The sequence below is a fragment of the Salvia hispanica genome, chromosome 5, assembly GCF_029641045.1.
Source record: "Salvia hispanica isolate PSC_SH4W2 chromosome 5, Shi_PSC_v1, whole genome shotgun sequence".
Lineage (NCBI taxonomy): Eukaryota > Viridiplantae > Streptophyta > Magnoliopsida > Lamiales > Lamiaceae > Salvia > Salvia hispanica.
The window spans coordinates 41,493,809-41,565,897 of NC_142696.1; the positions used below are offsets into that span (position 1 = coordinate 41,493,809).

General features: G+C 37.5%; 4 protein-coding genes and 1 pseudogene across 9 annotated transcripts; 4 read left to right on the forward strand and 1 right to left on the reverse strand.

Moving 5' to 3' along the window:
- The first annotated feature begins 8,288 nt into the window (after positions 1-8,288).
- Positions 8,289-10,095, forward strand: LOC125186027 (nudix hydrolase 18, mitochondrial-like). Its single transcript, XM_048082328.2, has 5 exons — positions 8,289-8,729; positions 8,893-9,013; positions 9,129-9,212; positions 9,311-9,439; positions 9,529-10,095. The coding sequence occupies exons 1-5, from the start codon at positions 8,644-8,646 to the stop codon at positions 9,745-9,747; spliced, it is 639 nt and encodes a 212-aa protein (XP_047938285.1). The 5' UTR covers positions 8,289-8,643; the 3' UTR covers positions 9,748-10,095.
- A 7,051-nt stretch (positions 10,096-17,146) lies between these two features.
- On the forward strand, positions 17,147-19,622 carry LOC125189112 (uncharacterized; annotated as a pseudogene). The gene is made up of 8 exons (XR_016130721.1): positions 17,147-17,401; positions 17,499-17,670; positions 17,753-17,921; positions 18,723-18,793; positions 18,884-18,953; positions 19,039-19,126; positions 19,233-19,288; positions 19,377-19,622. The product of XR_016130721.1 is annotated as an uncharacterized LOC125189112 (transcript).
- A 111-nt stretch (positions 19,623-19,733) lies between these two features.
- Positions 19,734-26,570, forward strand: LOC125189111 (uncharacterized). 4 transcript variants are annotated; one of them, XR_007170829.2, is made up of 11 exons: positions 19,734-20,102; positions 20,482-20,550; positions 21,394-21,489; positions 21,644-21,768; positions 22,021-22,216; positions 22,691-22,866; positions 23,469-23,598; positions 23,981-24,141; positions 25,050-25,118; positions 25,219-25,285; positions 25,946-26,017. XR_007170829.2 is itself a non-coding variant. In XM_048086324.2 (11 exons), the coding sequence occupies exons 1-11, from the start codon at positions 19,734-19,736 to the stop codon at positions 26,151-26,153; spliced, it is 1,683 nt and encodes a 560-aa protein (XP_047942281.1). In that variant the 3' UTR covers positions 26,154-26,570. The 4 variants fall into 4 exon arrangements, 2 of the variants coding, with proteins under 2 accessions (XP_047942281.1, XP_047942282.1); XR_007170828.2 differs by having other exon boundaries at positions 25,210-25,285; positions 25,946-26,003; XM_048086324.2 differs by having other exon boundaries at positions 25,042-25,118; positions 25,210-25,285; positions 25,946-26,570.
- Positions 26,571-53,496: 26,926 nt separating this feature from the next.
- On the forward strand, positions 53,497-56,399 carry LOC125188342 (putative inactive receptor kinase At1g48480). The gene is made up of 2 exons (XM_048085127.2): positions 53,497-54,921; positions 55,390-56,399. Exons 1-2 carry the CDS (start codon positions 53,649-53,651, stop codon positions 55,998-56,000), a joined length of 1,884 nt encoding a protein of 627 aa, XP_047941084.1. The 5' UTR covers positions 53,497-53,648; the 3' UTR covers positions 56,001-56,399.
- A 1,035-nt stretch (positions 56,400-57,434) lies between these two features.
- LOC125188341 (putative serine/threonine protein kinase IREH1) lies at positions 57,435-68,496 on the reverse strand. Of its 2 annotated transcripts, none has more exons than XM_048085124.2 (17): positions 67,555-68,496; positions 65,480-65,550; positions 65,187-65,366; positions 63,741-65,105; positions 62,862-63,034; positions 62,536-62,782; positions 62,355-62,447; positions 62,126-62,266; positions 61,946-62,038; positions 61,040-61,244; positions 60,385-60,470; positions 58,965-59,053; positions 58,563-58,614; positions 58,423-58,479; positions 58,164-58,337; positions 58,005-58,082; positions 57,435-57,716 (listed from the first exon to the last, which is right to left on the reverse strand). In XM_048085124.2, the coding sequence occupies exons 1-17, from the start codon at positions 68,198-68,200 to the stop codon at positions 57,633-57,635; spliced, it is 3,834 nt and encodes a 1,277-aa protein (XP_047941081.1). In that variant the 5' UTR covers positions 68,201-68,496; the 3' UTR covers positions 57,435-57,632. The 2 variants fall into 2 exon arrangements, with proteins under 2 accessions (XP_047941081.1, XP_088914564.1); XM_089058438.1 differs by having other exon boundaries at positions 58,005-58,085; positions 67,555-68,492.
- Positions 68,497-72,089: the final 3,593 nt, after the last annotated feature.

Here is a 72,089-nt window from a genome sequence, read left to right on the forward strand (position 1 = left end):
AGTCAATGGGATATATAAAATGGGCCCATCTAATGTGTAATGTGTGGATTATTTTAATTGGGCTCTCAAAATTTGGGCTTCATAATTCAATAGCCTTCACTTGACCAAAATTAATAAGTAGGACTATACGATGAATTACTCTAAATCATCAATTCCCAAATACAAAAATTTAAGATGTTAATTTGGAGGTCCAAACACAAAATCTGTTTAACAGAGTAAATGTGCACACAATTTTGACTTGAAGTACATTGGAGAGATCTAGCATTGTGGTGGTCCCAATAGACATTGTGGTTTGATATCACGATCGCTTTATACCACTTTCCTAACATATTCAATCATATATATGGATTATATAAATTATTCAACAAAATCTTCGATTTCACGAGTTCTATAGTTTTTCTCATTTCTTCGTTAGCAGTCATTAAATCATGTGATGTGTCATAGAATAGTTATATGCTAATAGTGATTCATAATAGATCTCAATAATGAAATAATTTATCTTGAACATATGCATATGTCCAAATTTTCTTAAAAAGAATAAAAGTGTACCAAGAGATAAGCATATGCTTATGTCCAATTTCCTCCTAGCATCTCAAAAGTTCTACGATTCCAATTCATTTTAACACTTCAATAATTTAATTTTAAAGAAGAATTAATTAATTATATTCTCAAGAAATTAATAAAGACTAAGAAAATATTTAGCGAAGACTTCCAAGTCAATCCTAATAATTCCAAGTGGCAAGGACAGTGGACAAAGAATTTGATGCCAAATAGCCCATCATTTGATGTCACAAACTCAATTATTACCCCTTCCAAGTATTTCAAAGTGGAATAAAAACATTAAATTAGGATATATTTTGATGTCCTTTCCTCTAAGAAAAGCTCTTCATGTTTTGCTTAGTATGAAAATAATTGGCTAACATTAATTGCTTTTTCTTTCATCTAACGTTTAGATTTTGGATGTTTTCTCATAATTGTCATTCAACTCATAATAATAGTAATAAAAAAGATAGGAAACTAGTTTTGGTGAATTGGTATACACTATAGTGATGCTAGAGGCTAAACTCACTGCGGTATTTTGGGCAAGCAAATTTAAAATTGATTCGGATGAGCTGTTGTTGAGTCATTTAAATTGATTTTATATGTGACGTATTTGATTCATATCAAAATGGTTAAAGTCTTTAGAGATAATTTTAATAATTGTGTAAATGTCTCTGTTATAAATTTCAAAGGTTTTTATACTTTGCGATAAACAAATACTCCACTATACTACAAAAAATGTTACGTACTCCTATTTTATTTCAGCTGTGACACCGAAGTAGTGCGTTGGTTAAAATTTTCCACAAATTGTCACTAAAAGTTATAAAACCTAGTATATATTAATATTTGAATATGTGACGAATATATGGTCGGAATATAAAATGAGATATCAGATTCAAACAAAAAACTAGTTTAAGAAAAAATACCATGACATTTCATACTCAACTACTCAAGTATAACTAAAAAAATATTGTATACAAATATATAACAAACATATCGCTTAATCAAAAGTGATTAAAAACGCATATTTATTGTAATTTGAAATAAATTTAAACCATAAACAGTTCTCATATTTACTGTGTCATCTCCTAAAAGCTGAAACGGTTTAATTAATTGTTACTATCATTATGTGTTTGTCAAAATAACTATTAAGGCACATGTCTATCCTTGTCGATAAATAGTATTGGATCAAACGAAAACTAGAACTTTTTTTACGATATATTTTATATAACATGATGAAACTTTGTCAACCTAATAGCGACCTAATTTATGGCCTAGTAGTATTTTAGAAGTAATAAATATTAAACAAAATAATAAGGATTTGGAAGAACCCTATTGCATCTAACGTGGACGTCTCTATATGTAACTATGTGGTGACAATTTAATGTGAATCAATGACTTATCCGTTATCATTCAATTAGCCAGCAATATAACCCCCTTTTAAGGCGAGAGACTAAATAAATACAAAATATATTGTCATAATATTTGCCCATTTTATGCAATAATGTTGTACTAATAATTAAATAAAACAAATTTATACATGACATTTCAAAACCTTTGTAATACTCTCGCGGATATGTGACCAACGAATTAAAATGTTAATCATTTTTCCTTTCTTTCAAATGTATAATTTAGAGAATGCGCAAAAATTAGATGTCTGGATTATCATAAAAGATTAAGAGACTTTAGAACTAGCTCAAAAGTAGTGAGTTTTTGTCACAATCAAACTATATGTATTAGTTTTAAATTACCTTAATATGATTATTAGACTGTTAAAATTTCTGAATAATTGGAAGACACGACTCGTAGCTGTATATCATTATCTATATATCCCAGAATATATATGTAGGGTTTCAAAAATAGCATATTCTTGATATAAAAGCATACGTATAGTCCTTTAATTTCATATTTCATATCCACAAGAAGAAATGGAGTAATAAGGGAAACTAGCAAGCACCTCTAAATTTGTCAAATCTCGAATAATATCACATTTTGTGATCCAAATCATAGCAACTTCATTTTCTACAATCAGAAAATATATATTCTACTTCGTGACCACTTTAACTCTATAAATTCATGTATTCGTATCAATATTAGATAATGTTTGTTTATTCTGTACGTACTATACCGATATACATAACGTATTTTGTATTTAATCCCAAAAGGAAGAAAAGTAGCGAATAATCACAAGTTTTTTGTTTTAAAAAATAAACCCAACATAATACTCCACTATATAAGAATGAATTTATATTTTAATTTATTATTAGATTAAATAACCATACTTTCACCAATTGATATAATCAATCCGCATATAACAACTTAACACACCTAATCAAATACTATCGTTTACTTATAAGGTAAAAGCATCAACCACATTTCCCACCAAGTGTTGTATCACTGTCAAACAAACGAATTTTAGTAAACAATTTGTTGCGTAAGTGGGTAATATTCTATGCCTTTCTGTGCGCAATGGAATTATTCTAATCTCTAATCATCCATTTTGGAATAAATGCCAAAAAAAGAAGAAAAACATAAAAATCAAGATACTAGAAATAAAGAAATGAGTGGCAAACACGACGTAGCCACGGTCCCAATAAAATTAATAAAAACGTTTTCAAAAGCATCCGTTGCACCGAGTCCCACGCGCGTGGCCTGACTTTGAATTTTAACCCCCAACCAACAACTAGTTCTACTTGGTCTACTCAATTTTAAATATAAAATTGAAATGTTATAATTGTAAAATGACCCCTTAGCTATTCCAAAACGACACTTTGCGAAGATTTTTCATTTATAAATTGGATCTAGATGTAGGGACTTTAATAGTGCTAAACACACGCCAATTAACATGCATGTTTTAATTAATTTTATTAAGTATTAAAAGTATATTTATTTAACATGACACACTTCCCTATATCGGATGGAATATGGCCCTTATTCAACGTCCATAAATTATTTAACATAACTTTTTAGTGGTTAATTTTTTTTGTCATCTATTGTTAAACAAAATTTCACTACTATATTACGTTAATTTGCATGGAAATGCAATGCGTCAAAATGTAATATTTCTCGTTCCCTCCATTCAGAATATATTGACCAATTAATGAAAACTGATTGATAATTGATGTATATTATGAATTTATAATTAGATTAACGCCAAGAAGGTCCATTTAGATATAGAGTAATTAATTGGGATGGTTTGAGCTTTGACTCTTGGTACTTGGGTTCGAGGATGGCATGATACCCACGCTTATCTACTATCCAAAAATAATTTTAGAGAAGAGGGTTGAAACCAAGTTTAGCCATAATTAAGGAGTGCAATAAGTACGAGGAGCAAGTTGATCCCATCTCCCACCGACTCTGTTCTTGGTTGACGCTGAGCTGCTGATGTCTTTCTTCTTATTCTTCTTGCTCTGCTTTCATTATCTGCTCGTTGTTCATCTGATTTTTGGCTGGTGTTTAGTGCCTCCTCATAGGGGTGGGTCGATACGATATATCGTATCGAAAACGTTGTATCGTGTACCGTATCGAAAATATCGATATGAAAGAATTTCATATCGTTATCGTATCGAAAGTTCGATATATCGAACTTTCGATATAAAAAAATTTCATATCGTTATCGTATCGATATTTCGATATATCGTACCGAAATTCGATATATCGTTAAATATCGATATATATCGAAAATTTCGATATATATCGAAAATTTCGATATATATCGAAAATTTCGATATATATCGTATTTTCGATATAAAACGATATATCGCGATATAAGGAAATTCATATCGTTATCGTGTCGAAAACTTACGATACGATATCGTATCGTATCGAAAATTACGATATATCGAAAATTCGATAATTTTTCGATATTTTTCAATACGATACGAGCGATATATCATTTTTTTGGTATTTTTCCCCAGCCCTACCTCCTCAACCGTCTCTCGACTCTTCTCTTGGGATGCGAGCTATCTATTTTCTTCGGTATGCATTGATTAGTCTAGTTGTAAGCTTATGAACCTTATGTGTTTTGTTAGCCATGCATGAGGTTTGTTGGTGTTTTTGTTGTCGTTTCATTTGTTTTGCTTCTTGTTTTGGACCCTTCCTTACCACGTCGGTGGTATGAGATTTTTGGTATAATCGAAAAAAGATACAAAATAAATCAAATTGTTTCATATTCGTATCAAAAGTCACCATAATACTTTTTCGACGTGGATCACATATTGTAGTATAGTTCTATATACTAAAGACTAGAAAACATATATAGTGTATCATATTGACCAAACTATGTATATACTACAATACATTTCAGGTGCAAAGTTGAGAAATAGATTGGCATGTGGTTTGTTTTCTGTTAATTTGCAAGTGATGCACATGGACATGTCTTTCTCTTTATGTAGACAAGATTACAAAGTTTAAAGTAATACACAATCTTATTTTTCTATATGTGAGCTTTACCAAAGTCTTGGGATTCTATTTTGTTGCAATAATTCACAGATCTCACTTCTTTTTATTTATTTTATTCACATGCAGGAATCAGGATGATATTAGGCGTCTCGTAATGACCTAGTCACCCGATGAAAATCCTCCAATATTATATTATACTCCTATATAACAAATAAATTAAGAAACAATTAATTAGATCACCCAATCATTATAGCTGCAAACAATTATTTTTGTTAATTGCGTGAAGTAACAAGCCAAATATGAACATTATAATCTGTACATAATGATTTGAAACACAACCGACTAGTATATATCATGATTTGGAGAAAATATTCAAGCTATGTGTGAAATAAATAAAAAAATAGTAGTGGTGGAATCGTGGTTTCATAAACAAAATTAGTCAAAGTATTCTTAATTTGATTCCCCTAGTTACAAAATATTGGTTGTTTGTGCAAATTAGTTGACTCTGCTATATTATTCTAAATAAGAGTGCAGATGATATATGTGCATGTTACACGGATTCTCTCTGCAATGATTATTTCGGCTCTAACCAACAATTAGGTTTAGGAATGTGCTAATTTTATAATCGCATAAAATTAATATATGATGTTTTAAAATAACATTCAAGATCTATAGTAGTAAATGGTGTTCTTTCACGAAATTTCACTTTCCTTTCTTCTTCTTCTTTTTTATAGTAAAAGCACTTTTGTATCGGAAATGAGCTATTGAAGTAAATGAAATAATTTCTAAATTAATAATATAAAGACGAACAAAATCGGTACTAGTAATAATTTTTTGAGTGATTCTATTAGACTAAATTATGGCTAAGTGGCTAACTATGATTTTGGATTAAATAAAAGATCGTTTTGAGTCCTCTTCAAAATCATGTATTACTAGTTTTTTTTACTATTATGACTTCACTAAATATTTATTACTAATATATATTATGGTAAATATTATTGCTCTGGATAATATTATTATTGAACTAAGAAATTGAAACGATGTAAGTTATATATATGCCCATGGGTCAATCATTTGCATATTTTAACATAGTTAATAGTATTATGATTTTGAAACGAGATAAGAGACAATATTATTAATTAATTATTGAATAACAATGAAAGTTGATAATATTACTTAGTTACTATAGCTTATGCACAAATAATAGTAATTCATATATGGAGTACTATATGGTTCAAGCTTTTATCTGCACACAAAATTGGTTGCATGGATATTCTGGTGGCAATATTTTATTTTTGTTATATAATTATAAATTATCAAACTATATTACGCTAACTCAAAGTGACACAATTTTTTTTTGTGATGACATACTCTAACGGACACATTTTCTAAAATGAACATCACTTTATTTGTTTATTTTTATCCACACTCTGTTTAATTCACAAAACAACCTTCATAGTTTTTTATGTCAAATAATTAAAAAATATTTCATTCATAGTTTTTTATACCAAATAATTAAAAAATATTTTATTTAGAATCAGGGGCGGAGACAGGAATTTGTAGTGAAGGGGGCAAATTTATCTATGAATTTTTTTTTAAGAATTTGAAAAAGGGGCATTTAGGGAAAAATTAAAAGAAATAAATTTTAAAACAGATAATATATCTATGGGGAAAAAAAATTGAGATGGGGCAAATGCCCCTCCTACCATCTTACTAGATTCGTCCCCGAATTAGAATGCGACAGAGATAGTGGAGTATATTTTAATATTGTACTATTTTTTTTGACACCTTTTTAATATTGTATTTTTAATAGATAATGAAGAGTTTGAAGACTATATATGAGCCCGATGAAAAAAAATTAGTGTGATTAACTCATAACTCTAGAAAAAGTAGCCTACAATGTGATGGACTGGTTTGATTGGCGTTACTAATTGGATGTAATTAATAATTATCCATGCATTCCGCTTGTTTGTTCTGTGGTTCTATTTGTCAGTTTGTAATTTGCATAACTATGTATTATTGATATTTGAAGATTTATGAATAGAATATAGTAATCCATCTTCTCACAATACGAGTAGCTTTTTAGTATTTTAGTTAGTCCCGTGGTAAAAGTTTTGTGTAATTTTTATTATAAATAAAGTAGGTCTCATATCTGTTAATTCATAATTTTATTTATAAAATTAAAAAAAAATGAAACTTGTATTTTACTAATTTCTTTTAACATTATGTTTAAAAGAGTCTATACAATCGTATTGTCTATTTGGGGCGGAGGGGATAATTACAAAAAAATTGAAGGATCGCATAGTAAAACGGAAAGCTAATAATTCCACGTCGCCATCTCACACGTGTCAATGCAGGAGTGGTTTCTCGAACTCAGTCGACTTTTCTGGCATCCTTCGACAGCAATGGCAGGCGCGTCCATACTATACTAGGTTTAATTATTCGTAATCAAACAGTACTCATTAATCTTTCGAAAACAACTATAGCAGTAGTATAATGTAATGAGTTGATAATAATTAAAATAGTGTATATCAATTTTTCATTCAAACCCCCTTCTGCCACACAATGAGGGAATTTAGATGCCTGCCAATCGCTTTTATTTGTGTGAACTCAAATTATGTATATATTCCTATAATTTACTTTTATTTTACATGTTAATGCATAAGATGATAAGAACGCGATTTTTTTTAAAATACACACTGAAATATTAAGAGAAAAATATAATGACAGTATAATAGCAATACCGTAAAATTTGCAACCCATAATATTTATAAAAAGAATTGCAATTTTACTACAAGATAGACTTGATTTCCATCACAAAATTAAAGGTTTATTGGTTTAGTAGTACATGTATTTTCCAATATAGTCTACACATATAGTACAACATACATGCAATATTAGTAGTAAGATATACTACTGTAAAAGAAAAATTTTCATGTCATAGTATATACTATAGTACTATAATAAAATATGATCATATATTTTTTAATAATATACTTAAATCTTATGGTAATATTCAAGTATTTAAATTGAATAATGTATAGACTTTATCCGCTCATTTTGAGCTATATTATGTTAATTAATTTACTTCCATTGCGAAAAAAAGACAATCTCTTTTCACACACTTTATTTCGTCGTAGGAGTACTCTATTTTGTTTTTATCACATATACTAAACACAATATATGTAACCAATGTTTTGGTTTATAACTCCAAATGAATTGGATCCCCTAATAAAGTTTAAGGCTTATAACCCCCCCCTACCCCCCCCCCCCCCCCCCCTCCCACCTGCCCACCCCACCATTGTAGTTCAAAAGGTCTATATAATGAGTGGATGAACAACTCAAACCATTTCAGTTATCCACAATAACCTTCAATTATTGCCTTCCATTTGTCGTCTCTCAACGACAACAAGCAGAAGCATCAATTTTAGTTTGCAATTATTTCTCAAGAATCCGTTACCAGTTTCCAATTTTTAATTCTTGGACATAGGAAATCATCGACGCAGATTGTTGGCATTGCCTATTTTTCTGGAGCCAATCGCAACTGCTTTTTAACCGAATTTTACCCTCTTTTACTTACTGAGCCTTCTGATTTCGTTGGAGGGAGTTTCTTTTCTCCCGGGGAAAAAAGATTCATTTTTTCGCTTATTTCTAAATCATTATCCCCAATTAAACAAGGGTTTCCACTTCCGTTTGTTAATCATGCAAATCAAGAAGCTTGTTGCCATGCCGTCTCGCACCGGGAGGCATTTGCAGCGCTATAATAAGGGATTTCGTCAGGTTGTTGGGTACGTATTCTCAATTTCTTCTTTAGATTTGGGGATTTTTTTTTTTCTGTAATGTTCATCAACTGTTTGTTGAATTGCCACCGTGGCGTACTTTTTTTTATTAAAATAGTTTATTTATGGAATTGTGCCTAATATTTCATCCCGTTTCTGCAAATTTATGCAGATGTATTCCATATAGAATCAGAGACACCAAAAAAACTCATTCGATCGATGATATCACACTCGAAGATTTGGAGATCCTTTTGATCAGCTCTCAAAAGAGTGCAAGACTTATGTTCCCTAAGGTAAAAATTGATGAACATCTCAATTCTTTTTGATGAAAAACCGATAATCACGACATCAAAGTGTATAATTGATCCTTGGTCTAAGCATTGTTCGATTTGCAATTGAATTCATCAGGGTGGATGGGAACTCGATGAAGATATCGAACTGGCAGCTTCACGAGAGACCTTAGAGGAAGCCGGCGTAGTTGGCCTTCTAGGGGTGAGTTTTTGGCTTATTTCTCTTCTGATAAGACCAATATTTGTATTCACACCTCTAGATTCATCATCTAAAGCTCTTTTATTTTCCAATTACTGCAGGAAAAATTGGGTGAATGGATTTTCAAGAGCAAAAGCCAAGAGAAGTATCATGAGGGATCCATGTTTCCCTTGTATGTCACCGAGGAATTGGAAGTATGGCCAGAGAAAAGCCTTCGCCATCGAGTTTGGGTATGCCCTTAACTGAAAAATGCAAACTTTTGTGAACATGATGTTTTATGGTACTAGTTCTGATGTGGGATCATATCATTTTCTTGCAGATGACTGTGAATGAAGCTCGGGAAGCTTGTGCGGCTGTGTGGATGAAAGAAGCTTTGGATGAATTCGTTTGTCAGTTCAATTGTCAATCAAGAGAAGTAGAGGTTGATGAAGTCCCTCTCACATCTTGTTTATTAACATTGTGTGGCAGCGAAGACTTAAGCTTCGCCATTGGAGCCAAAACTGCTGACAATGAAGTTGATTGCTACTTAATCAGTTGAGAAACTAAGTTGCTCGATTTTTTCTCCAAAATGGAGCCGCAACAAGAGCTGCTTGAAGATGAGGGTTTAACTAGATAGGCAAAAGTGTACAAATTGGTCACCTTGATTATTCATTCATGGAAGCCCCGTTGATTCTTCAAGCGGTTGTGTTTTCGAAGTTTTTGGGAAATTAGGGGCAAATTCAGCAATCAACTTCTTTGTCTGTAAATGAGAGATTGTGGTATCATGGATATAGAGTTAGGTCACTGTATTATTAAATCGATGTCCAATTAACCGGTATATACTATCAGAAATCCTTTGTACATGCACTTTGATTGATAAATTTTAACTTGTGTTTTGGGGATTTTATTTGTGCCCTCTTATCTCTTTCATCAACATGTGTTTGTTTCTCTTTTGTTACCCAAGAAACAAGACAAATGTGAAGGGGTCAACTGAGATCTTGATTGTTTTGATTTTTAGTGATTATATTTAATACTAGTGGAGTATATATGTAAAGAGGTGATGAGGCTTTGAAAATGATATTGCTCCCCAACAACTACGTCTCTTTCATAAATTTATGAAAAAATGATGCCAAAAAATAATGACTTGTGAACAGTTTTAACCTACTATAAAGTTTTTAATTTTGCTGCAAAATTTAAAGGTATAAGTATTATTGAAATCATTTTTTAACAATGTGTTGAAAAATAATGAGATCTAATTTGATTAGCAATCAATCATTGATCTGACCATATATATCATACCATCTGTCCACTAACTATATATATACATTCTCCAACTTATTGATCAGTGAATATAAACAAGACATGACTATCTAATAGAACACACATAGTACTGGGTAAGTATGATCCTATATGATAGATTTCAAAGTGTGTTAGAAAATACAAGTGACTTGATACATGATATTAGTCATTTAATTTTTGTGTAGCTACCAAAATGGCTAATGAAAATTTTGCCCCATTAATATTATTGCTACATTTGGCGTTTAAGGTAGCACATAACTTATAAGGTATCGAAATATAAAAATACCATTTGCAATAGAATCCCACTTGTATATTGGGTGGTTGTGGAAAAATTTACAAGTTGCATATGTATGAGATTGTTAACTGATATTAAGTGTAGTTTTCTATGTTGCATTTGTTTGTTATAAAAACTTTTTTGCAGTTTTCCAAATTAACAACTGTGAGCTCAGCACTCAATAAAATACATACATACATTTTTGTTTGTTGTTGTGTAGTTTTCCAAATTATCTGCGTGCCAGTACTAAATTTTATCTATAACTATATTATATATAAGTGAGCTCAGCACTCAATAAATTACATAAGATGAGTAAATTAAAGGAGATTTATTGACTAAGACGTCCTGCCAATATACCGTATGATAAAGTAGTAGCACAAAAATCTCCTTTATAGTTTTAAGATCCCACTGTTTTATGTCCATTTCGTATCACATTTTTGTTCGTTTTTTCCCAATACAAGCTACCTCGCCAGAAGTAAAAAATCGCTCCTTAGTCATGTCTATGCACCGACGATCACTCATTACATATTCTATACGTTACAGATATAATTTGTTTAAAAAATGTAGTTTTGCATTATAATTATCCACACATTGAAGTATAATTTAATGAATAGTACATCGAAAGAATGAGGTAAAATAGTCCCCACATAAATTAGGAAAATGAAATAGTAGTACTAGTATATAAGTATTTTATTACTAAAAATGGTAGAGAGTATAAGTGACATTACAAATTAAGTGTATTTTAGCTTCTAGAAAGGAGAAAAGAAAGGTCAAACTTAAATACTATGTAGAGTGGTAACCATAAGTTAGAAAGTTAATATTAAACATGTAGTGAAGGACAAGTGTGTTCATTCAATCAATGTAGACAATATTTTTTAATCTAGAATAGTGAATTGTAAGTTGGGCTATAGTTTTGAATTCCAACTTTTGTTGCTAGTTTTGGCGTGTGAATGGGCATGACCATTTCTAAATACATAAACCGTGCACACGCCCACAAATTCAAGATTTGGTAAAAGTAAACCAATGCAACACCGACGAAACCAACCACAAACAATTTGAATTTGGATAGCACACATTGAAATACATACGTAAGGATCAAAAGTCTAACAACTTTTGTACACCAAGTTCAAACTTGTGTAGCTAATTGTAAATTACCTGGTAAATAATTAAGTAGATACATTTCTAAGTTCATGTAATTAAGCCCAAATACAGTCATTAAGTAGACGACAATCAATGATTGTCAAGTTATTCAAGCAAAAATGATTAGTTCATGTTATTTTTAGAGCACATAAATCTTTCATTGCGGCATAGGAGTATTATACTATATGCTTCTATAGGTGTACCGTGTACCCACCTTATGGTGGGACATGGGCTTAAGCCCATACCACCAATTTCTTTTTTAGTTTTTCACATTGCTAATTATATTAAAATTGACCAATATCATCTTTAGCCCTCACTAAATTGATTTAAATAAATATCAATTGTCAGAAATTAAGGGATGAAGGAATTGAAATCAGAGAGAGAAACAAAGACTAATACACTAAAAATTGGTTTGAGAACGAAAAAATATGACTTAATGAGGAATACTAAGTATTAAAATTAATTAAAAAAAAACTACTCCATGATATAAATTTAGTTTTAAGTTAGATTGATGTATTGTATTAATTTTAAATTGTACTAAATATATTATTGGTATGAGTTTTGTGTGATATATTATCACTAATGAAATCTATACCAACATTTTTTTCCGTTCCTGTATGCTTTTCTATATATACACACTTTTGTAAAGAAATTACACATGATTATTGATGCTTTAAGATTTTCAAAATATACCGAACTTTTTTCTTTCTCAATCCTACTTTCTATAAATCAACTTAAGGTAACAAGAGTTGTAAGATATTCATCATTGATTTGGTGGGGTTAATGTCTAGAACATGAAGAAGTTTCTAGAACGAAGTTAGTGCATTGCATTCACTAGCACCATACATTCATTAAGTTGGGTCTAAATTCACAACTCCTTCCTCTCTTAATTCACTTCCACTTGCATCCTACTTGCATTTCTAGATCAGCTATGAATCTTGATCCATAAACGATGAAGAAGCGTACGTGTAGCAATTTATATCACCAGAAATTGTTTATTACTACTATTGTAAAACTTCATACTAAATTAAATATGTTAAGATATGGAGTATAATTAATAACGAAAAAATCTAGGTGGGAATAGGTAAATATCACTCTCAGACCACCCCTGATTGGGATATTGATTTCAAATAATGTTAAATGACGATGGAGACGTATCAGATAAAGTGGTTCATATAAAAATAAATTACGATTTATTTCGATATAAGTAAATAAAAATACTAACAAAGTTTAAATGTATAACAATAAGTCCAAATTTCTCACGGCCGACGTAGAACTTTTGTTATTCAATACCTCTTCCACCTTTATCAGATCGAGTAAATTATCCCAATCAATAATAGTAGAAGACAAATATGTAACAATCTTTGTTTTCTTTTCCTTTATTAAAATCAACTGGCTGTAGTGAAATACTAGTAGTGGCCATAAGAAAATGCGAATGGTTATATTCCACGTAGCAATTAATCTTATAGAAAGAAAACGCAGCATCATAAGCAAAAAAATCATACCTCTTCGCAACTTCAATATATACTCCCTCGGTCCACCATTAAGAATCTCATTTCTTGATGGCGCGGATTTTAAGAAATGTAAAAAAAAGTGGGTGGAAGAAAGTTAGTGGAATGGAGATCCCAAGTGAGTGAAATGAGTTAGTGGAAGGTGGGACATTATTACCATTTACGGTAAAAGTGAACCAGTACTCCTATTCGCGGACGGACTAAAATAGAAAAACGGGACTCCTATTCGCAGACAGAGGGAGTATATACAATCACGTCAAGTTATTAACAATGCAAAATGAATTAAACTACTCCCTCAATTCCATAGTAAGAGCATCCACAATAGCGGCTAGCCCACCGGCTAGCCGATTCGCGTCGCTAGCCGGTCGGCTAGTAGAACTATTGGAATCGGCCAGCCGCGAATCGGCGAAAAAATCGGCGTGGGCTAGCCGATTTGAGGGCGCTGGCCGATGCGCTGCCCGCCATTGTGGCGTGCCGATCGGCCAGCGATCGACTAATGCCAATTTTCGTTTTTTTTTAAATTTTTTTTTTGAAAACCTATATATATGCGATTTTAGTTTCATTTTCATTTGCACCACTTGTTTTAACGAGTTTTCTCTCTCTCTAAATTTCTGTACAAGAGCAATATCGAGCGATGGACAACAACAACGAGTCCAGTCCGGCGACGAGCGGATCTCCGACTCCCACAGTACCCGTGGGATCTGGATGGGACCAGATGGGCCCAGGGTTTAACGTCCCTTGGCAACAGTTGATGGGGATGATGACTGGAGCACAGGGGGGATGCAGGGGGGGGGGGGGAACCAGGGGGGGATGCCGGGCGGGGTGCAGGCCAGCGGCGGGGAGGCAACGCCGGGGTGGGGAGGTATGCCCCAGATGCAGCAGCAGATGATGGGTATGATGCCGGTATGGCAGGGAGGGATGCAGCCCGGTATGCATCCCGGGATGCAGGGGTCACCGGGGGGGACACGGTCTGTCGTCCCTCTCTTGATTTTTGACGGCTTCGTCTCACACGTCGACCCAAGTGGAGACGCAGTTCACCGGCGATGACCTTTTGTCATTGCATGAGATGAGGATCGATCTCGGGGAGCCGGACACTCCCGTTCCAGCGGGACGGGCCGCGCCGAAGAAGAAGAAGACCAAGGGAAGGGCAAGGTGGTCGGCGAGTCATCGCAGCCCGCTGTTCACGACACCTCCACGCGGAGGAAGTGGACGGAGGATGAGTATGCCGGCGTGGCCAAGGCGTGGTTGTCAGTTTGCGACGATCCGCTGGTTGCGAACAACCAGCGGGTCGTCAACATGTGGGCGAAGATTAGAGTAGCATATAGGAGGAACTGCCCGCACGGAAAGGACTACAGCGGGGAGGAGTGTTGGAAGGGGTGGGAACGCATTAGGGCGGCGATCGGCCGATTTTCGGGGTTGTACGCCAACGCCCTCCGCCAGCTGACTCGTGGGCAGAATGAGGAGGACGCCCGGAGGATAGCGGAGAGTCAGTTCTCCTTGCCGGGAAAGTATAAGGAGTTCATCTTCTGGGAATGCTATGTGTTGCTGAAGGACTCCGAGAAGTTCCGGGCGGGGTGCGACGCTGGGTGGCTGAAGAAGCAGAGGCTGAACTATTCCGGTGACTACAGCGGCAGCAGCGGCGGATCCCACGACCTCCCCCCGGATGCTGATGAGTTTCCGTTCCCTCCACCCTTTACTCGTCGCCCTCGCCCCGTTGGCCAAAAGCGGGCGCAACGGACAGCGAGTGGAGGATCCCCCCTATCGCCACAGGAGGTCATCTCGGCACCCCCCCCACGCGCGTACACCTTATTCTCGCGTGCAAAAACGGAGGAACGGATGTACAAGGTCTTCCAAGAGTGGAAGGCCGCAACTGACCTCACGGAGAAGAGGTTTCTCCACTCGATGCTCGAGAACATGCAGGTGGATTTGGATGCCTTGAGGGCACTGGTGGGGGGTTCAGACGCGGGCTCAGATACCCCGGGTGGTGGCGGCGAGGACGGCGGCGGCGACGACGAGGAGTAGAGAGTGGCGGGACTCGTGTGTGGAAGCCCATTTTTTTTAAAAAAAAATCATGTATTTTTTTTTATCTATGTACCTTTTTTTTAATGAAATGAATGAATTTTCCCGTATATGTCTCGTAAATTTAATTCCGTAATTTAATCGTAAATTTATTTCCGTAAATGTAGTTATTTTTGAATTATTTTTTATTGCGGCTGGCCTAAGGCTAGCCTATTTGAGTAAAATGCTGATGTGGCAGGTGGATTTTTAGTGCTGATGACGTGACACAGAGAGAGAGTGGCTGGCCTATGGCTGACCTATTCTTATTGTGGATGCTCTAATATAGTCATTTTGTCATTTTGGTACGTTTCATAGTAATAGAGTCATTTCATTTTTTAGCAAAAGTCAACATATTTTTCTCTCTTCATCTCTCTACCTTTTTCATTTTCTACTTTATTCTCCCTTTACTTAACTCACATAACACAATTTTTCTTAATTTCCGTGCCGAAAAGAAATACCTCAATTACTATGGAACGAAGGGAGTAATATTTAGGGAGCATTTGTTTATGTGGATTAGCCTAGTAAAAATAATACTATAGGTTAATCCTTTTACTTACTTTAAAGGATGATATTTTGAAATATCCCAAAGTATCATTAATTTAAGCCGATTTTTTATATGACATTTCAATCAAATAGGTTTGGCAATTTTCAACATGCCACGAAATTCCATAAGCATACATAAATTAATGGAATGAGTCGAATTTTATTGGACTCGTTTCTTATCGGGTCGATCATACGTCTTCGATATCATATATGCATGTACTCCCTCCGTCCCACTTTAGGAGTCCTGGTTGAGTTCAACACGGGTTTTAAGAAATACTCCCTCCATCCACGAATAGGAGTCCCGTTTTTCCATTTTGGTCCGTCCACGAATAAGAGTCCCGGTTCATAATTACTATAAATGGTAAAGAGACCCCACATTCTACTAACTCATTCCACCCACATATCATTTAAAACTAATATATACAAGTGGGACCCCTATTTCACTAACTTTCTTCCACTCACTTTTTTTAACATTTCTTAAAACTCGTGCCGAATAAAAATGGGACTCCTATTCATAGACGGAGGGAGTATAAAGGAAAGTTGGTAAAAAAAGATAGTGGAATGTGGGTCCTACTTTTATATATTAGTTTTATAATAAAATGTGAATGGAAAAAGGTGAGTGGAATGTGGGGCCTATTACCATTTATGGAATATTCCAACCGGGACTCCTAAAGTAGGACATCCAAAAGTATTAAACCGGGACTCTAAAGTGGGACGGAGGGAGTATTATATACTCAAGGTACGCCTGTTTGGTAAGATGCCATAGGGGGTTCTAGCTCAGGGGTCACAAGTTAGCCAACAACTCAAGGTGTGCCTCCAGAATTCCATGAGGTCGCAAATCGATGCGCTTCTATGTGTGAAGAACAAATCCATAGCCACTTTCAAGCCGATCTTATTGTAGAAATTTGGACACACTCAAACATTCAGCATTGAAGTTCTCTTTATCTTGTGTTATAGGTATCACAATTAATGTAATTTTTATGAATTTTATTGAAGTTATTTTGTTATTGATAATGTTATTTATTTTAATTTTATAAAACGTTAAAAAATTCAAATTAAATTGCTGGAGGAGAAATATGCGGACATGCATGAGATTGTGAGAATTGTTATATGATATAGAAATGGAGGAAATGATAATGTGATATAGTATGAGTTTTGGATAACTTCGTTAACTTGATAAATTGACTTGAATTTGAATCCGATTCCCACGATTCGGATCCGTCAGATTAACAGAAGAAAAATAGCCGTTGAACATTTGAAAAACAAAGCGGTTAGTTTTCCCTCCCCCAATTCGCCACACTAACAAACAACTGAGCGAAAAAATGGGAAGATTCAAAGCTAAATCCGACTACGAACAACTCAGAAAAGCTCGCATCGTCGAAAATCAGGTTAGTTTTCCCTCTCCCAATTCAAAACACGTGATTTTGTGGTGTTTTCTATTTGCAAAATCCATACAATTCTCTAACACCGCTGCCGAAATTACAGACGCGGCTGGCTAATTTAGGGCTTCAAAAAACCTTGACGGAGCTGCGGTCTCTGAATTCATCGACGAAATCCGAGAAATCTCAAAAAAGAAAATACTGCAAAGTCGACTACAGCGCCGCCCCTTTGCGGCGATCAGCTCGATTGGGGGGAATATCGCTGCCACCAGGAATCGGTGCGTGGATATTACAAACAATCGATTGTTAGTGTAAATAGCTGATTTTGTTTTGATTTCGATTTGTTTATGTTGGATGCAGGGAAAGTGAGTTACTTGGAAGGTAGTGATGGCGATGAAACTGGTGATGGTGTAAAGAGGCGCTCTAGACGGAGTGTGATTTCGCAAGAAGCTTTGAGGCGGCGCTGCGTGTCTAAGGAGAGAGGGAGTTTGTATGATCCAGTTTATGGCATTTGCTGCCATTTCTGCAGGTTCTCTCTGCCCTAATCTGTTTCTGCTTTATTGTTTCCAGTTTTTGGTATGAGATTAGTGTGTGGATGAGATAGTTTTAGGAATCTATAGGCATTTATGATTCATTTACATTTACTAGAGTTTGGAATGAGCTAATTTGGAAATGTATAAGCACTTTCTTTGTAGTTTATCTTTGAGTACTTTTAGTATTCTCATGGAAACCATGAACATGTTACATGGATTCTTTGAAATAAAAACTTGATTTTATACGTGCAGTTGTGAGTATTGAATGAAAATGATACAAAAATGTTGTGCGAAACCCCCTCGTGTGAAAAGAACTGCACCGAATCCCCTTTGTCTATACTGCTTCCCTTCTAATTTTTGGCCGGAAATGCCCATATTCACTTGACTACTACAACTCTAATGGAGGACATTTGTGGAATGAATGATGAAAAGGGAAGAGGTAAATTATCTTTTGAAAATGCAACGGAATCTGGTGCAATTTTTTTTTTTTTTTTGACATGAGGGGTTTTTTGCAACATTTTATTATCTCAAAATTTTCATGCATATCACATACCTTTGACAGTTGATCATGGACCTGATACTAACGCCTTTTATCTCTCCGATGGTGGGTGTAGAGAGTTTGATCTGGTTTGGTTTTATTGTTTGTGATATTAGGAGCAATAGAAAGTTGATAAAACTTTCTTGTGTTTGTGTATATTTGTATTGAGATACATTTGATGTAGCATCATAGATCTCTGGCAGCCAAAACAAACATGCTCATGTCAAATTTGATTTTGGTTGTTCTGATTCCTAAACAGGCAGAAGAAACTCTGTGGTGAAGAAGATTGCAAACGTTGTGGTGATAGGGACATAAAGCAACCGTGCATAGGTCAGTCTCAAATCCTAGCTCACCTTTTGTTCCTATCCTATATGGTTCATAACATGATTAAAAAGACATTACCCACAACCCTTCTTGAAGGTAAAACAGAGTGCTCAGTATGCCAATGGTATCCTTTGTCGAGCCTGCCTCAAGATCAGATATGGTGAAGGTAAGCCGAGCAATCTGTTTGAACATAACAAATGAAGATAAAAATCTGTCTTCTTAGATTGTTATGGACATTCGTTACATGCTAGAAATGGAGGAAGTGAGAATGAATAAAGAATGGATGTGCCCTCATTGCATAGAGGATACAGGAACCAAACCTCACTGGATATGCAACAGGTTAACTATACTCCTGCATCTGATCTTCACTCGAATTTTGCAATTTTTAAGATATTCGGATTGTTTTCTTTGTTCTTCAACCGTTACATTTTCTGGATATGAACAGCTCATTCTGTATGAAGAGGAGGAAGATGATTCCTACTGGAATTGCCATATATAAAGGTTTCTCCTAGTTTTTTTTTTGGTCATGAACTTGTTTTACAGCCTCAACACTGCTATTAATACTTTCTAGTACTTTTTGTGTTTGTAGCAAGAGAGATGGGATACAAATCTGTGGCACATTTGTTGATGGATGAGCTTTCAAAGAGCAGATAGAAGATGATTGCAAATGGCTGTGGTTGTTTGAACTTCCTCTGATTGTAAAATTACTAACGGATTGTGTGATCCTCTACCACTAGCTAGTGGGTAAAATATCGTCGTAGGATTTGTTTAGAAAACATTGTAATTTGTAATTGGCCTGGTTTTTTAAATTCATCATAAAAAAGTTCTCTATATTTATGAAGGAATTTAATAATTCAATTCAATTATTTTTGCTTTCAAACACCAGTTCTATATTTATGCATATCCATGAGCAACTGTCCATGACAACACTACTACATACACCCAAATGAACCTCAACTTGAACAGAAACCCTTTATTCCCAATTGCATCTCTAACAAAGATGCAATTATCCCAAAACCCTATTTCGCGATCCAACTATTCAAATTCCATAAACCCTAATTTCATCTTCTGCAATTCGAACTATTTGTCTCCTCACAAGGTCAAGAATTTGGGATTCTCCGCCACAGTTTTCCCATCTTTAAAGCTCAGAGCTCCCCATTCGATTTACTTCAGTGGCACCAGACGTCGCCGTTTTACTCCCTTTGTTGCCGCCGCCAAAAGAGCCTCCAGTTCCGACTACTATTCTGTTCTCAGTGTCAGTAAAAATGCCACTCTACAAGAAATTAAAGCTGCTTATCGATCGCTTGCTAGGAAGGTAACTGTTTAAGTCGTTTTGTGTGTATGCCAATGCAATCATTCAATGCTGCTGCATGGTGTTGTCGAAATGCCGGAGAGTTTGAAGCGGAGTAACTGAGGTGTATTAAAAAAGTTACTACTCATCGATTAATTGATGATTTTACATGTTTTGTTTTCTTAACAAAGGCCCGTTGTAACCATGACTGTTTATAGACGTATAGTGACTGGTTGTGTTGTGCTTCGGTTTTGCATTGAGTATATATCTATGTGTGTGTGAATGAATTATCTCCTTTTGATTACAGTTCCTGTTCTAGTCCCAGATATTCTGCTTACTTGAATCTTTACTAGTTAAATTTCCAGGCTTTGTCTCTTTAGTAACTCAGTGCGTGTGAATGCAGTATCATCCTGATATGAACAAGGGTCCTGGTGCTGAAGAAAAATTTAAAGAAATAGCTGCTGCTTATGAGGTAAAGTTATATTGCCACTGTACTGTACTATTGTGGTCAAATTCTTTTATCTGAAACATTTCGTGCCTATGCAAGAAACGGCACTCGTTCATGAAAGTTTAGCTCAACTCTTCTCCTTTGATGTCATGCATATATGCTTGATAGTATATTCATGGCAAATCACATCTCTGTATCTCTATACTATTTATTTCAAATAAAATATTCTAATTCCATAATGTATAGTAAAATTGGAAAGAGATTTTGGAATAGAATTGATTATAAAATAAAATAGCGATATACGATATTAATGTTATACTAATATTTTTAGGTCCTGCAAATGTATTAACTTCTTTTCCTATAGAAATATGATTTAAAAACAATTTCAAGTCTGTTAAACTAAAATTTTGTTTGATATAAACTATACAAAAACTAGAGTTTTTGAAACAAAATCTATACTTTAATTTCAATAGGACTTTGGACATTTAACTTTTGTTTTGTAAATTATATTCCCTTGTACTTCTAGTTTGGGTTCAGTTGTTCCTTTGTAACTGAAATGTTGGCGATTTAGTCAAAAGTGATGTGTTGCGATGAGATTAGTATAGGAATTGAAACATAAAAAATTGTACATGGACCTATTGAATAAACGTAATATTATAGTACAAGGACCTAAAGACCGGTTCTGATGCCTTTATTCGTTCTTCTTTTCTTCTCTATATTTTTGTTTGAGTCTAAACACTATGGTGTACTAATTCCAGTATATGATTGTTGCCAATTGATGCTCTTCTTCATTTCATCGAATGATTAGGTGTATTGTTATGACAATTGTCTTCTTTTGACTCTCTGGTAAAAAAACTGCTGTTTTAGGTTCTGTCAGACTCTGAAAAAAGGTCTGTCTATGATCGTTTTGGCGAGGAAGGTCTTCGTGGAGAATTTGACGCAACAAGTTCTGGTCCACAAGGGGTAAGATCATGTATCTGTGGCATTCTTCGCAACTATCATTATTACTTTTTCGTCCAAAATATGTATTTACTACTTTCATGTTTTTATTTGCTGCTACCCCTATCCAGTTATTTGGTTTGGGGTCCAACTATTTTGTGTAAATTACATGTTGTAGGTGGACCCTTTTGAAGTTTTTGCTGAATACTTTGGTGAACCTAGCAACTTTTTTGGAGGAAGCGGTGAGCAATCAGGCTTCAACTTTAACTTTAGAGGGAATAGCAGACAGAATCTTGACATTCGGTAATAATCCATTAGAGTATCTTTAACTAAATTTACTGTATTGTTTGAGTTTTATCATGTTTCGTGGTTATCAGATGAAATTAACTTACAAATAGATCAATTTACGATCAACCTACCTCATAAAATTGAGCTTCAAGCCGACTCACAGGGACCTTGATTTACTGTAATCCATTAGGGTATCAAGTTCATGTAGTTTGGTTAAATTGTTGTCATGAATCAGAATGGCTAATCTATCACTGCATTGATATGCAGATGCGATTTGTATTTGAGCTTCGAAGAATCCATTTTTGGGGGGAAACGTGATGTCGAAGTACCATATTTTAAAACATGTGATGATTGTGGTGGAACGGGTGCAAAGTCCAACAGTTGCCTAAAAACATGTGCTGAGTGTGGAGGTAGAGGACGGATAATGAAAACAGAAAAAACACCATTTGGAGTTATATCTCAGGTATCTGCATGTGTCAATATGCAATGCTCCAGAAAAATATTTATTTCGTCGCTGTATCTAAAGCTTAGTACATCCGACTTTCTGTCAGATACACATTATTAAATTCTCTCGCTGTGTTGGATATATTTGTGTGATGCTGCAGTACATTATCTGTTTTAGCAGAGGATGTTTGCTAAGCTCGTATGATGACATCTTATAAACTTCTGATTTCATTTTTATATAAGTTAGGATCTTTTTTTTTCTAAACCAGCTGCTAAGACCCAGAAATTTTTTGAGAATTATAATTATATTTTCTTCACAAATTAACTGAGTACTTCTTACAACCTTCTCAGCAGACGTCTATAAGTTCAAATCATATAGACCTTCAAATGGGAAGATGTATCACTTCATAAATCTTGTGTGGGCCTAGAAGCTGAGAGGTTTAACTCCAGTTCTTGCTTTAACATTATGTGTAGATAATTCTGTGACCTCTAGGTGACATCCTGCTCAAAATGCCAAGGTGTCGGGAAGATAATTACTGATAAGTGTGGCAGATGCAATGGCCATGGCAGAGTTCAAGCACATAGGAGCATTGAGGTGGTTATTCCACCTGGCGTTGAGGAGGGAGCTAGAATGCAGGTCCGAGGAGAAGGAAATTCTGATAGCATGAGGTTTGTTTATTTAGTCTTGATTTTGAATTTGTTGATGAAGTTATTGGGTCCACTTGGCTCTTTTATGGAATGCTATTTCGTGCTTCTCTGCCCAAGTCATATTGTCAGGTACATTTGGTGCTTGTAGTCAAGTAGTTAGCTGCATTCTTGTTCCTTCAGGCACAAACAGTTCTGATTGCAGTGTTCTGGATATAGTTTGTGGTACCAAGCAATCTGCTTGATTGACATCATGAACAGAAAATCATAAGCTTAAGAGGCAGTTGTAGTTTGGAAATGAATGACATACAGGGTAGTAGTTTCTCTTTCTGTTAGGTGAAGGATTTTTTGCCTAAACAGAAAAGACTAACATGGGCTCTTGTTAGTTGTGTTGATATCAGTTTAACTTTATTTGGCTAAGAGGCAGCACTCCTACAACTTCCTGTTTAATGGAGATGTGGGTAAAGTATTGTTTGCGAGCAGCACTCGAATGGCTAGTTAAATATTATCTTCTGTACCCTAAAATAATCTTTGGGCAGCATATGTAATGTAAAATTCTGTATTGGTCTGTTTAACTTGTAAATATATTTAAAAATGTTTCGTGCCTGGTATTTATGTACATACAGGGGTATAGCGGGTGATTTATATCTTGTCCTCCATATTGATGAGAAACAAGGAATTAAGAGAGATGGTATGAATCTATACTCAAGAGTGGATGTTGACTATACAGAAGCAATCCTTGGGGTTCTTAAAAAGGTACAGCCTTTCAGAGTTCTCCATTGTTGTGCAATCAATATTTTCATTTCTTTGGCTACAAAAAGAAAAATAAACTTAGCTACACAAGGTGATTCTAAAATTTGTCCAACCTCCTACTGATATACTCTCATCTTTATTCTTTGTAATCACTTTACATGAAAGCTTCTGCATGATTCTGTCCGCCTGGTTACCCTCTCTTCTAAATGAGTTAAGTATGTTAACATGTATGAATAAAAAAGGGTTTTAATATATAAAACTGAAAACTTTAAAATACATTTCTCTTGATCTTTATGATACAAAGCAACGATCAGGTGAATTATTATAGAGTCATGATAAACTGCATTGTACTTGAACTAAGAAAATCTTTCCATTCAAACTGCAGGTTGATACTGTTGAAGGTATAAAGGATCTTCAGATCCCCCCCGGGACTCAGCCAGGACAAAACTTAAGGCTGCCGTACATGGGCGTGCCAAATATAAGAAAACCTTCTGTACGGGGTGATCACTATTTCACTGTGGATGTTCAGATCCCAAAGCATATAAGGTTTGCATCAAGTAAATTTGAATCGACCCTTTATATTTTATTCGGGGGAGGGAGATCTGATCTCTTTATATTAGTTAACTTTATGTGGCTTCCATGTATAGAGATTTCATTTGTTTTTGGTTAAGCAGTATTGAGGTGTAGAAGCGATGCTCTTGAATTCATTCCCTCTCTACATCAGTATATCGTAATAGCAACCGTAATATGGTCAAAAGAAAATATATGTCTGAGGCTTTCCTATAGCTATGAATTCCATTAGACCCGGAAATGATACTACGGAAGAATCAGCTGGGTCTTCCAATATCAATAGATTTGATTGTTTCACTCCTGTCTCTTCTATAAGGAAAAATAGCTCCGAGAGTTGTTCCCTGAATCCAAAAGAGAGTACTTGGGGTCATACAAATGTCTGTTTCTTGGAGAAAGATTGATTTTCTTTGTGTCTAGCCAAGCTATCTGTTGTGTAACTAGACCTTGCTTTAAACTGAGACATCCATGGGTATTGTAGAAGAGAGGCAAGGCTCTTTGATTGACTGCAGTAGAGTGTCAATCTACCAAGTGAAATTTCAATTTATTGGTAATTTGGTACGCTGCTTTTGCGTCATGCACAACCAGACCTCTCCATAGAAAGAATAACCATTTGAAATAAAACCCCTAGCCCATGTTCTCCACCAAAGAATTATCATTCAATTTAACTTCTGATTTCAGGTCAACATTATGTAATGTGTGTATTGAACTACAAATTTTCAAGAATGGTGTGGTTCTTTTTGGGAATCCTTGTTGAAAATGATCTCTTCAATTATGTTGCTATAACACATACTAACACAAACATGACTTCGTTCCATTTAATATTAACCATTGTTAGATTTTTTTTGTCTGATGTGCGTGCTTCCACAACTTTCTTAGTGATGCAGAACGAGAACTGGTTCAAGGGTTGGCATCTCTTAGGAAAACTGAAGGTGTTCTTCAAGACAATAGAGAAGGTTTTCTTTTGAACTGACTAGCAGCTTTCAAATTATATCTTATCCAAGTATTGGATTATAACTGTTTATTATCCTGGAACTCATGTTAAAGATGTGGCAGACCAAAGTTCAGACGTCAGAAGCAAAAGTGAAACACATTGGTTGAAATCGATAAAGGATATGCTATGGTATGTTGCATCCAGTTTCTTGTGCTGCTTTTTTGCTATTATGTATGCATATATAGGCATTAGGGGTAGTGATAAATTGCAAACTTATATATTGTACAAACTCAAAACTCCTCATTACAGTATCAACACATTTTCAATACAATATCAACACAGAGTAAAATTTCAAGATTTTAATGTCAACACAATATCAACACAACATCAATCATTGACTACCGTTGAAATTTTGTTGACATTTTCCTGTTGATGCTTTTTTGTGATCTGTTGACATTTTTCAATGGTCAAGATCATAGTTTTGAGTTTGTACAATATTTAGAGTTTTCATTTGATCACATCCCATAGGCATTATGTGTACATTTACATTTCTTTTCTTACATGGCCATTTGAACTCTATAGTTTGAAAAAGTGGTCCTCATTGTCCAGATTTTTGGCGACATGTGAATTTAAAGTTGTTAATTTTTAATATAGTTGCAGACAGTAGTGACTTTGAAGTTGTTGAGTCTTTTTACTTTGTTATTTTAGGCTTGATGGCTTATTGAAACTATAATTAATGAATGTCCATTATATTTACTCACCGTTATTTGTTAGTATTTTCTTGCATCTTTAACCTCAGCCTTCATCTTAGATTAAATAATTGCTCTTTAATATGTTTCCAATTCATAGGAGAAGGCAACCCAGGGAAAGATTCGCATCAATCTGCATCGATACATCAACACCAATGATGTACACAAAGACCCTATCAAAGTTGCCTTCTATGAGTGCTACTTCTGTAATTTTGTTTTCATTTGTTCTCACTTTCGTAGTGAGCAAATCTTGGTGGTCCAAATTCTGGCAACGAACGAAACAAATCAGAAACACGGTAAAAGGATAAAAATACAACAGTAGTTAATCTTGCGCTTCCCATTTCCTGCCGTTGGAGGAGGAATGCAATTCAGAATGTATACTCAGCTATTCATGCAAGGACATTTGCTGCCTGCTCTGTAGTATCTTGAGAATCCATTGGTAGCCGCTCGACTCTCTAACTGATTCAGGAGAGGCTAGCTGGGGTGTTTCACGCTTGTGTGAGAAACACAATTGAGTTTTTGGTGGGTCTACATGTGGATGTTGATGCCAATCCATTCAAGTCCTAGTTTGGCAACTGTATATTTACCAGATTTTGATTATTGCCTATGTATCAACCCATCATAAATTTGGATAAAATGCAATCACCCTTGTAGACACTCTACATCCCCTATGTATACTTTTTTCCTTTCTTGTTACGAAAAATATGTGGTGGTTCTCTAGTTGATGATTATAGCTCAACTGATTGAAATTGATGAGAGATGATAATATAGTCCATTTGTGAAGAGGATTTAGATTGTAGAACTAGCACATAGCGAGTGTTGTATGGTTGGGAAGAAACTTCGCATTTGTGAAATGAGTGTTGATTGAAGTAGAAAGCAGTCGAAAATTTTAAATTTATTGTGAGTCAAAGACTTGTGGGCTGGACATTAATGTCGTTTCCCATTTTTCAATGTCGACTTTTATAGGTGCCAAATCACGGGTCCATAACGTGGGATGTGACAAAATTATAAGGTAGGCCTATCAAATCTCAGTATGCATTCTTTAAATTTGATCCATTCATATGCATAACATACGGATCTCGCTTTTTATTTTATTTTTTAAAATCTAATTGGATACTAGAACTATTATTGTAAAGAATAAATTTTAAAATTGGTCTCTAGAAAATGAATTTTGCATGTTTTTATGTCTTTGAACTTAAAAAATATACTATCATCACTAAGTCTTTAGAAACTCATTAATCGCATTTCAAGTTCTTTTCTATTTATATTTTTGTCATTTTGCCCTTAAACTCTTTTTGAGCATACTTAATTTAAATTCTTGATATTGTAAGGATTCAAATACTTTTCAATTTATATGAAAATAAAATATACATACAGTATATAGGAGTAGATAGCAATTAAAAAATATACAAATTTTATTTTTAGAAATTATTTTCATGGGTAGTCATATATTTTTAGTTGTACAAATATATGCAGTAATATATCCTGAAAATTGTAATGCGTAATTTTCATTTATTATATATTTATATGCAGGGTCATATTCTAATGCTTATAACACTCTAATCCTAAATCAAGACCAAATCTCCATCCTTAGATTTTAAAATGAGTGGATGAGATTAAATCTTACGAATCTCAATAAATAGTAGACAAAATATCAACAAAAGGGTAATATCGTCATTATGTTATCATATGATAATTTTTGTGAATGTTTTTTATATCAACATAGTGTATTACAAATATCAACAATATGACATAAGAATATCAACACTAGTACAAGAAAATATCAACACATATTTATTGAGATTTTTACATTGTTTTATTGAGATTTTTTGATGTATTTGTTGATAAAAATCTGGTTATCAACATTTACGAAAACTAAAATAAAAAATATCAAATTTCATCATCCGAATGTCGTCGGAACATATGCAATTGAGATCTCGTTGGAATCCTTATAAAATTATCTTTAATTTGATATATTTTTTGTAAAAAAATAATTTAAATCGAGAGAGTTACATAAATTTAAAAAGTTTTAAGATGATTTTAATGATAAAGAATTGACATTAATACCCTCTAATTTTATTTATTAATTTTCTTAATTAAAAATATAATCCATATGGCATTATTTCAACCACTAGATCTTCTGATCTAATGGCTAAGATTTAGTCTTAGTTTGTGATTGATAATTAGTTAGCAATTGATCACTCCCCTTTATATGCATAATGTATTTTTATATAAATTGAAATTTAAAAATAATACTACTAATGTTAGACTTGAATTTATAAAATATCAATAAATTTAGATGAAGTATGCCTTCAAAAAATTTTGGGGGCAGAATGGGAAAAAATAATTGGAGAATGACATCAAATATGATTAATGATTTTCCAAGAACATGCGGTGATATTTTTTTGTGTTCAGGGATAAAAAATATGCAAACCCCATTTTACAGAGATCAAATTAAAAGTTCACTCTATTGTAAAAATGCATAATTATTGTTTATTTTTTATATTTAAATTAAGTGTAGAACCTGTGGAGAAAGGGTAAATCTCTAATAACATTTTAATAGATATTAAAATTATTTTGTTGTACAGGTTACTTCATTGATATTTTAATTTTATTGAATTTCAACCAATGATTTTGGCATGCTTGAATTCCTTTTTATCGTCAAATACATTCATTTTCCTACACATGCTTATTTAGAGCATCCACGGCCATAGGGAAAAAGTCGTCCGTCCGTCCGTGCCAGCGACAAGGACGAGCTCGTCCGCGGCTGCAAGCCGTCCTTCCGTGCCAGCGGCACGGCGCTGCTATTAGCTAAGAGCACGTCCGTGCCGCTGACGTGTCACGATAAGCCGTTGGCAAAATTGATTTTTCTGAATAAAAAAATTCAGAAATAATTCGAAATAATACCAAAAATTTTAAAAAAATGTATTTTTAGATTCCCAAAAAATAGAGCCGTTTATGGATGCTTTTTTGGATTTTTTTTATATAAATATACACATTCATCATCCACTTTTCACATCAAAATAATCTCTCATTCATACTTTTTCATACTAAATCATCTACATCTTCCTATCTCACTTAAACCCTCTCTAAAAAATTCAAAAATGAATTTCACCGATCTCATTGCGGAAACGGAGTGCGAAGAACAAGAATACCAGGAACAATATCGTGCCGCCTATGAAGCCTATGTCGCCGCCAATACCCCCGCCCCTTCTCCTCAACCAACTAGATCAAAACGTCGCTACATCCATCATGATTGGGAGGGAGCCCACAAAAGGCTCGTTGCCGACTATTTTTTCGACCAGCCGCGGTATCCAGAAGATTACTTTCCGCGCCGTTTTCGCATGTCAAAACGGTTGTTTATGCGTATTGTCAACACATTGTCCACCCGTGTTGAATACTTTCAATCAGGTGTAGACGCATCCGGTTGGCAAAGTCTCTCGGCATTGCAAAAGTGTACTTTTGCCATCCGACAACTTGCTACTGGGCAAACGGCTGACCTCTTCGACGAGTATTTGCATGTAGACGAGTCAACTGGAATCCTATGCCTAAAATATTTTTGCGACGGCGTTCGTTCTGCTTTCGACGAGGAATTCCTTCGAGCACCCACCACCGAAGATCGTCAACGGTTGCTTCATCTTCACGAAACAGTCCACGGTTTTCCCGGTATGCTAGGTAGCATTGACTGCATGCATTGGAAGTGGAAGAATTGCCTGACTACTTGGAGGGGGCAATACTTAAGCGGCCACAAAGGCGGCGACCCAACGCTTATCCTTGAAGCGGGCGCCGACTACCGCCTATGGATTTGGCATGCATATTTCGGTGTTGCCGGATCCAACAACGACTTGAACATGCTCTATTCTTCACCACTCTTCGATGATGTTTTGAATGGTGTAGCACCGGCGATCGACTTCACCATCAACGGAAATGCGTACCACATGAGTTATTATCTCGCCGATGGTATCTACCCAAGGTGGTCGACTTTCGTGAAGACGTTCAGCAATCCGCAAGATCCGAGATGGATTCTTTTTGCGGAGCGTCAAGAGTCTGCTCGGAAAGACGTCGAAAGAGCTTTTGGGGTCCTTCAAGGTCGATTCAACATTGTGAAGGCCTCGTCTCGGCTGTGGTACGTTAAGAATATCGCCGACATCATGTACACGTGTATTATCTTGCATAACATGATTATAGCTTACGAAGGACCGAGGGCGGCTAACTTTTACGACGAGGATGAAGCCGCAAGCTCAACCGCAAGGTCTCCCCCACGCCGAGTCGAAAGAAGACACACAATGCGCGATACAAGAGCCCACATTGAGCTACAAAAAGATCTAATCAATCATATTTGGGCGAAATTCGGCAACGAGTAGTGAGTCTTTTTCCATTTTAGTCCATCCACGAATAGGAGTCTCGGTTCATAATTACCAAAAATGGTAAAGAGACCCCACACTCCACTAACTCATTCCACTCACATATCATTTAAAACTAATATATACAAGTGAGACCCCTATTTCACTAATTTTCTTCCACTCACTTTTCTTAACATTTATTAAAACCCATGTCAGATAGAAATGAGACTCCTATTCGTGGACGGGGGGAGTATTTTTTAATTTTTAGGATTTTAATTATGTAATTTTTAATTTTTAGGATTTGAATTATGTAATTTTAATTTTTTTTGTAATTTGTAATAGTATTCCGAGTTTTTTTTAATGATTTTAATATTGTGGAAATGTTTTTATTTAAATTAAATAGTGGAATGATGGGATCCTTGAGCTTGTCCTTAGCTAAGAGCACGGATGTGGGTGTTGTGCTCTTAGCTAAGGACAAGAAGTAAAAGTGGGTCCGGGTCCACCTTCGTACTCTTAAATAAGAGCACGTAAAAAATTCGAAATTTATTTTAAAAAATGTTTTTAAATAAAAAAAAATATTTTCCCACTTCCCAAAAAAATATATCTGTTTTCTACCTACTTTTAATTTATTTTTCAATTTTTTTTCCCCAAAATTCACATTTTCATCTATAAATACCCCCACTCCAACACAAAAAAAAATCACATTCTCATCTATCATCTATTATATTGAAGAGTTGATTTTCTTGCTTGCTGTATCCTATCAATTTCTAATTACACACTTCCTAGATCCAGTAAATCAACTAGATCACAAGGTCTAGAGACTCACAAGACTGGAAGTCTGGTCGTTGGTACGCAAGCAAACCTTCAAAACCCTCAACCACAGATACTAAACTAGCACAGGGAAGTAGGGATCGATCCCACAGAGATGGACTCGTATAGTACATGCATAGAGATTTGGAAACTATTTTTGGGTTGGCTGCTGCCACGCATATTTTGGGTTGAGGAATTTAACTAAGTGAATTTGGAAATAAAGTATGCTATGCTAACTGCTAGATCTAGGCAAAAAATGAATTATGTATAAGAACTAAATCAAATCAACTACTAGATCTGGGACTTCTACGAACATCTCTAGACCAAGGAGATTAAAACAAGTGGGGACCAAACTCTGAAAAAGGTAAGTACGGACAGAATCGAATCTGCAGCCTAACTAACTAAAGCATCAACTGAAAATGACTTCATCTTCTTCAACGAACATAAATAAATGCAGAGATCGAGAAAAACAAACTCAGATGTAGATTGGAAACATAATTTTAACGGTAAACGAAACAACGACGGAAATCACACTACTAGACGAAGCAAACCAAGCAGAACAAAATCCCATAATTTCATGCACAAATTTCACCTCCCCTGTTCAGATCCACACTTCGGATGCTAAATCCACTCCGGATCCAAGCATCAGAACAAAAATCCAACCGAACACAACTTCAATACCACGATTCTCGAATCTCCTAAAATATTCAGCAACAAATTCAAGAGAACATCTCAAATAAACAAACCAAAATAGCAAGCATCATAATAATCAACACGAAATCTAACTTCATCAAAGTAAATCAAATGTAAATAGAACGGATAAACTGATTCAGCAACAAAAACAGCAAGCTCGACTTCCAAAAGTGAAGTTCGAGACGGAACAGAGTAGTAAACAGAAATTAAGAGAACAATTGTTTCTTCGCCCTCAAGGGACGGTGGTGCACTGATACGTAATTCACGAAAACGAAAACCTCCCCCAATTCCCCATTTCCCTAGTGTGTGTGAGCTAAGAGCGTGACTGTGTGTGGAGTGTGACGGATCTGCCATTCTTGTTGCGCACTCCTTTATTTATAAGCTTCGAGGTGGGGCCCAGCGAGGTATTGATTGACTTGATTGCCCTCAGCTTTTGGCTTCCTTCCTCTAGCTTTTCCTCGTGATTCCGTTCCTGCTCCTCGCTAGATATCCTCCTCCAGCATCTCCTGGATCTAGCGCTACACACACACCTGGCTTAACAAAACTTGTTAGATCCAGCAGAAATGTGATGTTTTTCACTACATAACCAATGCATGAAATTAGCCTTATCAAACTGCTCACACTTAAACCATACTTGTCCTCAAGTATAAAGACAAGAAGAAAAGAAGAATAAGGCGAATTTCAAGCATGGTTATCCCCTTGACCGACTCTACAGACTCTAGACAAAACTCCTACACCTAGACACAACTGAGGCAAAGCTAGACACTAAAACAAAGAGTACATAATCACATAGGATGAAAACATATAAACACATATGCATGAACTGGTTTCAACTTTTAGGCAACCGTCCCCACAAGATTAAGATCAATCCAACAGGCTGCACTCCTCCAAATAGGCCTTTTTCTCCCCTCTACCTAGCCAACCTGTCAGCTCGTCAAGATAGCCTGTTACTTCCCCAATTGTTAGATTCACTCGATCGCTCATTCCTTACCAGGGATGTTAGGACCGATTCTCTCTTAAGTTATTGCCAAACCACTGAAGCCTCGGGTTATGAGAATTTCCTCCTTCTATCCTCCGTCACTATCCCCCTTTTTTTTCTTTTTTTTTTTTTTTTTTCTTTCTTTCTGGACTTCGTCCAGCTTATACCTCCTTGATTTCCTGGACTTCGTCCAGCTTATACCTCCTTGATTTTTTTCTCTCTTTTTATTTCCTCCTCTGGACTTCGTCCAGCTTATACCTCCAGATTTTATGATTATATATTTTCTCCTTTCCCCCTTTTTTATTTATATTTTTTTTTTTTTTTTCTTCTCTTTTCCTTCAGCATTCAGTGGCAGACTTTTGACATATGTTAGCTCTAAGTGTTATCACAGGCTTATAACTCACCTCTAGAGTAGGGCTTCACAACTAGGCAAGTAAAGGCATTTACTATCGTTCTTGCTTCATTCAGATTGGTTCGGCTTACTAAAGAATCAGGCTTCTAAGTTGGAATACCTCCTATTTTCAATTGCTCTCCCTAAGGGAATCTGCCGTATTATATCCACTAGTTCATGCGACACACCCCTAGACCTACGACTCCTCAAAGCATAATAACACTGCATTGATTCCTCTCCCCCTCCCACTTCACTCAAGCTTGTCCTCAAGCCATCGTCGTGAAGGGGGGAAAACAGAGAATTCAATGCAGAATTAAACAACAATTTCACTTCTCACACTTAGACCGAGCAACGGGCTAAGTGGGAGAAGAATAAACCAACAGAAAACATAGAACTTCTCACACTTAGACCAAGCATTGGGCTAAGTGGGAGAAGATAGCATAAAACACAGCAACGCATGGAAATAAAACACAGAAAAAGAAACACAAAAACTAAAATTTACTTGGTCTGGGGAAATTGCTCATTTCTGGGGCTGGCTCCCGCGAGAGCCAGACGGTGGTGGAACACTGGGGCGGTTTGTTTTCACTTTCTTCTTCGCTGGTTGCTCCAGCTCTTCCTTTCCTTCTGCAGCTTGATCGAGTCCTGGTTTCCTCATTAGCATTTTCGTCCTCGGTGGATTTGGAACTTTCTCGGGAATAGTCGGGGTGGTCAACTGCTGGAATGGCTTGATCGAGGGACTGCTGTGGATGATCTTCTGTGCCTCGCCACTTGACCCAGGAGTCGACTTCGACTGGGTCAAGGGAAGCGTCTGATGCAGCCATTTCAACATCCGCGTAGATATCTCCACAGCTTCCGCCACTCTTTCACTTTGTTTGGCACATTTCGTGGCCAAATCTGCTACGTTGCTGCTCAGAACTTTTACTTCTTCCCGACTCCCATTGAGTTCCTTCCGTATTCCCCCGAGTTCCTTCATCATCTCCTTTTTCATCAGTTGCATTTCCTTTTTCATGTCCTGCACCTCCTTCCTCATCTCCTGCACCTCCTTCCTAAGCTCTTCCACCTCTTCACTTGACATGGCCTCCTCAGCTTCCTCTAATTGATTCCCTTGACCGCGACCTAAAAAAATATGAAGACCCCAGACTCCTGGGTCAAGGTTAAAGTACGAGACATAAATCCCCTTTGAGTTTGGGTCTTCGAAAATATTTTTGGAAATTTTTGAATTTTTATTTTGTTTGGATTTTCTTTGTCTTCTAAAGCAATTAAACTATGTACAATTACCTTTGAATATTCTCGAATCCCCTGGATCAGTGTGTAAAAACATAACATTTCCCTTGACCCAGGAGTTCATCGAGAATATTCCTTTGTCTGGCTAAGTGATAACTGAGAGCGCACGTAGTGGTATTTCCTCCACTACGCATAGCTCAGAATTATCCCTATAGACTTTCAATCTATGGCCATTAACAAGAAAAGGGACCGAGTTAGGAGCACTTCCCTGGATTTCCACTGCTCCGTGTGCGCGGAGGCCAACGATGGTATATGGACCTACCCACTTTGACTTCAACTTCCCTGGCATTAGCTTGAGTCTGGACTGAAATAGAAGTACTTTCTGCCCCACCTGAAGTTCCTTGACCCGGAGGTTCTTGTCGTGCCAGAGCTTCGTTCTTTCCTTGTACCACATTGCTGAATCGAATGCCTCTAGCCGTAGTTCCTCCAGCTCCTGTAATTGCAGCTTCCTTTCTTCTTCACATGCCACAGACTTCATATTCATTTCCTTAATGGCCCAGTATGCCTTGTGCTCCACTTCCACGGGTAAGTGACACATTTTCCCAAACACCAACCTATAGGGTGACATCCCGATTGGTGTCTTGTAAGCAGTCCTATACGCCCACAAAGCATCGTCAAGGCGTTTACTCCAATCCTTCCTTGTGGTGTTAACTGATTTTTCCAGAATACTCTTTATCTCCCTATTAGAGACTTCAGCTTGCCCATTCGATTGGGGGTGATATGGTGTAGACAATCTATGATGCACGCCGTATTTCCTCATGAGCGCTTCTATAGTGCGGTTGCAGAAGTGTGTTCCTTGATCTGAGATAATCGCTCTAGGAACTCCATATCTGCTGAAAATGTTTGACTTCAGAAACTTGGCCACCTCTTTAGACTCACAAGTGGGCGTAGCCTTCGCCTCTATCCATTTGGAAACGTAGTCTACAGCGACCAATATGTAAGCATTTCCGTACGACGACGGAAATGGGCCCATAAAATCCATCCCCCAAACATCGAAAATTTCGCAGATCACTATGGGCACTTGGGGCATCTCATCTCGTCTCGAGATTCCCCCTGTCTGTTGACACCTTTCGCAGCATTGACAGTATTCAAAGGCATCCTTGTTCAATGTAGGCCAGTAGAATCCACTGTCTAGAACTTTCCTTGCGGTTCTCCTTGGTCCGAAATGCCCTCCACACGCCAAGGAGTGACAATGATGGAGTACATCTCTTTGTTCCCATTCAGGAATGCAACGTCGAATTATCTGATCTGCACACATCTTCCAAAGATAAGGATCATCCCAGAAGTAATATTTGGCTTCGCTTTTAAGCTTCATCTTCTGGGCCCGGGAGGCTTCCTCTGAACTTGGCACCTCTCCCGTGACCAAGTAATTTGCCAGGTCTGCGTACCATGGTTCTGCGTTACGTACGCGCTTTCCTCGATCAGATTCTCCTGGACCGGTTAAAACTAAGACAGATTCCCAGCTTATCGGTCTAGGTGGTTCGTCCATATAGTACAAATGCTCTTCGGGAAAAACATCGGGAATAGCCTCGTCCGTATCTCCTTGATGAATTCTACTCAAGTGGTCAGCCACTCGATTCTCTGTTCCTCTTTTGTCTCTTACTTCCCAATCAAACTCCTGTAGAAGTAGGACCCATCGAATTAGCCTTGGCTTTGATTCTTTCTTAGCTAGCAAGTACTTTATTGCTGCATGATCAGTGAAAACAATAACCTTTGACCCAAGAAGATAAGGGCGGAATTTTTCGAACGAGTAGACGACAGCCAACATTTCCTTCTCCGTAGTATCGTAATTCTTCTGAGCTTGATTTAGTGTCTTGGACGCATAGAAAATTACGTAGTTTTTCCCATCTATCTTCTGCCCTAGGACGGCTCCCACAGCGAAATCGCTCGCGTCGCACATTATCTCAAAAGGGTGATTCCAGTCCGGTGCCCTGATAATTGGTGCGGACACTAGTCTCTCCTTGAGCAATTGAAATGCCCTCTTGCATCCCTCATCAAACTCGAACTCCACATCGTTGTGCAGCAAATGAGTGAGTGGTTGCGCAATTTTTGCAAAGTCCTTGATAAACCTTCGATAAAACCCTGCGTGACCGAGGAATCCTCTAACTTCCTTTTGATTTGTAGGGTAAGGTAGCTTTGCAATCACTTCCACCTTTGCCTTGTCCACTTGTATTCCTCTTTCAGAGACCACATGACCTAAAACAATCCCCTCAGTTACCATGAAGTGACATTTTTCAAAATTCAGGACTAGATGTTTCTCTTGACATCTTTGCAGCACTAGGTCAAGGCTGGCTAAACAAGTATCAAATGAGCCTCCATATACAGTGAAATCATCCATGAATATCTCGATGCATACCTCTAGTAGATCCGAAAAAATACTCATCATACAACGTTGGAATGTCCCTGGTGCATTACATAGACCAAATGGCATCCTTCGGTAGGCATAAGTTCCAAAAGGGCATGTAAATGTGGTCTTTTCCTGGTCCTCTGGGTTCACGAAAATCTGGAAATAACCGCTATATCCGTCGAGGAAACAGAAATACTGTTTGCCAGCCAGCCTCTCTAGCATCTGGTCAATGAATGGTAAAGGAAAATGATCCTTTTTGGTGGCTTCATTTAGTTTCCTATAGTCAATGCACATCCTCCATCCAGTGACCAGTCGAGTAGGCACCAACTCGTTCTTGTCATTCTTCACCACTTGTATTCCAGACTTCTTAGGTACCATGTGAACCGGACTGACCCACTCGCTATCTGGAATAGAGTATATGATTCCAAGGGACAGTAGTTTCAGAACTTCCTTGAGCACTTCCTCCCTCATGTTTGGATTCAGTTTCCTTTGTGGATCACGCCGAGCCTTTGCCCCTTCCTCTAGTCTGATGTGGTGCATGCAAAGATCAGGGCTAATTCCAACTAGGTCAGAAAGTGTCCACCCTATGGCCTTCTTGTTCCTCCTTATTACTTCCAGCAGCGCACTCTCTTGGTCTTCAGTCAAGCGGCTGTTAATTATCACTGGACAAGTTTCTCCTTCCTCCAGGTATGCATACTTTAAATTTTCAGGCAAAGTTTTCAACTCCTTCTTCGGTGTGATGGCTTCCTGAGGTAAAGGGTTCTCCGCCTTACTTCTTGGCGCCATTTCCTCTAGATTCGCTCCCTCGTCTGGGCTCTTCTCCTGAACAGATCTGGCTGATTGGAATGATAGTGGCTGGTGGCAGAATGCCATGATCGCTTCATTGATCTGATCATCTGTCAAGTCCTGTGTGAAAAAAGTTTCACACCATCCTGTCACCTCCTTTTCTACAGTCTGGCTCAGCTCCGAATTGTCAAACTGTTCCTGCATTAGTTCAGTCTCAAGATATTCTTGGACTAGGGGGTTAATTACATCTACAACATGCAAGTTTTCAACATCAAGCGGTTTTTTCATAGCTTCTTCAATGTTGAAGGTGTATTTCTCCCCATGATAGTCCAGGCATATGGTTCCATCAAACACATCAATAACAGTCTTCGCGGTGCGAAGGAAAGGTCTCCCCAGTAACACCCCACTAGACTCAGTAGATTCATTTCCCCTCATTTTTATCACATGAAAATCAGCTGGGTATAGGAAATCATGCACTCTAACTATAACATTTTCCAATACTCCCTCAGGAGAGATGCATGTTCTATCGGCCAACTGAATCACTACTTTAGTATCAACCAAACTGACTCCCACCAATTTTTTATATATTGACAGCGGTAGGACATTTATCGAAGCACCTAGATCACACATGGCATGCTCAATTTTAATATCACCTATAGAAATAGGAAGAGTGAACATACCTGGATCTGTACACTTTGACGGCATCCTCCTCTTTTGTATCACGGCGGATACATTTTCTCCTATAACAATCTTCCCATCAGGTTTGGTTTTTCCTGCTATGAATTCCTTGATGAACTTGCTGAAGGTGGGTATTTTCAGAGCCTGCAAAAAGGGTAGGTTAATCTCCAGCTTACTAAATATTTCCACAAGGTCCTCAGTATCATCTTTCTTTTTCTTGGCTTCTCCTCGATATGGGAATGGTTTGGGTCGCTTTACTGCATTCGTGGAACTCCCTGCTGGGGCTGCACCTGTCTCCCTGCTTCCCTCTTTAAGTTCCAACTCAGGTTCTGGATCAAGGAAAAATGGGTCACTTAGTCGAGGCATAGATCCCCTTAAATCTCCCTCCTGGAGGTCATCCTGTATAGGAATTTCTCTGAGTCCAGGATCATCTCCTCGAGACTTCTGATTCCCCTTTTCTCCGTTCATCTGTGAGGGTGTCTCCTCGTTTATCACTTGCTTCGGTCCTTCATAGCCTTTCCCCGATCTCAAGGTAATTTGACTAATATTTGCTCGGTCTGGTGGTTTGACAGTGGCAGGCAATTTCCCTTCATTTCCCCGCATTTCGTTCAGCGACGTGGCCAACTGGGACATCTGCTTTGCCAACATGTCCATGGCAGACTTCTGCTCCTGCTGGGCATCTTGAATTTTGTGCACCACGTCATTGTTAGCCTGCATGTTATTCTGCATGTGTTGTTGGAAATTTACCAGGTCATGCACCATGTCATCAAGATTCCGCTGTGGTCGGAAACCTTGAATTGAACTGGGATTAAATCCTTGATTTTGATTGGTTCCAACCACCTGGTTCTGGCGAAAATTTCCCTGACCTCCTTGATTATTGTTGTACTGGGTTGCTGGACCTGGGTGACTCTGTTGGAAATTTTGATTGTTTCCTGAATTGTTCCTCTGATGCGGTGGCACATAAGAATTCCCTTGGTTGCTCTGGTTCCTGTTGTTCCAGTTATGCTGATCCCCTTGGTTACGGAAATTCCAGTTGTTCAGCCCCTCTTGCTGCTTCCCTGCCCAGTTAGAATTATGCTGTGGTCCTTCCTGATTCCGGCTGGGCCATGTCTGCTGGTTCTCCGCTGGACCTGGGTGTTGTGACTGTGGTTGTTGGTTCCCTTCAGCCCATCTGAAACAAGGATTGTCCCTCCATGGTGCCTCCTTAATCTTCCACTGGTTCCAGTTGGTATTTTGATTACTTTGATTCCAATTCCCCATTGCATTCACTTGAGCTTGGAAATCTCCATCGAGTGAGGGATTATTGTAAAATTGAAGCTGATGTTCCTCTTGACCTGGGTTTTTTTCCTTATCAGTCGACCCAGGGGTATTTTTCTTTTCAATGGCATTTAGCAGTGCCTTCTCCAGTCGATCTATTCTGTCTCTAACCTCTTCTCCTTCTCGTTCCTTAACTGTGTTCGCGGAGCTTCTCCTCATGATAGCACGCGGGCAGTCATACGCCTTCTTCGCGTCGATTAATCTTCCCAGAATCTCGCGTGCCTCGCTTGCCTTATTCTTGGTGAAATTCCCCCCGCTCGAGGAATTCATTAAGTCCTTGGACTCAGGATTTGCCCCTTCGTAGAATAGATAAAATGTTTCAGCCTCCGTCATCCTGTGATTTGGGCAAGCGTCAAGCAGGCCTTTAAACCGAGACCAATATTGGCTTAAAGATTCATCGTAGTCCTGCTTACACTCTTGAATTTCTTTTTTCAAAGCGTTTGTCTTATTGGACGGAAAGAAATAGTCCAGGAACTCCAATTTGAAATCCCTCCATGTGGTGATCGAGTCAGGTGGAAGCCTCAGCAACCAAGTGTTTGCCTCTCCTTTCAATGCAAATGGAATCGCTCGCAGGCGATAGTCCTCCTCGGTAGTTTCGTTAGGCCTTTTCTGGATGCTACATAGCTTACTAAACTCGTTCAAAAACTCATAAGGACACTCATTCCTCCGTCCAGAGAATGTAGGTAAAACGCCCAGCACATTCGTCTTGATCTCAATAGACCGCTGACGTTGATTTGACACTATGGCATGAGCTGGCTCTCCGTCGAGATGTGCAGTTAGCGAACCAATCTCTGGGTCTAGGTCCACTAAGTTTGCCATTACAGACTCCTCTTCCTCCCTTTCCGAATGCTCAGTTTCTGACGACGACCGTGAATCCTCTTTCCCCGATGAATTCCACTCTTCTTCACTCCCTGATTCAAACGGAAATGGATCTACAGTTGACAACCCCGATCTGGTAGTTATGGCGGATGTTGATTCCTTAACTTGCCACTTCAACTGCACGTTCCTTGACCAAGATGGGTTGCTCCAGATTCCTGACCTTGAGCCCTTGCTCATAAACTGCCAAAAGCGAAATTCAAAAGATTAAAACTATTTACACCAAATCTCTAAACACATAAACAAACTACGCCATCCATCCCCGGCAACGGCGCCATTTGAAGAGTTGATTTTCTTGCTTGCTGTATCCTATCAATTTCTAATTACACACTTCCTAGATCCAGTAAATCAACTAGATCACAAGGTCTAGAGACTCACAAGACTGGAAGTCTGGTCGTTGGTACGCAAGCAAACCTTCAAAACCCTCAACCACAGATACTAAACTAGCACAGGGAAGTAGGGATCGATCCCACAGAGATGGACTCGTATAGTACATGCATAGAGATTTGGAAACTATTTTTGGGTTGGCTGCTGCCACGCATATTTTGGGTTGAGGAATTTAACTAAGTGAATTTGGAAATAAAGTATGCTATGCTAACTGCTAGATCTAGGCAAAAAATGAATTATGTATAAGAACTAAATCAAATCAACTACTAGATCTGGGACTTCTACGAACATCTCTAGACCAAGGAGATTAAAACAAGTGGGGACCAAACTCTGAAAAAGGTAAGTACGGACAGAATCGAATCTGCAGCCTAACTAACTAAAGCATCAACTGAAAATGACTTCATCTTCTTCAACGAACATAAATAAATGCAGAGATCGAGAAAAACAAACTCAGATGTAGATTGGAAACATAATTTTAACGGTAAACGAAACAACGACGGAAATCACACTACTAGACGAAGCAAACCAAGCAGAACAAAATCCCATAATTTCATGCACAAATTTCACCTCCCCTGTTCAGATCCACACTTCGGATGCTAAATCCACTCCGGATCCAAGCATCAGAACAAAAATCCAACCGAACACAACTTCAATACCACGATTCTCGAATCTCCTAAAATATTCAGCAACAAATTCAAGAGAACATCTCAAATAAACAAACCAAAATAGCAAGCATCATAATAATCAACACGAAATCTAACTTCATCAAAGTAAATCAAATGTAAATAGAACGGATAAACTGATTCAGCAACAAAAACAGCAAGCTCGACTTCCAAAAGTGAAGTTCGAGACGGAACAGAGTAGTAAACAGAAATTAAGAGAACAATTGTTTCTTCGCCCTCAAGGGACGGTGGTGCACTGATACGTAATTCACGAAAACGAAAACCTCCCCCAATTCCCCATTTCCCTAGTGTGTGTGAGCTAAGAGCGTGACTGTGTGTGGAGTGTGACGGATCTGCCATTCTTGTTGCGCACTCCTTTATTTATAAGCTTCGAGGTGGGGCCCAGCGAGGTATTGATTGACTTGATTGCCCTCAGCTTTTGGCTTCCTTCCTCTAGCTTTTCCTCGTGATTCCGTTCCTGCTCCTCGCTAGATATCCTCCTCCAGCATCTCCTGGATCTAGCGCTACACACACACCTGGCTTAACAAAACTTGTTAGATCCAGCAGAAATGTGATGTTTTTCACTACATAACCAATGCATGAAATTAGCCTTATCATATATCATCATTTACATTCTCTCATCTTTTTTCCTCATACTCTCTCATCTAAATTCTCACCACACTACACAATGTCCGGCTCCGGCGATCACCCCTCCGGCAATCGCGGTTGGAACCACGATTGATTCGACTCCGAGGCCGGATATAGTCCGGAAACCCAATTTACAGCCCCTCCTCAAACCCAAGGTTCGCAAGCTCCGGGTAGCTACCGTCCTTACCCGTTGCACGACCTAAACGCCCCCGGGTTCGGGTGGGCACCCGAACCCGGATCGGGAGGGAGCAGCAGCTCTACTCCTACTCCTACTTCTGTTCCTACTCCTCCTGTTCGTGGCACCCGCACCCCGTACACTTCGGGTGAGATGATGGCGATGTTCAAAGCCTACTTGGCAGTCTCCGAAGATCCGGACGTCGGCACGAACCAAACCGGGGATACGTATTGGTGGCCGCATCACTTGCCTCTACAATGAAACCCGGCCGGCGGGAACCATCTATCGCAATGATAGTATGGTTCACAATTGCATCTACAGATGCAACGAGGCAATCGAGAAGTTCCAGGGGATTTACCTCAAGGAAGAGCGGTCGGCAGGGAGCGGCACGAACGAGCTCGACATCATCACAGCCGCCTTGGCGGCATACCAACGGGAGGAGTTCAAACCGTTCAAGTACCTCGATTGTTGGCAGGAGAGGCGCCAACATCCGAAGTATAGGGGCGGCATAGTAGCATCCTCCTCCAGCTCCTCCAGCAAACGGTCCAGGTCAGTTGCCCTATCCGACGGCGCCTCCGATGATGTGGCTACCCAGCTTTCCGGAGCTAACTTGGGTAGCCCCGACGCTGGCCTGAGCAGTGCCCGCCCGCAAGGAAGGAAGAAGGCGGCGGCCAACCGACCCCGCCGTCGCGCCTCGACTCCATCCGCCCCCGCCGCCCCCGCTCCCTTTGTGCCTCCTCCACCCCCAAACAACACGTTGTGGGCCATCTTGAGTCAACTTTATATGAACGATACGTCTCGGATGACTCCTGATCAACTTGCAACACATGAGCAAATGATCCGGGGTCTCAAGAGGCAATTGGGGATAGAGGACTAGTCTTCCACGTGTGTAATTTTTAATATGTAGGATTTTAATTATGTATTTTTATTTTCTAGGATTTTAATTATGTATTTTTATTTTTTAGTATTTTAATTATGTAATTTTTATTTTTTAGGATTTTAATTATGTAATTTTTACTTTTTAATGTATTTTTATAATGTAGAAATATTTTTAATAATTGGAGTATTTAAATTGAATAATAGAATGGTGGGACCCTTGAGCTTGTCCTTAGCTAAGAGCACGGATGTGGGTGTTGTGCTCTTAGCTAAGGACAAGGAGTAAAAGTGGATCCGAGCCCACCTCCGTACTCTTAGCTAAGAGCACGAATGGGAATGCTCTTAGAGATCAAATATTCAGTACATTTTATAATAGGAAGGGTAAAAGTACAACTATTTTTTCAGAGAGTAAAAGTACCAATTTTAAATATACATTTATTTATTTTTATTTAAAAAAAAAAAACATATCTCTGCAACCTTGTATCTAAATTAAAGAGGCATTTTATGTCACATAGTATTGCCAAATTACCATCATGATAAAATTTCGTGTCTATACTCAAAATCTCAAACACAACCAAACACTAGCAAAAATACAAATATCTCACTTTGTAAATTTTGAGTCCGAATATATCTAACTCTCATTATTGCTAGCCAGATCTCAACTTTTGGATGGATTGGCTAAAAAATTATGATAAAATAAAAGGATATTTGCTGTTGCAATAAGAAAAATTTAGAGCTATTTTTCTTTTATATAGATAAGATCAGTTACTGTATATTTATTATTTATATAAAATAAAGATTTTTGTGCGCAGCCGACAGTGAATAAAGTTACAAAGCTGTCAATCCAACAAAAGCCTTTTAAAGCATATTGTCATATTTGACTGATTATACTTTAATTTTTCCTCCCAAAATTATTACTGTTATCATTATAAAGTTTGCTTAAATTTTCCCACCTATATATCTAACTCTCATTACTCTTGTTTTAAATGATAGCCCTCTAGTTTGGTGGGTTATTTTTATTTACATAGTTCACCTCAATGATAGTTTTACTTTACACTTTTTTTACATGGCAGATAAATTCGATAATTAGGTAAGATTTTAGCATTTGAATTTTGTTAATATACATTATACTATAGTTACTACTCCGTATAATATATTGTTCTTGTACGTATATTATATCCCCCCAAAAAAAACTACTACAATGATTCAATGTATATTAATATACATTATACTATGATTCAATGAAGAATCTATGCAATAATTCATTACTTTTTTCACAAAAAATACGCGTTTTTAATATTCAATTGTTACTTGGATAAATTATTTAGCTATATTTTGTTATGATGTAGTGATTCAAGCAATTCATAACAATTTAATTTTAGACATGTTTGTGGTTGAATAAAATAAGCCCCTACTGATTCTTCGATGGGTGAGAGTGATATGTCTAAATATTATGATTACGACTCATTGGAAATATATCTACTTTTATCCAACAAATTTAGGATGTGTGTAAACATCATAATTATGTTTTTGTTTCTCATGAGATTAAATGGGCCCCGCCTTTTAATAATAAGTAGTAGTATTAATTACCATGTAATATTGTAGTGATTATTTTTCTGACTTTGTTTCTTGAAAAGAATGCAAGCAAACTTGAAATTATGGAATTAGATGTTGGGGGGAATTATGCTTTAGATTCGATTAATTAATTAAATTATTAATGTATTTGTCAAGATATGATAGCTTACGACTTCCGCAGTAAATATGGGTTCCATAATTGAGTTGTTCTACAGCCTACTTTCATTATTATACACCATTTTTTTTCGAGAAATCCTTAATTTACGAGATTTCTTTTCTTTTTCTCTACGTCTCCGACTCATTTTCGGGAAATGAGAAATGTAATACTCGTGTGATTTATAAATTATGATACAAGCAAATCTAATTACTCAATTTATATGTCGATCAACTTGTAAATTAGTCAACTTTAATACTACTAGTCTACTAATCTCCGGCTGTCAATGAATGATTATCGAAAGAAACTTTTCATTCCAACCTGCGCCTCGTTGTCTCGTTGATAATTTATAGTATGTAGTTGTGTTTAGGTATATGTTACTATGTAATTGAACTTACAGCATGAATAACGCCGACGGGCCGGGCCGCAACTCGCGAGTCCCGGCCCGATTTCAGCGTTGGATGAAAGTGCGTCCCGGCCCGGGACGGTCCCGAGGACGCAGTTGCGTCCCGGGGCCGCTCCCGAGTCACGTCCCGGCCGGCGTTATGCGTGCCCATGCCGCAGCGGATGCGGCCCGTCCCGGCGTTAATTGCGTTCTGGCCGGGCCGCAAGTCCCCACGAAATTTTATTTTATTTTATTAGTTTTTTGTTTTTCTATTTATACACTATATTTGCTCATTTTTTGTAACTCTTCCACACAAACTCTCACTCTCAATCCTCTAACATTTCAAGACTTTTTGAGTTCTATGGATTGGTTTAACAGCGACCAATGCCAGATGGACGATTTCGTGAACTCCCAGAACTGGCAAGTGCCGCCGACACCCGATCCAGATGCAACACCTAGTCCCGGGCTGCCTACCAATGTAGACATGGAATCGCCAGTTAGCACTGATGAGTACGATATCTGCGATATGGAGCCAGCTCCACGGAGGGGCAAGGGCAAGGTTGCCGATGAGGATGGGCCGAAGAAGTACAGTCCGCAGGAGACAATGTGGCTGGCCAATAACTACGTCGACGTCTCCGAGGACGCTGTGGTCGGCAACCAGCAAAGCGGCAAAGCATTTTGGCAGCAGATTGCGGATAAGTACAACGCTGGTCGACCCGAAGGCTCGTTCGAGCGTACATACGTGAAGCTACGCAAGCATTGGGGTCGGGTGCAGAAGGAGATTAACAAGTGGAATGGCAAGTGGACTAACGCAGTCCGGATGTGGCCGAGCGGGCACAACGAGATGGACCTTGTGGACAAAGCCAAGGCAGATTACTTCGCTGACAGGAAGAAGCACTTCAAGTACTTCGACGTTTGGAAGCTTTTCGAGAAGAGCCCGAAGTACACTGGTGGGGCTGAAGCGGCGGCGAAGAGAACCAAAGTCGCCGCCGAACACTACACTTCGAGCGAAGGAGGTCCGCCAATCGACCTCAACGTGACAGACGATGACTTCTTCCTCTCATCTCCTGGTACTGAAAGCCGTCCGATGGGCATAAAGGCGGCAAAGAGGAAAGCAAAGGGGAAGGCAACTTCGAGCTACTCCGCTATGCCGCCGCTGCCACCCAATCCTTCCTTGGACAAGATATCAGACTCTATGTCGGATATGAGTATTACGTTGCGGATGGGCCAGCTGACGGAGTTGACATCGATGGATACCTCGAGAATGTCGGAGTACGAGCTCGAATTGCACCGTGAGATGATCGAATACCTTCGCGCACAAATGAAGAAAAAGTAGTTCTTTTTTCTAGAATTTGTAATTTTCTTTTTTCTAGGTTTGGTAATTTTCTTTCTCTAGTATTGGTAATTTTTTTTTCTAGAATTTGTAATTTTCTTTTCCTATTTTCTGACTGAACAATGAATTTTCCCGGTTTTAATTGTTCAACGTATTCTATTTTACGATTAAAATATGTTGTGAAATGAATAGTTGTGGCCTGAGTTGTGGTCCGAGTTGTGGCCTGCGGTGTTAATGAAGTTGTGGCCTAGAACCCCTAATTTGAGGGAATGATGACATGGAGGGGACTTGCGGCCCAAATCCGGGCCAGGGTTATTCATGCTCTTAGTAAAGCTAAACTTTATAAATTAGTATTAAGTGCATCCACAGTGCACCGGCCGGACCGCACTTGGGGTCCGGCCTCGGCGGGCATTGTACATAGGTGGGGGAGGCCCGGTCTAGGATGTGCCTGGGGCCGCGCCCAGGAATGGTCCGCCCGGCGTTGCGTGCGCTTGGATAATTAACTACATGCTAAAAGTTTATTTATTTTTATAACATATGGTCAAAGTAGCTTGGGATAGGGAGTAGCATGTAAGTATTTAACCATCTGTTGGGTATTAGTCCCTTTTCAAATTATGTGTATCTGAATACTATAGTACTAAAATTTCATCAATTCCGTTTACTAGAATCTGAATTGCAGGCTAAAAACTCACTACACAATCGTTATGTGCTACAAGTGTATGTGTAGGGCAGTGTTTTAAAAATTGGATCAGATCGGCCGGTCAAACCGGTTCGGCTGCGAACCGGTACTTTGTCCGCTCCGGTTTGGACATTAAAATCGTTCTACTATTGAGCCGTTTTGAACCGCTTAAGCCGCTCGGTTCGATCGGAAACCGGTGACAGGTTCAAGCTTTTAACTTTAATTTAATTGGCAATTGTGCAAGTAAATAGTTCCAGGCTTAGAATCAAGCACTACTCTTTGGAATTGGCAATTGTGCTTTACTTTAATTTATTTTTCTTTGTAGATTAAATTTTTCTTTGGAATTGTTTAACTATGTTATCATATGATAAATTGAGGTTCAGATCCATTTATGTATTTATTGATAGACTAGATTTTCCCTTCATGCAAATAATTATATGTATACTAAATTTGAAATTGTGATTTTTTTTTTTGTTTCCATATAAAGGATCAATAATGTAGGGTTATGATCAAAGGAAAAATTATTTTCTTGTTTGCGGCTATATGACTTATAAGTTATAATCTTATGTTAAAAATGGAATTTTCGTAAAAAAAACACAAAAAGGTGAAAAAGCCTTGAACAATACTCCCTCCGTCCCGCTTTAGCAGTCTCATTGACTTTTCTGCACTCATTTTATAAAAATGATAATAAATAATTAAAGTGGAGAAATAATAAAGTAAAAAAGAGAATAATATAGAGAAGAGTCTTATCTATCTTATTCTATTTTTTACTTTATTATTTCTCCACTTTAACTATTTATTATCATTTTTACAAAACGAGGGCAGAAAAGTCAATGGGACTGCTAAAGCGGGACGGAGGGAATATTATACTACTATCCTATAATACTGAGTATAGTAACTTCAAATACACAAAATAATTTTCTTATCCTTGTAAAAGTGAGTATACCAAAGTACAGAAGCTATTTTTATTGCTCACTCGAAAAACAAAAAGCATAATGAATAAAACAAAATTTAAATGCCAGCTTTAAAGGGTGTTGTTGTTAGGCCTACCCAAGCACAATATTAATATAGCAAACCCATCATCATATATCAAAAATAAATTCATACCAAAAAGGATAATAATTGGTGTGCAAAAATCCCATCATCAGCCCCCACTTTATTTTCTATTTTCGGTTTGAAATTTTCATATTTGGGTTTTCATTTCCTTTTCTTGTAGCAGTGGGGTGCACTATTGGTTCTTTCACAATCTCATTATAAAAAGAGTTAAAATTGTGATATGTCCCTTTTTTTGGACATATAGTCACGATTATGGAAATTAGGCTTTATGAACAATTCTGTTAGAGAAATGTTATCTTTGTGTATCAATATTTTGGGGTGACAGGTCAGACCGATCCCCATCCTGGGTTCCTAATAGATCAACGATGGCAGCTCCGGGTTGCGACAGGGAAGATATGAAGTGGTTGTTCCACTACGCTTGCCAATGTCCGACGGAAGATGTTACACTGACACTCTTGGGTGAAGCTGGATACCTATTACTCTTACATAGTCGCCTTGGAGCAATCATTGTCGACATCTTGTTCAAGACCCTTCTTTAATTAGTCGTCATCACATGTTTGCTTAGAGCGCTTTTGAAGATGGGTAAATTAGGATATCATAACTTTGGATTTCGATATCATGATGGTTGAGTACGCATTGTTCTGTTGTAAACGTGTGATATTTAGAAACACTTTTAGCTTTTCATTTTGCCAAAACTTATCACCTTTCACCTAAGGTAGCTTCCAAATGTTTTATGAGTTGATCTTCTATTCTATAAATAGGTGGATTTGAGAGATGGAAAAAAACCAACAAATAATTCTCAATTCTCTCTCTCTACATTTTAGTGTGCATCTTATGAGCATTGTCTAGTTCGATTCTCGGAATTCCATTAAGTTCGTCTGTGTCTAGCGGATTTGAGGTGCTTATGAGCATTGTCTAGTTCTACACGCTAGGAGAAGTTAGTTTTATTTTGTGGACAATACGACAATCCGTGAGTACTAGCCGATGCATAATTTGTCTTGCGGAAAAAGTGCTTTTCTCAACTCGACTTATAGTTTGGTTTATTTATTTTTCATTGTAATTTTCATTCTACTTATTGTCGTCATTTTCCATTCAATTGAAATAATTAGTCTATATACACAGCTTGAGAATTTTATTCCAGTCTTTTTAACATATTCTTCAGGGTCAGAGGTTTTAGCATTCACTTGTATTAACTATAAGATTGGGTGACTTGACCTATTTTATGGCTTAGTCCCAATTTTTTATGTTTTGTTATTGAAAGTATGTCACCTTTGGTTATGCTTTATGTACAAAATTTTTGGTCTAATCTCGACCTTGAGCATAAAAAACTACCTAACTAGTTCCTACATGAATGAGTTTCCATTTGATTAATTAGCATCTTACACATATTATGGCAACATGCATTGCAACTCTACTAGAATACTGAATACAAACAAAATGATTGAAATTAAAGATCGAAACTATATATAGACAATTTAGTAACATGATTTTAAGTCGAAACATGTCTACAATTGTTGTCAACTTCAATTATTACTTGTGTTTTACTGCACACCTATTACTAATCTGTGATAAAATCGGCACACAACCAATTCATTTTTTTATATATAAAAAAAAAAGCTCAAATCATTCAACATGGTTAGCAAAGGAGTAAAAAACTTGAACAAAAGTCTAAAATTCCCCAAAAGTAAAGAAACGCCACAAAACATCATACCAAACACAACCTACAACCACCGCAAACAAAGCTAGCCCTAAAGGAACACACGACAAACCAAAAACTACTAGCAAAGTACCAAACATCCACACCAAAGATGAAAAGCCACAACTCACCAGTTATACTTCATTTGTGTCCTAACCATCTTCTAGTTTTTGGTAGGTCTTCGCATACTTGCTCGGGCGATTAAGGAAAATTTGGACACCATCCTTTAATCCATAATCCAAGCCTCCAGAGGAGTAGTTTTTTCTCTACATCCCAATTTGATTCCATCTTTTCGAAGATTATTTTATTTTTGAGCCATCAGATTGACCAAAAGATCACGTAGAAGAGAGAGCTCCAAATTTTCTTGTCAAATCCTGAACGGTGTGTCTATCTATATAATAAAACAAGATATTAGGTCTTTTGGCATGCAAAAGGTGAGATTCCAGCACTTACATCCAAAATATCATAGGTTACTGGAAAATTTGCAATGAAAAATTACATGGTCAATTGTTTCTAATTACTGGAAAATCTGCCATGAAAAATGATATGGTCAGTTATTTATTGAAAAATACCATAGGCACACAACCAATTCATTGAACTTAAATAGTTACTACACTAAAATTAACACAAGACGTTACCATTATTAGTAGTCAATAAAATAGTGTATTATCTGTAATTCTGTTGTGAAGATAAAATAAAATAATAAGAGCGTTTTGGACATCTTTTATACTCTTCCACAGTGTGAAGGCAATAAAATATGTGGTGTTTCCAATAAAATAAGCTGACAAATTCCACATTTTTCAATATTATTATCCGGATTCTATTTTATAAATATACTAATTCAGTTTAGTAGTATAACAAACACTATTTACATTACTATGTCATTGTGAATTCTTTTTTATAAATATACTAATCAGTTTAGTAGTATAACAAACACTATTTACATTACTATGTCATAGTGAATTCATTTACTACTTGTTTCTCTCCTATATAGTATATTATTATTAATTTCCTATCTTACTTTTCGAGCAAATACACTTTAATGAAGGTTATACTAATCTCTTTTACCATTATAATGTGTTCAAACCTTGAAATCATTCTATTCAAATAGTAGCATTAATTTTATTGGCTACTTTTTACATGTAAGTTAAAGTGACCATATCTCCTCCACCGCCCACATATGAGTATATTTCTTATACTATCAATTCAGTTTCAATCTTATGTTAATATTTATATAATATATGCAATTTCAGAAGCTTCTTTATCAATTTTCAAAGGTTTGTAGTTTGACAAGGCACCAATTATCTGTTCATATATTCTCTTCTCTCCAAATCATATTCTGCTTTTATACTGCATACTTAAAATGGAACCAAATGAGTGATTTTAAAAACTAAGATACTTAAAATTCACGTATAAAAAATTACCATCAAATACACTATTCTATCGGTGCATGAGCCCAATTCCAAATATTGGTCATTGTGATTTTTTAGCATTTAAAAAAAATATTTTTTATAGAATATTAAATTTTTATACTAAAAATTGATTTAATAAAATGAAATTTCTGTTAAAAGCATTGCGCAATAGGGTCGCAAAATGGTCTATCGATGGAACCAAGATTTTTTTTTAATATTAAAATTTACAATTTTTCAAATTCAAATTTGTAAATAAAAATAAATTACCCTAATTCTAATAGTATAATTATAATTTTATAAACTTTCCAAATATCTCTCCCCTAAATATTTAACATTTACTCCTACCGGGGAATGTTATATTGCTAACTCAATGCTTAATTGCTAACTACAACTCAATAATAGCCATTAGATATTCAAATTAAAGGCCTAGATCATTAACCATAAAATATCAATACGATCAACAAAAAACGTCAATAAGGCTATATGATTAATTCCAATAAAAATCAATAGGGGTATTAATGTCAAGTTAGTTATAACTAACTTTTAAAAGAAATCCCAAAACTTTAAATTCATATAACATATACTATCAAATTAAAGATAATTTTATAAGGATTCCAACGATATACTACATGCACATGTTCCGACGTCAAAATTTTAAAAAAAAATCTAGAATTTTCGTATTTTTCGTACACAGGCTAATGTCAATATAGCTAAGATAATATGTCAATGTAAAGCATATATAATGTCAATCTTAAATATGTGTTGACATTCTCAAAGCATTGTGTTGATATTTTCGAAACACTATATTGACATTTTCATCCAAAACCCTAATTTGGTGTTTTTTTTTTTAATTTTTTTCGATTTAATTAATGAAAACGAAAATTACACGTGGCAAATTGTAGACCATACGTTTTTTAAAGTCATGTGACCTTAAATTAGTTGTAGTTAGCAATTAAATGATGAGTTAGCAATTGATTACTTCCCTATTTCTATGACATTTCACAACAATTAAATGCGGTATAGTGATTAGTGAATAGTATTTCACACCGTCAATCTTTAATCAAGATTAGGAAATCCACGAAGCATTTGTTAATACCAATATATTTTGGATAAATTGTCGTAAAAACCAGGAATTTTGATTACATAATAATCTGTCTTATAGCTTTAAAATCAGTTGTAAAAAACACAAATGTTAATATTTTTTTAAAATTTCCACAAAAGAATAGTATATTGAACCACCACATGTAAATATTGTAGATGTGTCATACATGCATTACAAATTTATGATGTAGTTAAATATGTCAAAATTAGCGTAATTTTGGTAGAAAAACTTTGACTACCATATCAAATACTACAATTTCGCCTCTTGTGAAAAAGTAATATACTACTACTAAAATTTATGGATCAATTTTTAAAGTTATTGAATTTAATCAAGTTCAATATTTTATACGATATGCCATTTATGTAATTTAATTGGATCGCGGTTTGACTTATTATATAAGTAGCCGTAGCATGAAATGCACCTTTATTCATACTCCCTCCGTCCCTGATTAACAGTCACATTTTTCCATTTCAGTCCGTCCCCAATTAAGAGTCACACTTCATTTTTACCATAAATGATAGTAGGTCCCACATTCCACTAACTCACTACACTCACATTTTATTATAAAACCAATATAAAAAGGTGGGTCTCACATTCCATTAACTTTTTCAACTAACTTTTCTTTACATTTCTTAAAACTCGTGTCCGGTCAAACTGTGACTGGTGCTGATAGGGGAACGGAGGGAGTATCATACAAATATTACCTATTTAGGCGTGAGCTAGTAGGAGTACTATTGTTTAAGAAACAATAGTGTTGAAATAGTAAAGCTAGTTTAGTAGTTGACGCTTTATATGCTAATTCGTTTGTGGGTATGTATTCCCACAAACAATGAATTTAGGATTTAGCCCTTCTATCCAAAAGAATAACTATTAATTAAAATTGGTTATAATCTGGGATTAGAATTCATAAAACACAATTATCCCCATTAAACCTGAATTTGATAGCAGATTAATTGCAGGATGGATTAATCAACAAAATATTTTATTCTATTTCCCCCTCTTTCCAGCCTGTCTCTCTCTCTCTCTCTCTACAGAAACACACACACAGTCAGTGGCGATTACACACAACAGCACAACTCCCCAACTAATTCCCAACCTCTCCAGTGAATTTCTTCTTCACACCTTTTAATTAGCTCTCTCTCTCTCTTCACACGCGACAATGGCGATTACTACACTAGCAATGCTGCTGCTTCTCCTCTCCGCCGCCGCCGTCTCAGATCTCAATTCCGACCGCGCCGCCCTATTGGCCCTCCGCTCCGCCGTGGGGGGCCGCACCCTCTTCTGGAACACCACCCTCACTACCCCATGCAACTGGGCCGGCGTCCTCTGCGAAGACAACCGCGTCACCGTCCTCCGCCTCCCCGCCGCCTCCCTCTCCGGCAGCCTCCCCGGCGCCGCCCTCTCCAACCTCACCGCGCTCCACACCCTCAGCCTCCGCCTCAACCACCTCTCCGGCCCCCTCCCCTCCGACCTCTCCTCCCTCACCCAGCTCCGCAACCTCTACCTCCAGGGCAACCGCTTCTCCGCCACCCCGCCTGATTCAATTTTCTCCCTCCACGCCCTCGTCAGGCTCAATCTCGCCTCCAACAACTTCTCCGGCCCAATTGCGCCCGACTTCAACAAATTGGCGCGTCTCCGCACCCTTTTCTTGGAGAATAATCACTTCACTGGCAATCTCCCGGAGATAAACCTCCCAAATCTCGACCAATTCAACGTATCTTTCAACGATTTAAACGGCTCCGTTCCGGAAGGCCTTGTGAAGAAATCCAAGGATTCATTTCTAGGCACTTCTCTCTGCGGGAAGCCTCTTGACACTGTGTGCGCCGAAACTCCGGCAATCGCCGCCGGAGGAGGAGGAGGAGTCGCGAGTAAGAAGAAGCTCTCCGGCGGCGCCATTGCGGGGATTGCAATTGGATCTGTTCTAGGGCTGCTTCTCTTGCTGTTGCTGCTGTTTATCCTGTGTAGGAAGCGGAGCGGGAAGAAGTCGCGGGCAGTCGACGTGGCTGCGTTCAAGAATCAGGAAAGCGACTCCTCCGCCGCGCATAAGCCTGCCGAGGTTGAGAGCGGCGAGGTGGCGAACGGGAATGCGAAGAGCAACGACAGCAATGCGAATGCGAAGAAGCTGGTGTTCTTCGGGAGCGGGGCGAGGGTGTTTGATTTGGAGGAGCTGCTGAGGGCGTCGGCGGAGGTGCTGGGGAAGGGGACGTTCGGGACTGCGTACAAGGCGGTGCTGGAGGTGGGGACGGTGGTGGCCGTCAAGAGGCTCAAGGATGTCACTCTTTCGGAGAAGGAGTTTAAAGACAAGATTGAGAGTGTTGGAGCTATGGATCATCAGAATTTGGTGCCTCTTAGGGCTTACTACTATAGCAGGGAGGAGAAGCTTCTTGTCTATGACTACATGTCTATGGGAAGCCTCTCTGCTCTCTTACATGGTCACTCCTCTCCTCTGCAATTATTCTTCTACTATTTGTTAATTTTGCCATATTGTCTTGTGTTTATCTATATTGTTGATGCATTGTTATTGTTGGCTCATCTGCACTGTGGGATTCAAGAAAATGTGGATGCTTGATTGTTTGAATTTCACTGCTGTCAAAGTTTGGGAAAATACTAAATGCTGGGGTTTATTTGATTGAGATGGTAATGTTTGTTTTAGTGTAGCTTTATTGTGGAATGCTGATTGCTTTAGGTGGAGTTGGTGAGATGATTACCTATTGCTGCTGCTGTCTTGCAATTAATTACCCTTTAATCACTGCTGTTTAATGACAAACTGTTTTGAGTGGTGATTATTTGATTACTTCAACAATGCTTGTAGCATGTGCGAGCCAAATTGGTATACTAGTTTTGTTTAAAGACTAAATTTTTGTGATTGGTTATGAAAATCTGTGGTGGTTCTTGATCAGGAAACAAGGGAGCCGGGCGGACGCCGTTGAACTGGGAGATGAGGTCCGGCATTGCCCTCGGAGCTGCACGAGGTATCGAATACCTCCACCGGCAAGGCCCTGACGTCTCCCACGGCAACATAAAGTCCTCCAATATCCTGCTCACCAAGTCACATGACGCTCGCCTCTCGGACTTCGGCCTGAACCATCTAGTCGGGCCCCCATCCTCCCCCACGCGCGTGGCTGGCTACCGTGCCCCGGAGGTGACTGACCCCCGCAGAGTCTCCCAATGGGCCGATGTCTACAGCTTCGGTGTCCTTCTGCTGGAGCTGCTCACGGGGAAGGCCCCCACGCACGCTCTCCTGAATGAAGACGGGGTCGACCTGCCTCGGTGGGTGCAGTCCGTGGTCCGGGAGGAGTGGACCTCTGAGGTGTTCGACCTCGAGCTCCTCCAATACGACAACGTGGAGGAGGAGATGGTGCAACTCCTCCAGCTCGGGATCGATTGCACGGCCCAGTATCCCGACAGACGCCCATCGATCTCTCAGGTCGCCGCCCGCATCGAAGAGCTCCGATCCTCAGGCTTGAGGGGATTCAAGGAGCAGCAAGATCAAGTGAGCGAAACAGATTGATTGGTTGATTCTAGTTGAGATTTGAAGGGGAAGAAAAGGAGAAAAAAATAGCATCAACAATTTGAATGGATATTGATCTCTGCTTGAACTAGTTGTACTTCTTGTATGTTAAAGTTGAGCTCTCAATTCTTGTTTTGTCAGAATCCACAGCTCATATATTTTTTAGTACAATTATCTCTTTTTTGACTGTGGGGGGATGGAACATGGACATGGTTGTTCTGTAATTATTACTTAGCTTTAACTTTTTCTTTTTGAGTGAGCTTTTCTTTTTAATGTTGATTGAGAAGATATGGATTGTAATTGTACCCTAGTGTACAAGGGCCTGCTCTTGGTGAATTTTTATTTCTATATCCAAGGTTATGGTTGATTCAATTAATACATTTGATTGTAGTTTCTTTTTTTTTTTTTGTCTCAAGTATGGAGAAGATTGTTGGATTAAAAAGGATTAAACTACCAAAAAAATACCCTAACCTTCCTTCCAATTTTTTAATTAGGCTTTGACTCATTCTATTTAGAGTTTTGATATTTTCTTTGTTCTGGAGAATTATTCTCAAATCCCAACCTAATTAGGCTGCTAATTCCATAACTGAATATTGGTTTTGAATGAGAAAAATCCAATGTGATTGCCATGAATTGCCGGTCAAATTAGGTGTATGGATATGGGATATTGAAATTTTCTCCTTTAGAGTTATGAGCAACCAAAAACCACAATAAACCTAATCGTAATAATAAATGAAGCCAACTATATCAGTTGGAATGCAATGAATAAACTTTCAAATCGATGTTTAGAGAATGTGACAGGTATCTGCAACCTCACGCAGGAAATAAAAAAGAGTGACTTGTTGAGGATTCAAAATAAAGGGTTACATTATGTCATTAAAAAAAATTGTACTATATTTGTTGCGAGTAAATATAAAGGTGGTCCAAAAATTGCAAGCCAGCCAGCCAGCCAGACTGTTTGGCTTTGAGGCCACTTGGGTTTAAAATTTTCAATAAATTTGAGAGGATTTTTACTTGTTAGATCCTTTTAAGAGTTTAAAACTTTAAATAATATGAGGTGCATTTCCGTAAATATACTATAAAGAAAGGATAAATTGATGCAAATAGTATAATATTTGATAAAAAAAGTGAACCAACCCCTTCTTGTAAAGAATATTGTTCATGAAAACATGACGCTACATGAGTTGGTTATTACCCAGCCCAAAGATTATATAGTATTCTGGATTTTTGTTTTCAACAAATAATTTATGGTTTTGACAATAACTAGGAGTACGTATATCTTCATAGGAGAATTCATGCTCAAAACTTCTATAATCCTTGAATTTCATTTTATCCAATCCAATTCTGATTATCATATTTCTTGAGGAACCAAAAACTCTATTTCCATTTCAACAGCAAGGCTAAAAGATCAATTTTTTTGGTGCAAAATCCAAATACCATGCGCCAAAAATTATACTCCATTTCATCATTGGTACATATACATTGTACATACAATTTTGTCTGCATTTTATATCATAAACAAGATCAATTGGCCGATATAATCCAAAATATATTTACAAGGGAATCCACTATCCACCCCTCCCCCCCCTAATGAAATCATGGGGAGAGAGAGAGAGAGAGATGAGTTCATGGTTACGTACTGGAATTAGTAGGCGGATCATCTTTCCAACCTTTGGTGAGTAAGTCGTAGTTGATGGACGCCAGTTGCGAAAGATTCTGCAGTCACCAAAAAAATGAAACCAAATGAGAAGCACATATAGAGGAAGCTGGCATTTGAGCATGAATAAGGAACTAGCTCTTTGCATTGCAGCAAGGACGAGATCTTGAAGCGGGGATCCACATAAACCTTGCGGGAGCTGTTTGAATGAATTTCTTGACGATGAAAGAAAGGGGGAAATAGGGTTTTGACTTATAAACTGATTGATAATTTGATAATAGGGAATGCTTTATGGTACCAAATGCAATCTTAATATAACTGGAGAAGAAACATATTTGTTGGACTACCTTAAATGAGAAATTGCTGAAGGAGTAATTGATATCATTGCTCGAGTCAATTTCAGCGAGTCCCTCGCATTCATCCCCCTGCTGTTGCCACCAAGTTGAGTAAGATGATAGAAACATTGTATAAAAGAACTGTTCAAATTATTTAAACAATGTACACACCACTTCTTCGTGCCTATTGCTTAGGCAACTGCTGCCACCACTTAAGCTGCCATTATCACTGGAATCCTCAAAATCACTACCAGCATAAACATGCTCATCTGTAGTATTCCAGGAGTAGCGGCTAGTAAAATAACTAGTATCCGTTGCACCCTCTGATGCAGGAACAAAAGCAGCCTGGGAGAGAGCACAAGAAGTTTAGTCATCACTGCTTTTGGCAGAATGGACCAATACAGTGGTCATTTACATATAAAATCAATACCTTTTGCCTAGCAAGCGTATCCCAGTTAATATCTCTGAAAAATGGATGCTCCTTGACCTGTGCAATGCAATTTTTTTTTATCAGATGGATGGTAGAGAATGGAAGAAATTGAAAGCGGCCATTTCATGAAATGTTACTACCTCTGAAGCTCCTACAGCGCCAAGTCTTTGATTAGGATCTTCAGTTAATAACCTGCCAGTGGATGCCAAAAATGAATAAAATAAACAGCTAAAAGAATTTGTAGACGTAACCTACACATACATTAATCTGATGGGGCATGTGGTCATACTGAGATTTGAATTGACAAAAAACAGCGAGTATGCAGTAACTAGACCATGCAGAAGATTTTATGAATAAAAACCAAACATACAGACTAAGTAAGCATTGTTTGAAAAACTGTGATACTAGAATGATGTAGAGTCATTACAATAAGAAATACTAACAAAGAAGAGCAACTTAATAGGAAGAAACTACAAGAGCACAACTGCTCTGGGAGGTATAGATACTTTCCTTGCATCAGAAATAGATAATAATTTTCTTACCGATCAATCAAATCAAATGCCTCATAGCTCAATTCATCAGGACCCACAGGCCAAGGGATATTCCGATTCAGAATGTTGTCGAATATTTTCTACAAGGAAAGTTGAAAAAATAAAGAAACATAATTTGAGGACCATATATGAGAATGAGTAATAAAGAAAAAATAAATAGATGCTATTCTAATTGAAATGATAATCAGGGCAGTCGAATTGGCTTTTTGTGTCAGGAGGAGGGGGGGTCTTCATGCGTGGATGTTATTGGACTTGAATCATGGGATCCTTGCTCGAGCATTCTTACAACCTTACCCAGTTATAAAATACTACTCCCTCCGTCCCACAATAAGAGTCACATTTTGCTATTTCAGTCCGTCCCACATTAAGAGTCACATTTCACTTTTACCATAAATGGTAAGTAGGTCCCACATTCCACTAACTCACTTCACTCACATTCTATTATAAAACCAATATAAAAAAGTGGACCTCATGATCCACTAACTTTTCCAACCCACTATTCTTTACATTTCTTACAACTCGTGCCCACACCAAATGAGACTCCTATTGTGGACGGAGGGAGTATGACTTTTCTTGTAAAGGGAATGCAGGGGATGATTTCTATATTATCAGGAGTTAACTGAGGGCATCAGTTATCTTGTTGAGATATTACAGTCCTGTTTACATGTTTTTATAATTTGAACAACTAAAAAATACAGCCATTTTTGCTCCATCAAGATTTAAGTATTACGAGAATTGGCATTGGTTGATCAAAGGCGCTAAAAGCTCATACTTCTAAAGGTGAACATGTATAATAACCACAAACTTGACACCATTTGAGTTTTTTTGTGATCATTGTATTAGATATATAGAGCATGGAACCCCAATATAATATCACAACACAAGCACAAACAGAATATCTTCAGAGGTAATCTAATTACACATAAATAAAAAGAATATGAATTTATGTAAATCCTAGATTCCAAAGAATGTATTCTGTTGATTATGCCAGAAGTTGAGAGTCAAAAGTGCACAAATGTATCTCTAACAAACAAATAAAAGAGGAACTCCAAGTGACATCCCTAAATTTCATGCAGAAGCATCTAATTCATTTTTTTGTTCTAGATTTCCAGTCTACATACACGAAGCCAAACTCACATATGCACACTCTACCCAAGTCTAGCTAAACTCCCAAAATATAAAAAGCTTTACCATTCTGCATAAGTGGAAAATTATCCACATCAATGGCAACAACAAAAATAAGATATACGAGCTTAAGGTGGTCTACAATATCCTCAGATAGTCAGATGTATAATACATTCCTATTCTCTACATATATATCTCAGCCATACACCAAAACAGAAGAATATCTATGAGTGGAGATAAAGCTATAATGGAAACGATAGGATAAAGTTTCGAACAGTATAATAACCTGAGGATGCTCCGCATTGAAAGGAGGGATGCCAACAATCAACTCAAATAAGATAACACCCACAGACCACCAATCAGCAGTAAATCCTGAGGAAAGGTGCACATAAACAATATAGTTATGCATTTTAGATCAAAAAGAACATTATAGACCAAATATACATGAGTATATTTCACTTAGAAAAACAAAATCTTAAATAGCAAATGGAAAAAAGATGCTAGAACTCATTGGTCCACAATGTATATAATCTCAAACAAGTAGAGTAATGATGACCAGACTGCAGAATCATGCACTTCAACTCCTGGTCCCTAGTGGAAAAGTCTTACTTCGCAGATAAACAACTGAAATAAATTAAAATTCAAAGTACAACACATTGGCAAGCTTGGTTCCTACAGAAAGCAAGCAATGCCGAACTCTCACTATTTTTTTTCTATCTCCAAATTTTTAACCAGAAGCAGCGGTAAAAGGCAATGAGCAAGAACTATAATGGCGAAGGTTTTCTCGTTCACTTTTGATGGTGCTCAGCTTATCCTGCTTAATTTTGGGAGATTGATAAAATTATGGCATCTTTTAACAAATGATATTACCATTATAATCGCTGTGGCAATTCTACGTAACTTAAATTAAACCAAAAAGAATTGGAAGAAGCTGCACCAACCATGCCCAGTTCCAAGAAGGATCTCAGGTGCTAAGTAATCAGGAGTACCCACTGCAGAACGTTTTTTACGCCTTTCTTGCTGATGTTCTGAGGCAGAAAACGGTTGCTCGTCTTCTTCCATTAAAGATGTTCCACTGACGGCAGGACCCGACAAATCATCAGTGCTGTTGATAAGACCCACTTTCGACAGCCCAAAGTCTGTTAACTGTTCAAATTTACAGCAAGAATTTTTACACCTCAGAATGTAAGAATCATGAAGGTCCTTCACATATAAAGACATGATACAAGTTTTGTGTGCTCAGTTGTCAGTTGTCACACAAAAATATCCTGTGAGAACTTCTATGTTCAGTGTTTTTTAAAAGCATAAATGATACTCCCTCCGTCCCATAAAAGTTGAGTCGTATTCCTTTTTAGTCCGTCCCAATAAAGTTGAGTCATTTCCTTTTTTAACTAACGACAAAACATCTAATCACTCTTACTGTATTCCATCATTTACTTTACTCTCTCTTCTCTTTCCTACTTTTTTCATCTCTCCTATTAAGTTAATATAAATTCTTAATCTCCGTGCCCAAAAGTTTTGTCTCAACTTTTATGGGATGGAGGGAGTATTTGCTCATGAGCTATTAGCAATTACAGCTTGTTTTCTAACAAACAACAACACAAGCAACCTACATATAAAATTTGAAACTCTGTTCACCAATAATGCTCAAATAGAGTATCTTTGTGTCCATGCAACAGGGGTGAAATACTAGTTGCACAATCGAATAAAAGGCCACTAATGGAATCATAAATCGACAGGCAAACCAATAAAAGCAATATCTAGAGTGGCAAATAAACAAGTAAATTTACGAGGATTTAAGATAAAAGGAACAAAAATAACTATGCAGAGAAACCAAGAGAAAGAACCTTTATATGGCCATCATGTGCAATTAACAAATTATCTGGCTTCAGATCACGGTGAACCACACGTAGAGAATGCAGATACTCCAAAGCAAGCACCTATTCATTATTACAGGGGATGCAGATTTTTAGTTACCAAAGTAAAAGGAGACAGATAAGTTGAAGAGCCCACAAAACAAAACTTACAACTTCGGCAATATATATGCGAGCAACATCTTCATCTAAGCAGCCTAGATTTCTCAACATGGAATAAAGATCTCCGCCATTCAAGTACTCCATTACAAGATACAAATTATCACGACAAGTGAATGAATAGAAGAAGCGGACCTAGGTTATCAGATAATAATAATAAAATGAGATAGATGATTTTAACACATAACTAGAGCCAAAGCATGATAATACATAAAAGGCTCACCACAAAAGGATTGCGCACAGATATTAATATATCACGTTCTGCTAAAATACTCTCTACTGCATTCTTGCGAATCATATCTGCTTTCTTGAGAACCTGAGGATAGATGAATTAGGAAAAGCTATTATCAAAAGACCAGAGATGCTCTTGTATTATACCCTATGTTTAGAAGTTCACCACATACCTTTATTGCAAACAGATCTCCCGTTGTTCTCTTTTTTGCCAAGAACACCCGACCAAATGCACCACGGCTGATTGGTTTAATGATCTCAAAGTCATCAATCGAGGTACGGTCTTTGGAAGAATGTACAGGGCTACTTCGTAGACTACGTAAAACATCATCTTCCAAAGGAGCATCTTCATCAATCACAGTGCTTGTTATATCAACTTTGTCATCATCAACTAGTTCACATAGCTGTAGATACTTCTCCCTGGGTGATTTAACAAATTATCAGCATGATTACTCCATAACTAATCTACAACAATGTTCAAGCAAGATCTTTAACTCACCTGATTAATTTCTCAATACGAGCTCCAAAGGTCTCTACAGTTAGGGAGTCAAATTTCCTACGTTCTGTGACAACTTTCAAGTCTTCAAGACAAGAAAGAAGGTACTGCAAAGAGCGATCATCATCCAGAGGGGTATTCGCTACACATTTAGCAATATCAGCAAGTTCATTCATCTGCATTGACCAAAAGTCGATATTATTGTTGATAGATATAATTGGAAAAAGGATCAACAATCATTTAAAAAAGAATTGAAAACTAAATTTACAATTATGTTACAAAATCATAGTGAATAGGACCTGTATACTATAGTACTTATTGCATTAAAGCTGATTTCTGTTACAGCATATTTTATTAGACGGCCAAGGTTTATACTACTTAAAGATTGCTTACATAAAACTGAAGGATCACAGTCAAAACCTTGCCCAAAATTTAAGTGGAAGAGAGAGCGAGAGAGAAGGAATACAAAAGGAATAATCTACTCATTGGCATGCCTAAGGCATGAAGTCCATTTGAATGGAAAAGCATGCCCGATCCCTATACAATGCGTACCATGATGCATTCTCCAATGACATGCAATACATAAATTGGATGCAGTGGACTGTCATATATATACCAGAATAACAAGAAATCTACAGGATACAGAATTTAAAATTGGATTTTAATGGGTAACTTCCCATTTGAAAGTAGATGTAAAGATCATTAAAAAAATGAAACACAAAATGAAGAATGTAGAAGAAGAATGATTGACATGGTAAGATCAATAAGAAATTAAGATGCATCAGTTTCATATGAATCTAAGAGGTAAACTAATTGTTCATGCTAAAAGGACATCTTAGAAAGAAGATGACAACAATAAACTATTGCAATCCAGCAATATACCTGAGGAAGATCACCATGTTCGGAAAAAGCACCTTTTCCTGACAATAGCAAGTCAATTGGGCTCATACGCGGTGTCATTAGTGGTGACCTAGGAGTCATGCTGCCTGCTGATGATGTTGTCATTCCTTGATCGGACTTTGGACCAAATCGGGTTTTACATGACATGGAAGCCTTCATATCATCCGTTGTACTATTATCTGGTTCAGCAAAACAGTCTAGCATATCTTCAGAGCCCCTGCGGGACCAGTCACTATACTTAGGAGAAAGAAGCTCCAAATCTTCAGTCACACTAGAATTAGACACTTTAGCACCATCAGGGCTTCCAACACCATGTTGCACGTCCTTCGCAGAAAAAGATTCCATCAGTTTCTCAAGAGTTTCAGCAATTCTAGTGAGGCGCTCATTGACTCTTAGACCCTTTTGATCACATCGGTCGGCAATGGCACATATTCTAGAGTGGTCTTCAACATGCAAAGTGGGAACCTCCTCCTCACAAATACGACAAATAATTGAACTCTCATCAGATACACTTGGCTGATCTCCCCAATACCCCCAGGAAGGTTTATGTTGGTGCTTAGGCATTGAGGATGAGGGATGTGCTTCTTTAGAAGAGGGAAGCTCAGGCACCTTGTCAGTAGCTAGCTCAGCATTATTGATTCCTCTACTGTTATTTAATGATTTTGAAGCCTGCATGATACTGTCACTACTCTCCTCCTTTACAGAAGCAGCTTCTTTTGGGCTTTTTCCAGAAGGAGAAGGAAATTTCTTCCAAGATGCCATCCTGTTTCTACTAGCAGCAGAATCCACATTCTTTGTGGATTCAGCAAGTGAAGGTTGTAAATTCCCTCGTACAGCATGGTCTTTCTTCCACTCTGATTGCTCTTGACTGTAAAACTTCCTTGTGGACGGAGTCTTCACAGCTTTTATATCTAACGGAAACTTTCCATCTTTCCCTGGACCTGGAGGAATATGTTTATCTGCCGGCTGAAGCGATTGACGAAGAGGGAATACATGATCATCCTCAGCCAACCCACTTTCTTTGTGAAATTGCAACAATCTAGTGCATCTAGTGAGAATAAAAAGCATTCGAGTATGAAGCTGCTTTAGCGTGCCCATGGGAAGTTCCTGACGCCTGTCATCCAATTCTTGCACTATGCCTTCACATTGTAACCAAAATTCACCAGAAGAACTCATAGCACAAGTCCGAGCCAGAACCAGCAAGTCCTCTATGGTCTCCTGCCAATCGGGATGTGTTTCGGAATTCTTTTCTAGAATTCCTACCAGATCTGCTGCAAAAATATGCAGATCGGCATCCACTTCTTCCTTTGCTTTGTCAAACTTAGTTCTAATCATAGCCAAAACTTCCTGTTTTTTTGAAAAGTATCCAGAAGTAAAATGATCAAGATGTTTTTTCTAGAGTAATTATTGCTCGTAAAGTATACTTACCTCCAAGTTATTTAGCCTTCGAGGCTTCCAAAATGGGTAAGGACGTACACCTTTAGAATTCAACTCATGAGAAAAACTCTTGATGTCGCCAGGAAACCTCTTCCTAGGAGCACTAGTAACACGAAGTATGGCTTGGAAACGTGGAGATTCGGACTCTTTTGGATTATCACAATCATATGTCTACATAAGGATTTAAAATTCAGCTCGTTTGCCAGTGCAGATGCAAATCCAAATTCAACTGGAAAATGTATAATTGGATGCTTTGTAACATCAAAGAGAATACCCCTTTTTACCTTCGTCTCAGGAGTACACGCATCTGAATTCCTGAGAGCTCCAGAATCATCCCACGATGAGCCAAATTGGCCTAAAATGAATAAGCCCAAGTGAAAAATGATGAAAGCAGACTTACAACATAAAGTAACATCTATGAATACCATAGATTCCCAACTTTTTTATAAGAATCATTATTAATACTATACATGCAAAACGCATGAGTGCATACAGATGAGCATGAAAAATTGAAAAGGAAATTACTTGATGACAAAAGGTAGTAATCTTTATAGAGTGCCTAGTAAGGTGCCAAGTAATTTTCATAATAATAGTTGGATCTCCAGCCATTGCATATTTATAGCCAAGGTTACTAGGCTGTAGTGTGAAAAACTGAGCAACTACCGCAAATCATTTAGATATATCCACTTTGAGACATATTAAGTCATGGATAAAGCATTAATTAGGAATAGACATAATTACCTTCTTCATAGTACTATTTTGAATTTTTTTCAACAATTCTCCCTACATGTACCTTGAATTCAGGCAGTTATAATATGCCAATCATGTAAAGGTGTTTCTTAACTGATACTCTGATAGGAAGGGAAGGTTTCTGCTACATTCATTGTTAAAAAGACCCCCTCCTAGAAAAAACTTCTACAAACAATTTATTTTATTCTACACTCCTTGGTATGACTTGCCATGTTGCTTAAAGCTTACTTTCTAAAATCATGATGCGATATTTTCCTTATAGATTCATTCTACTATGTCCTCAAGATCTTACAAATTACAGATTATTTAGCTCATGAGAGTTGGTGACCTCTTAAGCATCCTCTCATTTTTTATATACAATTATACCCTGATTGAGGGAGTGATTTGATCAGCTATGGTATTTAACAAACTAGGAGAGAACTATGCCTGTTAAATTTCGTTAAAGTAAGGATATAGTTTTCAAATATTAGTGTCTAAGTTTGTCTTAACTGACATGAAATTTGCTTTTATGAAAGCAATGGTCAATCTTGAGATTTAGAAAAACTGAATGGCTGAGATACTTTTGACACCCAACCGGACATTCAAACAAATCAAACCAAAAGCCAATCTGAGTTCCTGCTCATTTATGTTTCAAGAAGAAATAGGGCAAAGTCCAGATATTCAATCAAAACCAGTCAAGTAGTCAATAATTTTGAGTTAGTCCACTTTTTTCCAATATAGAATTTTAAAGGGAATGATAAAATGATTCGTTGTTTTTCATGATTGAACTAAGTTCCAAATAGTGGATATCCACTCGAAACTAATTATCGACAATGTGCAGAACAAATTTAAAGTAAGAATTCTTGTTTATTTTAGATTATATATTAAGATATGATTTACTTAAATTAGCTCTTCTTTCTTTATATATTGTAAAGGTAGCCACATTTGATTCTAGATATGAATGCAAAGGGCCAGATAGACCTGGGGACCCAATAAATCTTTATCTTCAACATATAATGCAGGGAAATAGACATATTGGTAGTTAACCCCCACCAAGCTTAGATGTCAATGTAGTGTTGTCTGATTTCTTTTATTTTCAGTGTGATATAACATGTCTTCTAAAGTTGCTGGAGATACAATGCCAGTGACAGAATAGTGATCAATTTTGGCTCATACAGGAGAATAGATCTACACTATTTCCTCTGTACATTTCCTAGTATGTTAACTACAAAGTAGCCAGATCAATAATTGTTCCATACCAAAGTTATGACATGCATACACTTGTGTGTGTAGCATCATATTATTGGCCAAAAAGTACTTTCATTTAGCAAGCATATTATGCAAGGTTTCTAGAACCCAGTGCTATTTCCAATAGGTGCTAAATAAGGAATGAAGACGGTTGAATCGTAGTACAAAATATCAATTCCAATTCAGCCTCTGAAGCACTTTTTAAAACCAATTTTACCACATGTGACTTAGATCAAATCATGCTTCTTTTTTTTTCTAATGGTAACAAAGAAGCAAGTGAATCACAAGGAAACCATCTTCCATGATTCTATGTTCAACTAAGCAATTCTAAACCTCAAACTCAACATAGCTACACCTATACGACCAATGGAACTCAGCATACCAGTAGCTCCAGATGAAGATTCTGCATTTTGGAGGCGCGATCGCTCCTGCACCTGGAGCACATGGGGGCTCTGGTCCCTCGACGCCCCACTCTCCGTCGACATGGTGTCCGAATTACTCCCATTATCTGCATTTTCAAGAAACGATTTCTCCTTCTTTTTCCTTCCATCACTGCCACCAATGCCGCCGCCCACCAACGGCCGCGATAAGTTACTGGCGCCCAAAGAGACGCCCTTCTCCCTAGTCCCGAAGTTGAAGAAACTCTCCTGCGGCAGCGGGCCTGATCGCGTCTTGATCTTGTTCAGCCCCAGCGACGAAGCCACAAGCGGCGACACCGACAGCGAGCTCGGCCCGGAGGAGGGCGGCGGCGGCTCCGATTTCTTTAACTGCGAGGGAGACGTTGTGGCCTTGCTCGAATTGGGCGACTCTTTGCCCTTCAACGAGTCCTTCTTCTTCAGAAGGCTTTTAGCTGCGCTTTTAGGCGTGGTGGCGGCGGAGGGGGAAGGGGATGGAGATTTGGTCTTCTTCTTATCGGATCGGATCGGGGAATTGGAGTTGGAGCCGAAAGATCGGGGGCTGTTGGATGATCCATCAGGGCTGGAAGTGTCGGATTTTTTGGAAGAGAAAAATCTGCCCTTGAACACCATTCTAGCAAATTAGCGTGATTTCCGGTGAGAGATGAGTTTTAGGGGCGTTGTATTGGAGAATAGGGCGGGGAAGAGAGAGAAAGAAAGCATGGAGGCTGGATATGGAGTGAGGAATCCCCCTTTTGTAGTGAGAGAGTGTGGGTTTTGAAGGGTTAGAGAGAGACAGGGATAGATTTGATTTGAGGTGACGAAATCACTCTATTCAATTCCAATTTCCAATTCATGAATTCATGGTGACTGGATTTCAGATTTCAATTCAATTCAATGTATGCATCTCAGATCAATAGCAACAGCGCCTCTATATGACACAGCTGATCCCACTGGCGTAGCCTAGGCAGATGAACTTCAGGCGCGGCTCACGAGCCGTGTGTGGCAGCCACAGCATTCGCAGGCATCACGGTCAATCGCGTGCGACCGAGCTGCCCTATGCGCGGTTTTTGCTTTCACATTCCTCATTTTCATTATAGTTTAGTCACTTCTTATCTATACATTTATCTATCTATCTATACATATATAAAGGGGGAGTTTTAGGGATGTTTATAGAATTACTAAGGGGAGTTTAAGGGTATTTATGTAATCACAATTCTTGACACTGGAATTAAATTCTCACGAAAATTAATTAGCTTCTGCCACATGAAAAGGTGCTATAATTTCTTATATTATTTGACATAAATGACATTTTTTAATTCTTAATTTGCTTAGTTTCGTTCAGAATGTGTAGTAATAATAGTTCACTCTTTTTAATTATTATTTCATTTTTTATTTGTGGTCATTATTAATTTTAATGGTTAATTTTGATTTATTGTAATAAGCAACGCATTTTTATTAAATTTGTGGTAATTCATGTATTTTGTTTAAATAATACACTTCTATCTATCTACATACATATAAAGGGAAATTTTGAAAATATTTATAAAAAACTGCCTAACTAATTTTAAAAGATTTACATAACAAAGTTGTTTAAATCCGAAAAATATCCATGCCCTTGAATTTATCATGTCACACTAATAATATTGTCATTTTATAATTTATTCTTAAAACATATTATTATATACCCAAACTTTGGATGAATCAATCTCAATAATTAATAACTAATCCGAATTTAAAATTTTTAAAACAATGGTTTATAATAAAAAAAAATGCAAATGAGACACCAAATTAAATGACATTAAATACTAATTAAAATTATACAAAATAAATAACAGAAATAGTTTTTTAAAAAAAATGAGACAACAAAATATATGTGCATGTAGTTTGAACCTAGCCAAAGAATCCCACTTTGGAATTTTTCCTTTATTTGTTGAGCTATTGTTATGTCTATGCACGAATCATTTATTTTCTTCACACACTTATTTTATACTGTAAAATAATTTTACGAAACAATAAACAATATCATCATATAAATTCAAAAATCATAAATATATATAATAAAAATGTATTAAATTCCCTTAGTTTAATATTATGATCCATCCCTAATGTTATGTCTCAACAAATAGAGGAAAAATTTCCTAATATTATAATTTAGATACTAATGTTTATAGTTAAAAATAAATGTTAATTAAAATAAGTATTCATAACATTATAAACAATTCAAAACATTATAAACAATAACAATAACATTATAAACAATTCAAAACATTATAAACAATAACAATTTTACATTCGACCTGTATTTCTCTCATCCACTCTAAATGAAATATTTCATATTCGACAAACAATTTTACACATTTTTATTTCCGATATGAGTAGAGTAAAATATAATAAAACTGTCACGACCGCACTTTGCTAAGGATAGCAAAGAAAGGAAATCATGACAATAAAGGGAAAATAAGAAGGAAATAAAAAGGAAACCAATCGTGAACCAAACGTCCATTTTATTACGAGAGATATTAGGATTTCACAAGGGATTTACATGGTCATACAGGCTCAAAAAAAAAAAGAAAAAGAAAAAAAGAGTTCACCAATTTGTACTTCACATTCCTATCATAGTTCTCATCAATAAGTCTATCACAAGACAATGATAAAATGCACAACGGAAGAAAGGTTTGAACGCGACAATATGTATGGAGACATATGTCTTCGAGGGTCCTACAGAGATACAAAAAGCACCAATCTCACTCAGCACCCCTTCATCCACGGCTCAACCTGCACATTTAGAAATATATGCAGGGCTGAGTACGAGAGTACTCAGTGAACACTTTGCCAAAAGATACACATATACATAAAAGATTTGTTGTCATGCCATCACAGTAACACTCGGGGGTTTTATCTTAAAAGGCCCGAGCTTACTAAGTTATTTGTGAGCTTAAAGTTTGACCGCAGTCTAAGTTCTTTCCATCAATCTGCCATATCTGTACATTCCTTAAGTGACGGGAAGGGTGTCACCTTCCACGACACATTGACCGGCCAACCCTCTCGATGACTCACGGTCCATTCCTTTTGTGCACAATACTCGAATAGGAATTTCAATCCTATTGGAGTTCGTAATCATTCCGTTCATTCATTCATTCATTTTGGCATAGCCAAACAGATAGGCATCTTGACAAAACAAAAACATTTATGGCATTGACAATCTTTTGAAAGACAAGAAAGTGCGATTTTAAATAAACAATCACTTCATAAATCATTCGTAACATTTGACAAATTTCATCCACATAAAAGTATAGGATAGAAAAGCTCACACATAAAATCATTATCACTTTAAAATAGGCTTGAAATATTATTCACAAAGCCACATTAATACATAGGTTAGAAAGCCCACCTCGATGCTTCCAAAATACATAGCTCTAAGCAAAGATCCACTTCAATAAATTAAACTCCTCGCAAAAATCCTTTTTGAAAGATTATTACGAGCTAATTAGTTAAAGAACATTCATAAAGAATGATATGCAATGATCCTAAGGGGGGGGTGGAGTGTGCATCCTACGTTCTTATCTTGTTCAAACGACCTCAATTCTTTGCGATAATTACATCGGGAGATTTAAGTTTCTCGATCAAGCACTTTAGTGAGTAATTGAAGGTTCAGTTACTTATGCAATTAATCTCTGAACCCAATTTAAAACATTTAGTCTATACTTTGAGTAATTGAAAGCTTCTTAATTTAAAAGGACCTCAAGACTTAAAAGAAACTCTTAACTTCTCTCTCTTTTTTTCATTCTCGTTAATTCGGCCTAACTAAAAGAATGTCCAATCAATTTAGTTGGATCCAACAAGAGTAAACCGTATCTCACACTTCATACTCCCTCCGTCGCACCTTCTCCCTCTCTCTTGCTCTCGGCCGTGAAGGGCTCGGCGGCGTTCGACCTCCGATGCCATCGCCGGTTACTATTCCATGTACATCTTCTTCTCCCTCTCTTCTTCTTCCCCTCCTTTTTTCTTTTCCACGCATAACACATGTATATGTTATACACACACTCACATTTCTTTCTAAGGTTAAATTTCAGTCACCGAGCTCGTCGAGCGAGTGGATAAGAGGGCAACGTTGTTTGCTCGGTCCAGGGGCAGCAGGGGCTGCCACCGGGTGACAGCAGCGGCAGTGGGGTCTGCCGAGCATCTGTGCGCGCGTGGCAGCAACTGCGCGTGTGTGACAGCAGCGGCGACTTCCCGGCAGAGGCGGCAGCGGCGGGGGGTTCTGCGCGTAGGGCTGCCGCCGCGTGACAGCAGCGGCAGCGTGTGATGCTGCTGAACGCAGCAACAGCGGCGGACTGCTCCGAGCGAGGCAGCAGTGGCGCCCCTTCGGTAGGTGCTCAAAGATGCACTAGTACAAGCTAAGTTCTCAATCATGCTTCATGCCCGATTATTATTATTGCTTTTATGGTTATCGCAAAGGTCATGCTCTACTTAATTGAGTTATGAGGATATATATGAACTTGGGCTTGGTTTTCTTTAA

Excerpts from the sequence above, each read along its gene's own strand:
- LOC125186027 (XM_048082328.2), top strand. The coding sequence starts at position 8,644 with ATGCAAATCAAGAAGCTTGTTGCCATGCCGTCTCGCACCGGGAGGCAT. Across the intron at positions 9,014-9,128 it reads CAAGACTTATGTTCCCTAAG|GGTGGATGGGAACTCGATGA; the intron begins GTAAAAATTGAT and ends TGAATTCATCAG. Across the intron at positions 9,440-9,528 it reads GCCTTCGCCATCGAGTTTGG|ATGACTGTGAATGAAGCTCG; the intron begins GTATGCCCTTAA and ends ATTTTCTTGCAG.
- LOC125189111 (XM_048086324.2), top strand. The coding sequence starts at position 19,734 with ATGAACCTCAACTTGAACAGAAACCCTTTATTCCCAATTGCATCTCTA. Across the intron at positions 22,217-22,690 it reads CATTTGGAGTTATATCTCAG|GTGACATCCTGCTCAAAATG; the intron begins GTATCTGCATGT and ends TGTGACCTCTAG. Across the intron at positions 25,286-25,945 it reads TCGATAAAGGATATGCTATG|GAGAAGGCAACCCAGGGAAA; the intron begins GTATGTTGCATC and ends TCCAATTCATAG.
- LOC125188342 (XM_048085127.2), top strand. The coding sequence starts at position 53,649 with ATGGCGATTACTACACTAGCAATGCTGCTGCTTCTCCTCTCCGCCGCC. Across the intron at positions 54,922-55,389 it reads CCTCTCTGCTCTCTTACATG|GAAACAAGGGAGCCGGGCGG; the intron begins GTCACTCCTCTC and ends GTTCTTGATCAG.
- LOC125188341 (XM_089058438.1), bottom strand. The coding sequence starts at position 68,200 with ATGGTGTTCAAGGGCAGATTTTTCTCTTCCAAAAAATCCGACACTTCC. Across the intron at positions 62,783-62,861 it reads CGTATTGAGAAATTAATCAG|GGAGAAGTATCTACAGCTAT; the intron begins GTGAGTTAAAGA and ends TAAATCACCCAG. Across the intron at positions 62,448-62,535 it reads GAGATCTGTTTGCAATAAAG|GTTCTCAAGAAAGCAGATAT; the intron begins GTATGTGGTGAA and ends ATCTATCCTCAG.